General features: G+C 39.7%; 1 protein-coding gene across 1 annotated transcript; it reads left to right on the top strand.

The window, feature by feature from the left end:
• The first annotated feature begins 7,561 nt into the window (after window positions 1-7,561).
• Window positions 7,562-34,091, top strand: znf219 (zinc finger protein 219). Its single transcript, XM_041779158.1, has 5 exons — window positions 7,562-7,624; window positions 23,290-23,374; window positions 23,631-25,962; window positions 26,141-26,287; window positions 31,715-34,091. The coding sequence occupies exons 3-5, from the start codon at window positions 23,634-23,636 to the stop codon at window positions 32,893-32,895; spliced, it is 3,657 nt and encodes a 1,218-aa protein (XP_041635092.1). The 5' UTR covers window positions 7,562-7,624; window positions 23,290-23,374; window positions 23,631-23,633; the 3' UTR covers window positions 32,896-34,091.
• Window positions 34,092-65,403: the final 31,312 nt, after the last annotated feature.

The raw sequence follows: 65,403 nt of genomic DNA, 5'->3' as shown, positions 1-65,403 counted from the left end.
CAGCAGACAGAGAATGCATCCATACATGTATGCACTTTTAGACACATATATCTGCTGCTGACATGCAAAATGCACCCGCACAAACACACATTGATTTACTATGCACACACACTGAGACAAGCATGCACTGCACATATGCCACAGACTTAGTCAGATACACAATGGCAGGCTTACAATGGCTGATCCAGGAGATATGTTCTGCGTCAGCAAAGACATTTGAATTTCCCAGCCAACATTTACCTTCACACAGAGCACATCACATTTAAATGTTAAAACCAAGGCCTTTAGCTGAGAATCAGTCGTATTTCTTTTAAAGATAGGAAAAAAGACAGAGGTTCCATCTAAATACTGTTTAGACTGAAGGCTGGAATAAGAAACATTTATTTCAAAAGAAACTAAATGTAGATGTTAACATTTCTGTAAACTTAACTGACTTTTTAGCTGGCTTTAGTTGTTCAGTCTGCTCTGTATCACTCTCTTTGATAAAGGCTGAGAGGTTGTGGATGACGAGCGTAGGCTTCGCCACTCCACGAGCATCCTGGCCCACGTAAACTGGAGATCTGACTCTCTTTTTTTTCTATTGTGGTAGTTGTAGTTTGCCCTCAAACGTAGCAGAGTACTCGCTCATGCAAGCCACTTGAACAGGAATAAGCCGAAGGGGAAACGATGTCTGTTTCTAAATCAGCCCTGGAGAATTTAAACTGCTGATGTAGATGGAGCGAGTGGAGGAGGTCCAGGGAGAAATATTAGAGTTAGAACAGGAATACTTCTAAGACGGTGCCAGTGCTTACAGTGCCTATAAAAAGTATCCATCCCCTTGGATGTTTACCCTTTTATTGATTTAAACCAATCATGTTAATTTGTAATGTAAAATAAGTGCATAAATACTCACTACCTCCAAGTCAGTATTTAGTAGACGCATGTTTGGCTGCAATCACAGCACTGAGTCTGTGCGGATCAGGCGTGCACTTCTTTCCAAAACTGCTAAAGCTCTGTCAGGTTGCACAGCGATCAGGTGAGAACAGCCCTTTCATCCATTCATTTAGTCATCTAACTTTACAAGCCTTCAAGGGCCGGCTTCCGAGAAGCATCCCCACAACATGATGCTGCCACCACTGAGCTTCACAATGGGGATGGTGTGTTTGTGGTGATGTGCAGAGAAGAATGCTCTTCCACTTGACTATGTAATCTCCCACATGTCTTTTGGTGGACTCTAGTTGAGATTTAATGAGTTTTCTTCAGCAGTGTCTTTCTCTTTGCTACTCTCTCATAAAACTTTGACTGGTAAAGAAATTGGACAACAGTTATTGAATGCAGTCTCTCCCAATAAGAGTCAATAAAGCTTAATCATATTCACCATGATTGATGTATAAAAACAATAAAAGGGTAAGACATCAAAGGGGTGAATACTTTTTATAGGCACTGTAAACTGTGATTGAATCTATTAAGTGTAAAAAAAAGTGTAATAACAGTCATGGTGAATAAAAACTATCTCTGATAAATGATTCAAATAAATATCTTAAAAATTTGCCAATAGAATATAGAAAAAGAAAAGCAAACAGGTTCAGCTTCTATATAAGAGGCTAGAGCAGAATGCATACACGGGCGTTGTATCAGAGTCAAAGTAAAGAAAATGTGTCTGTCAGTGTGACTGTGTCCTTGGTAGGAGAATACAAGGAGAGCATAGACATTACATTAGACAGCAAAATAATAAACTGTAATAAACCAGAACATATAAACTGCTGTGCATTAATGTGTGTGTTTTACATTTTAATCAGTTTTACATTTTGGCTGATAAAATACTTAAAAGAGAAAAAAAAATGTGACTAAGAGTAAACGCTAAAATATCAGGCCTTTATCTTGACTTAAGAAGTTTTTGTGTGTTGATAAAAGGGCAGTGGTTTTCGGAGAGAGTGTAATGGGTTGTACTAACTTAGCTAACAAGCTAGCTTACTGGAATTTTCCCTCAATACAGTTAGCGATGTTGATAGTTCAGTGAGTCTGTGTAAGTTAAAAGAAGTTAATGTAGTTCAACTGTGTTGTTAATCTGCGTCATGTTTTTCTGATAAAATATGGTTATACATTACATACAGTCGTATCTTTCTGCTTGATATAGAATACAGCATGATTTATGTCAATATGAAGTGCAGTCAGACTGTCCTGGCAGTTTTAGATATATATTTATACACTTAGGAGAATAGTTAGAAGGAATAATTACAGAAAAGGTTAGTAAACATACAAACAAACATTTGAATGGTTAGCATAATGAGTTGGCGAGTTAGCTTAGCTTATTCATGGATATTTTGAATAAAATAATACCTGCTATGTCCCTGGAAGGAAACTTCTTCACTTATTTCTTGACATTCAATATTAGTCTTGTTTATCTCTTTGTATGTCTCCAAAAACATATTTGAAAACAACTAAATGGAAAAAATGGTTTTCTTCCCATGGTTACGGGTAGTTTCTATCAGGTCCATCTGTAAAGATGGGGTCATCATCCGTATATTTGTATTATACGGACATTGGTCACGTATGTAAGTGGAAATGAGAGGTTTAGAAACAGGCAGAAAGTTGGAGCCGAGGTGGCCTTTAGCCTTCTCACCAGCAGCTTCAGCACGCCCTGCAGTCAATTAACTCAGTCATGCTCTCAAGTATACGAATTTAAGAATTACTCTTAGCATTTATATTTGCCTTGAAGAAAATTCTTCCACTCTACAGTTATTAACATTTGAGAAAAGAGCTACAAAGACTAAAAATGTTGTTTGTACCATGCAGTAAACACGTTGAATTCCAATATTAAAAAGGGAAATTTTGGTGTAATGGGACTTCTAGGTTTTTACAGTCAGCCTCAAGTGGACACTTGAGGAACTGCAGTTTTTTGCACTTCTGCATTGATTTCATGTCTCCACATTAGAGTTTGCTGCCTGGACAAGAAATATTATTTATAGCAGGAGGACTCTTATACATGATGCACAAAAGTTTACCAAAAACTATTAACACAATATCCATATCTCAGTAGCTGTGAGCTGCGCATGAAAAGTGGATGTAACTACACTGAGTTTAGACATGACTTGTTTATAGAGTCCCAAATGTTATTTTGACATTACCATACTGCCTTCACAAGACAAGAGGTGACCATATTTGGACAAGACCTTGAAGATGAAGGAGGGGCTAGGCATCAACAAATGCTTGGTCATCAGCTAAACTAGCATTAGCTGGAGGAGTGGATTACTTCAACAATTGCAAGGATATCACTAAGGTAGCAACTCTGCTACAGTAAAATTAAGCCACCGCAGAAAACTTGACAGTATCATATTGCATGTTACATTTTATCGGTTACTTTATGTACTGATAAGTTATGGATATTGTAAGATTGTGTTTTTGCTATTACACATCAACAGATGGAAATACGCTAATAGCTGTAACCTTATATATTAACACTGTAAAATCCAGTATTGGTAATACTTATAATTATGCAAAGTCCATTTTAAATAAACATTAACATTAGATAAATATTTTTTTAAAGCAAAAAAACAAAACAAAACAAAAACTGCAGTTCCTTGATTGTCCACTTGAGGCTGGCTGAAAAGTGCAGGAAACCAGACTTGGTCTCTTGTAGAAATGCAACCTTTACAGCTTATTAACCCCATTTACAGTCTATTACATCATCCTTTTTACATGTCTGAATAGCTCATGTACTGGATTGGAGGGGGATAATAATAATAATAATAATAATTGTTAATTCTGATAAAAAGGCAATCAGTTACACACATTTACTAATTGGTGGCACAGCTGATTTGACTGACAGGTGGATGCATTGTTGCTGTGTGTCTGGAGGTTATGATGCAAAAAAATAAGAAATGATAGTATTTCCAATATGGCAAGTTGTTTGGCTTCAAGACATCGCTTCAGAGGCCAATGGGCGACATCACTGAAGCTACGTCCATGTTTATGACAGGCTGGGATACTAATTTGGAAGCTACCTGTTGATTGCAAGGCCATGACACCCCAAAGTATGGTGGCCTTAGGCTAAATGGTACCTTTATCTACAACTGATTATCATGCTGTATTGAAAGAGACTTGAAAAAAGTGATAACCCCAGAAACAAGTTTGGGATGAAGTTTTCTAAAGTAAAAATATAAGCAAGGTAAAGTTATATTATGGACTCTAACAATATGAGACATCTCTCTGCTACTAGTTGAGTTGCCCTGTGTTGGACAGTGAAAAACAGCACATCTTAAAACACATAGACAATCTTTAATTCATATTTACTGAGCAGTTTCATTTTAACAATCAAAGCAGCTATTTTTAGCAGGAAAAGGGCTGAAAATATCCATCCAAGCACTAAGTGGCAGATAGACAAAGTTTTAAAATGTAGTACACTGAAGTACTTATAATTATGAGTTGGCATGGGTGGACTGGGATCATAAGACAGGTTGGGATCCATCCCAGGCCACCCTATCCACATGGACCACTAAGTGTAGAGGCTGTGTCTCTTGTTCAGACCATCATGATTTAAATTGTTTAATGAGGAAATTTTAAAATTTCAATGCAAACTGTAATCATACACTCTAATAGCCCAGTTATAATATCTGTCAAAATTATTGCAATAGGAGTTTTTGACCCATTAGCATCACAAAAACTGTAGATAACAGTAGCAATTTCCAGCGCTTTAACAAACCTGAAGATAGTCATGTTTTTAGCTGTGGTTTAATTCCTCTGCTGAAAGACGTGCTCATTGTGTAGCCTCAAGGACATTTTTTCACACTATTATTAGCCTTACTTCTTGGATAGCCATGCTCAGTCGATGTAGACAAACCTGGATGGTTACTGGCCAACACGACTCTTACTTTGAAACATTTCACTCTTTCTTCGCTCCACCTGCCCATTTCCTGTTTACACTGACTTTACCTGCCAATGTTGTCAATGTCAGTTGAGAAGCACCAGGTAGATGCAAGAGATGCAAAAACTACATTTTCTGCAAATGGTGGCTGGGAACTCACTGAGCACAACAAACCGACTGCAAAAGCTGCACCTACATAAGATGATGGGTAGATTGAGAGAGTTCAGTTCACTCATTCTTACTGTTCACACTGACAGCTTACAGCCGGCTAAATAGACCCTCAGCCTCGCCTGTGAGTTGTCATCTGATGGGCAGAATTCATACCAGTTTTTGGAAATGTCATGTCACAGTAAAATGTCACTTGATTTGAATTTGCAACACGATTTTTGTATTAGTTTTTGCTTTAGATTTTAAAACCTATACCAAGTTGGCTCATAGCTGTATAGTAGGATGGACAGAGCTACAGCCACCATGGGAATTAAGGTAAAACATTTAGAGCTCCCCCTGCTGGCCTGCTGCAGTATAAGTCAGCCCGCTTACTCCATGTTAACAGATGGGACATGGGACAAACTATAAAGTCACATAAATTTCATACCGGACCAATCATCATGTCTCATGTGATGGCATCGGCATGAAGAGGGGCAGGGCTAGGCGTCACCTGAAAAGAAGACTGTAAACAAGTCTTTCAGGGTAGAACTAGTCAACGACACTTCAGCACCACCAGCAATGTTTAACCTACTTGATCGATGCTTGTTGTGCATCAATCACAAAATGTGACTTATAGCGCATCTAATAACTGCAGCATCAGGAGCACTACCCATGCACAGATCTTTCATTCTTACATGTTTACGTCTGATGTAGCTTAAGGTTAGGGGGTGCAAATCCCATGCTCCAAGGCCCCAGAGGCAAGGAATGCCGACCCCTTTTGGTTGCATTAGCAACTGCCTTGACTGTAACCACTCATGGAGTGAGGGGTTCCCTGAGCAAGACAGTGCAGTGTTCCTGGTATCTCAGCATACGGACGAAAGTCAGTTTTTCGGTCCTTGGTCCTTACTGTCTTGCTATACTCTCCTGAGGCCTGGATGCTGACTGAGGTGCCAACTGGACTCCTTAGTGACAACTTCTCTTTGGTGCATCATTGGGTATCTGGAAAGACTGTGCTCAGGACGGCGAGGTGGGAAGGGTCAGCTACCTAATACAGGAATGGCAGATGTGCTTGCACATCGGTCCTGGCACACTTTTCCAGGCCTGATCCAGCTCACTGTATACTGAGTGCCCAGGGCCCAGTAGGCCACCGCGTGCGTGTTGGAGGGGATCAGTGGGGAGGATGCCTGAGAGGTGGGGTATGAGTCTGGTGCGGCTTGAATGATTGCCGCCAGGAGGTTGGCAGTGCAGGACCTAAGTAGATGTGGCGAAGTGTTGAACCGGCATATGCTCCCATACCTGACCTAGCCTGACCTGTCAGGGTAGACCCTCAACAACACGTGAAAGTTTTTTCCTTGCTCGACAAACTTTTCTTCTATTTTAGTCCCATCTCATGGTACAAACCTCCTCCATCTACTTTTGCTACATCACAATGAGATGTGTTTTTTTTGTTTAGTGCGACGCTACTGAAACGGTTTTCCAGGCCCAATGGGTCCTGAAATCTTACGATGGCTGAACTGAGTAATAATCATGCTTAAAACATGTAGTCTATCTTTGGCATTAGGTGATGCTTTGTCAAGGAACTCAGTCTGTTAGAACTGGCCAGGAAACTTTGAATATGAGCTTCTAGCATTTTGTAAAGTTAAATCTTTTAGCCCAGCTGGATCAATCAACCACAACCCACATTAAAAAGAAAATTAGGAGTAGGCCTTTTATACACATTCATTGATGCTTGTAGATTGTAAGAGACGAGCACCTGCTACAAATAAACATTTGTCAACTAAAAATGGACCTGAATAATTTTAAGAAACAAAAAGAAAGGGCACTTTTGCTTTCTGACATTAAAGTATATGTAAATGCTTTACTTGTATTTGAATTGTGAGTCATTTTGGATCAATACAGCACTTTTTATGTGACTCTCTCTTTGCCCTCTTTTCTCGACTGGGGACCCTTCAGAAGTCTCGCAAAGCACTCGAGGTGGCCCCCAAGCCTCATGTTGGGAACCCTGAATCCAAATATGTGCACTTTGTTTCTCTCCAGCCTGAAAGTGGCCATGTGCTTCCGGGGTGGTTCACCACAACATTTAGGCTGCCTCTTGTCCCTGTCATCACTTTAAACGCACTTCAATCAGTGTGAAACTTTTTTTTCCCCCTCTTCGTCTCCATCTTCTTCTTCGTCTTTGAAAAAAAAAAAAGTCTCTTCTAACTGTCAGCTACCCGCCACCCCAGATGCCATATTTAGGATACAAATGTGAAGAGATGACAGCGTTGTAAAATGGTGCCCGTGCTGAGATTATAATTAACATTTCCAACCTACATCACTCTCCCTCCCACTTCTCCTCTTGCTTCTCTCTATTCACCAACTCCTCCTGTACAATAAATGGGAAAAAATGCTGGAAGAAAAGGAGAGAAAAGGGAGAAGGAAAAGAAAAGGGAGATGGAGGAGGACAAGGAGGAGGAGAGAGTGAGAGAGAGAGGGAGAGAAGAGGGTGACCAAACGGAGGGAGGAGGGAGGGGGAAACGGCGTATGCTTGTATACAACCCTGATTTCCATTTTTTTCCCAACTCGTAATGTATTTAATTCAAGTGAAACGTAATCATGACGTGTCGTGTCATTAATCTCCTCGCCGCCTCTCCCGTAAGTACACTGAGTCTTTACTTTCAACATATATCCTATATCTTCATTTATCTACTTTAATTTTATCCACCACTCTGTTTACATATACACTTTTATGCATGGTGGCATGAAACACAAGGGATAAAACATTTCCAAATTTAATTTATTGCGACTGTTGTTGCCTTTTTTTGCTCACGAGCAACACTCGGGATAATGGCCAATTTTAGTTGTTGTTGTGTTTTATTTCTCAGCCAGTTTTTGGATGTGTGTGCGCGCGTGAGCTAGCATACCGTGAAGCATGAACGTATAGCCTCTGTATGTATGTAACCGCGCGCTCTGGACCACTTTACGTGTGTGTCATGTATGTAAGCCGGTGTATGTGCGCGCGTGGCCGACATTCATGTAGCCCCACGAGCCCTCTTACAGCCCGTGACATGACAAAAAAACGGGAGAAATGCGCCGTTTTCTCCTATAATTCAGGAAACGCTCGGTTTAACATGCGAATTAAGTCGATTTGGTAAGTCAACAAGAGATGAAAGGCGACTTTAAAATGGTTGCAAGTGCACTAAAAGTCACTCGAAGTGGCTAAAGATGTATTTTTTAATTCCGCGTAACTTTAACCAAGTTCTGTTAAGCTAGCAGATATCTATCCGCGTGAGAAACGCAGTTTTGAAACGATGCAGCGTTATGACCTCCGCTTCTTTAATCTCTCTTTTTTAGGGAAAAACGTTTGACCGATAGAAAAAGTAGCTTTTACAAAAGGAGGCACAAGTTCTCGGTGCGTAACGGAGGATTTCGATAAGCCGCAGACATATTGTCCGGGCGTAAAAGTGGATTTTTGCATGTTAGCAAGTTGATTTACAAAGCGTAATTTGTGGGTAGATGCGATTAGCTTGACTAATTCTTTTGTTGGACTCACATAAGGCATTGTGTAGTGCATTGTTTTCGAGATAAGCACCGTCACTTTCATCTGGGATGTGCGCACAAAGCATCCACAGGCTGTAATAGTGCTCTTAAAACGTTATACTTCCACCACCTTTTACTACAATGTTTACTACAACCCATTTAGTTGTCCTAACATCACCTCGAGCTCAGAAAGTAGCATAGCAAGTGTGGCATGCAACGTTGGTCGTGTGAGAGCAAAACGCGTGTTGCCAAATTGTCTTCAGCCAAGAGAAGTTACCGGTTTTTCACCCCTGCTTCTAAAATGTGCGTTTTTGGACAAGATGTCGCTTTTTGGCACTGATGTCGGTCAGGGAGATTGGCAGAGGATTCAAGATGAAATCCATGATGGCACTTTTTCCTGCCGTCCTCTGCCTTGCTCGCTCACTCGTCTTTTCCCCTCCCTTAATCTTTTGTATAGAAAATTTAAGAACAAAATGGAGCAGGGGAGAGAGCGATAGATAGGCTGACATGACACACACACGCCACCCCCGACTTCCAAAAACTACGTCCCACTGTTTGTGATTTTTAATCGCGTTTTTTCTCTGGATTGTGCGCGGACAACATCTGCGAGCAGGGTTAATCTCATTTTAGAGGGGGTGTTTATTAGTGCATTGTTTGTTGATGGTTATTTATTTCATTAATGTGCCTCTAATTGAGATGGCCGCGAGAGAGAAGAGGGGAAAGAGCGACTGAAAATGGTTGCACGTTATTGACGCACATCACAGGGGCGAGGAGGAAATTCCTCATGAGATAAGGCGCAGACGTGTCATCTGGGTTGACCGAAGACACTCCTGTCGCCTTTTCTATATCCAGAGGAATATGTTTAGGGATCCTGAAATGCCCTATTTTTAAATCCAGCAGAAATGTCACACTTTTGAGAGCGTGTGCTCTGTAGAAGTAGGTTGACATTGCTGGCTTGTCCTATAAACAGGGTTCTTAAACTCTGTTTACTCCATCTTTTTATTTGGACATGCTGAATCTCATCACGGATACTTAAACCGCTAATTATTTTTGACAAGTTCTCCTGTCAGTGCAAAAAAAAGCAGACATTTCCTTTAAAGAAATACAAAGATTCTTCTTCATATTACCATTTTTCTTTTAATATTTACCCCTAAAGGGCTTTCATAACTTAAAAATCTTCACCATCTCTCTCGTAAAAGCTTATCATCTTTACGCAATATTGAAAATTTCAAAGTAAAAGAACCCCCCCTTTTCAAAAAGTATCCCCTCTGCCCCCACAGGTTGTCTCCTTTTTGGTACAAGATGATGCTTTCACGCTGTGAACGCTCAACAAAAACTGTACTAATGCATGGTACAGTGTTCCCATGTTATAAAGGGTCTAATGGTTTTGCTTCATTCAGACCTTCCTGCTATTTGTGCTCAAGTAGTGTCCTCCTCCTCCTCTGCCACCATCACCTCCGCCTCCTCCCCATCTTTGTACACACTGTACTGCACTTGAGGGGGCACATACACCCCATCCAGGTGGCTCTTGGGGGAGATATTGTATGCAAGGGAGAAAGAGACAGAAGGAGGGAGAGTAAAAGGGAGAGGAGTGTAGCACCAATCAAGGCTTCTGATTGATATAATTGGGTCATTAGTGCGCTGCGGGAGAGGCACCTGCTTGCCCTCAGTTAGGGAGAATCTACTGCATTGTGACATTTTGAGACTGTTGAGAGTTCTGCAGGCTGCTCGGGATTAGTGTGTATTTAGAGCATTAGGGTCTTACTTAAATAGTACGCCACTTGTGCCACTTGTATCGAGTTGGCAGACCAGTTTCAAACTGATTTCTACCACACAGTCGGACAGGTACTCCAGCATTTCTCCTCCTGGATAAGGTTTGCCCGACAAAAAACAGCTTAGAATTTGTGTTGCACATCAAACTCAAACCTAAATAAGAGGCTCGCTGTGATTTTAAACAGAAAGAGCTAGACGAAACATCAAGAAAGTGTAAGAGAGGCAGAAGCATCAAACTTAGTGGTAATCAAAATTTTTGTGACTGTTTCACTCAGTTTCACAAGTGGAAATTAGACCTGAAAGTGCTCTTTTGCAGCCATTAAACTTATCCAAAGAAAGTAAAGTACTTTCTTGTATTGTTTTTTACATTCAGGTGATATAAGGAGCAGGGAATAAGAGATAAGAAGGGGAAAGAGCAGTAGGATAGTGTTACAAGTAGGTGGGGCAAAAGTGGCGAATTTTTGAATTGGACATCAACATAACTGGGCTTTCTGTATAATTTTACAACACATTAAACATCTTGTTTGCAAAATTTGTAACTAAATGCCAGCCTTTTACCGTCCTGAACACAATCGCCCCCCCTCCCTAGTCCTCCACTGGCCTGCACTCACACTATTCCAAGCCCAACCAGGCCCGAGCAAGAATACGTCATCACACTGTAATATGGCACAAGAAGCCTGGTCTCAGAGTCAGCACCATAGATTACAGACAACATAGCAGTAACTTTACTCATTTTGTTGCTTATTTTGAGTCATTTTGGTCTGATAAAACTCTCTAACAATCCACCATTGTTTAAAAATGATTATAAAGAGGAGTGGTTGTATTGATGATGCGTCTCATCCATGTTGCACATCTGTGCATCTGTGCTTACGTGAGCTGAAGCACACCTCTTCCATCTGTGCAAGGGCGAAGGAAGTTACACCAGTCAAACAAACTGGGCTTAGGGGTCAAATGGCTTGGGCACAGTTCAAATGGTCCACAAAAGTCAAAGATCTGAAAACTTTCTAAAGTAAAAATCAGACGTGCACACCTGTTTTGCATAGCCTTTGTGATGATTGATGGAAGTTGTGCAGTAAAGCAGTTTCTTGCGTCCCTTTTTATTATTTACACATTGCTTTTAGGCATGTTATAGTGTGTACATCAGTATGAACACTTTGCCTTAAAGGCAATTAAAAATTTTGCACCATAGGAGCGCTGAGGTGGCCTAGTGGTTAGGTCACGCTCCATGTGTGTGAATGGTCTGGGTTCAAGTCTGGCCTGTGGCTCCTTTCCAGCATGTCTCTCCCCCACTCTTCTGATTCTATCCACTGTTGTCCTCTTTAAATAAAGGCCAAAAATATATCTTAAAAATCTATTCACCATAAATCCACTATTTTAGTAATTAATGAGCCAATCCTATACAGCTGAACAGTGTGGTTCCAGAAGTGAAAATCCCAGTAATTTTACCCATAGTGGATTTGATTATTAGCCATATTTTCAGAATTATCCAAGTAAGACCTACCACAAGTGACCTGGGGGTGAAACGATGAATGACGCAGAACTCTGTGGTGGGATGACATCTACAATGGACCTCAACTATGGGGCAGAAAATGAGGATTTTCCTTAGGTTTTGGTATATTTTTAAATTGATCCCCCTCTCCCTTACCCCAGCCCTATAACCTTTAGGGATTGGGTGCCTAACCCTAACCCCCTTTGGGTTTTTCTTAATTTGAGGTGTGTTGAATTTAAATTTATCTCATCAGTAAATTTTGAATTTTTATGCATACACTTCTGCTGTTGTGAAAAATAGCCACTTACCATAAGCTGTGATAGTGAGGGGAAAATACACTTCGCGCCCCACGGTCGAGGTCTCCCCATTGTAAATGTCTGCAGTAGATGAGCCCAAAATGCCCCCCCACAGAGGTCTGCAGTCAGATCCTCCTTAGTTTATTTGCAGTCTCAGCTAAAAATACCACAACACCCAAAATCCTTGAGTGTCACAGTTACCTCTCTGATTAGTGGGGTCTTCTGGTTACCATTGAAACGTCTACCAAGTCCACGAAGGCTGTTGGCGACGACGTTACATGCCGCCACAGTATGAAGTGATAAATGCTTAATCTATGATATATTACATGATTGTCATTTAAAACGTGAACACAGTGATAAGGTTAAGTGCAGAAAAAAGACATGCACGGTTTAAAAGCCCACAATCTGTAAGGGATTGTGGGATACGTAGTTCTTTCCTCCTTCGAAAGAAACAGGTACACAGTCTTGTACCTTTGCCTTTTTCTCCATTTTCGAATGCCGTTGTTGCACCAAAACAAATGTTTAATAGTCATGAGTACTCAGGTAGCAGATTAGCTTAGTTCATGCATTAAAAGCACAATCAAGATTTTACAAAATTTCCACGGGGGCTGTGAATGACGAATTTCTCTTTTGTAACCAGGACTGCTGTAAAAAGTGGATGGGCACTGTTGAGCTCTATCGAGCGGTGCGGGAATGAGTCCTAAAACTTGGAAGTGAATTAGCATTTAGCACTTCCGGTTCCCTCGTCGGAAAGTCTATGAGATTTTTAAATGAGTTTTCGGTTAAATGCCTGAAATAAGGTCGGTGGTGGACACGAGCTCAAGAGAGTTTAACGTTTTATCCTACAACATAAAATACATCTGAAACGTGCCCCACCTTTGAATTGTGTATCTTTTCACGTCTTCATAAAGGTGGTTGCTAAAAGACAGCTAACAAGGACTACAGCGTTTTTCGGGAAGACTATATGTCATAATCCGAAGTGTGGCAACTGGGCTTGTCATTCACTTTTATCCGCAGGTGATGATGTTAAATTCAGTTGACTGTGTTGTAGTTCAATATAGCATGATGCTAGCTTTTTACTTTTGTCAGTTAAATTAACGAACCAGATATGATGCTTATATTATAAATTTATGGAGATTATTTTTATGAACAAAACAAGTAACTTTCCTAAACTTTTATTGGACATAGAGCTTATTTTCAGCAACAATCAAAAAACCCATTGAAAAACCCCATAGGCTTGACGCCGAGGGAACCCATGCAACAGGAACTTCTGGGTTTGCCTACAAAATTACGTCACGACTGAACCACTCTATTCCTGTATCCACCCCACAGAAGGCATCCAATCCGCCCAGCAACAGACTGCCCATCCCAGTTGCTTTTTTGCTTTTAAATTCAGGATTATTTTCAATGAAAAGACACTAGATTACATGTTTTGCTGTTTTAAAAGTGGTGAAACCTTTTAGCTTCGTGACACGAGTGGAATCGAGCTACACACGAAAAAGTTTGTTAGCTTGAAGGTGCCGCAACTTGTAAATGTTTTTCTCTGTTAACCAAGTGGCAACCTCCGGAATTTTTTTGTACCGCGATCGTTTGGATTATATTTAGGATAAACCTCACTACGCGGTGATTGGTGCGTCTCATTTGATTGACAGATAGCTCGGCAGGCAGAGGCTCCGTTTCTGTCAACTGGAATGCTAGCTAGCAGGCTGACAGGAAGTCGCGCTTAGTGGACGGGCTGTTAGGTTGATCCAAAGTTCGACTGAGACCGCGATTTCAATATGGAAGCATCCACGGATTGGCTTCAAAAGCCATTTGTATAGCCATATTGTAAGCAGATGACTGACGTCACACGGGGTTTGTCCAATTCTTTCTACAGTCTATGCTCTCAACCAATGAAATTCATCCATGATACAGAAACTTCGGCTGCTCCTCAATGAATAAACAAAAACTAACCAAAACTAAAATCATGATAATACTCTTATGAATAGTTCATACAGAGGTGTTTTAGGTAAGAACACCTTTGTTTTGTGCTATATTGATTTCTCACAGCAGTTTATCTGTTTTTCCTGTGTGCGACCTTAGGGGGCCTCAGCTCATTTAGATAGGAGTGTGTGTGCGTGTGTGTTGGGGGGGCAACGACACTCTGTCACTTCCTGATTTGGAAGCATTCAGTGGGACCGTACTGTAAGGACAGGCTTTTGCTGCTGCTTAAAACCTGTAATTGACAAAATAAATGTGCATTTTGATCATACCCACGTCTTTAATTATAAGGAGGGACAAAGTTACCGTCCTAATGCGTATCTTTAAAGGCATCTTTGTGCAACATTCAAAAATAAGACTCAATTTCAAGTATTGACACCTTAATAAAGCGAACAGGTGTACTTATAATTGTGTAATTGAGAGTGCATTAAGAAAGGTGTTACTAAGAAAGAGAGCACATGCTCTGCAAATTTCCCCAGGGTGAATAGAGAATCATCCCGTGTTAACAGCTTCTATTTTTTTCTATAGGTGCTCACATGTCTGATATTCATGATACACATATTCCACAAGGAGGTTGAAGTGTCGGGTCAGAATCCCTGGGGGGTTGTGGGTAGTTTGCATCTCTCTCAAGGACATGTAAAACGAACGGCTTTCACAGTGTTTGGGACACTTAAGAGTATGCTGAATGTTCAGTTTTGATTGACAGTTTTTAGGACTGAGTCAGAAATTTGATTAGAGCTTAAAAACATTGTGCACTTGTTTGTTTCACTGCTTCTTCTTCTCCCAAACCCTGCAGGTGATCTTCAGTGTTCAAAGATAAACACATACAGGGTTTTGCCTATGACATTTGCACGCCCCAAACCAACTCCTCTTTTAAGGCCTCAGTCTTGAAATCCTGAATCAGACGAGTCATTCGGTGCCTCCACTCATTGGTTTAGACACAGCACGGCCCGTATGACTCCGAGCGAGAGCGCCGTTTCTCTGCTGAGTTGCTGTGATGTTTCAGATGCACTCGCTCACATCTCCCAGTTTGGCGCTTTGCGACTGCGGGGAACTGTCGGCTCGTGTTCTCAGCTGAAGGAGGAATTCATTCACAAAGAGCAGGAGGAGATGGTGAGTGGAGTGAGGAGATGAGAGAGGAAGGTTAGACATGAACAGAAGTGGAAAAAGCAGTAGGATAGCGTTTAATGTAACAAAGGCAAAAGTGGCGAATGTCTGCTTATTTCTACACTGAAGGAGGGATTCATTCACAAAGAGCAGGAGGAGATGATGAGTGGAAGGGAAGAAGAAATGGAAGAGTGACTCAAGAAAATGCTTTAGGATAGTGTTAAATGTAAAAAATGGTGAAAGTGGTGAACTTCTTTCTTCTGAATTTTGCTAATGGCCTTTTAGAGATCAAGAGGCTTAAGCTAAATGTATCATTTTGCATAACTTTTCTGCACTGTGCTCACAAAATATGCATCAAAAAGACCAACCACATTCCAGTCTGTTACCATTTGAAGGACAATTCTTTCCAGCAGTGCCTTTAGCCTCATTTTCAAGGTACACTCGAACCTTTTCATGGCGGTAGAACTTGTATTCTCAGACCATATTGACTCGCAAAAGTTATAATTTTCTGCACAAGGAGCCCACCACCTGTCACATCTTTACAGTTAGCGGTGGAGGCACAGTGGGAGACTTTCCCCCTTATCACTACCAGAGCTGAAGATGAAGGAAGGGGGAGGAGATAGCGCAAGCCAGACAAAGTTAGTGCGAAGCAGGGAGTGAAGCAGGGGGGTTCAGGGAAAGGTGAAGTAAAGGAAATGAATACCGTCTGTGGGGAAGTTCGCCACGTGACCACGCGATAAAAACCACAGGGCCAAATTATACTGTACCGCACAGAGAGACGACTCCCCCTCTCTTCCTCCCTTAAGTCACTCATCCTCGCTTTCATACACATTCTTTGCGGTCAGTCTCACATACAATCATCCCCAAAGGACACCTCACCTCGCACCGACTTCATCACATGAAAGTTAATGTAATATAGTTGAAAGAAAGATGCACTTGTGAGGACTCTAACACGATGACATTCACAGCCTGAGGCCCTGGCCTAAGACCTTGGAGAGGATTATTTTAAGGGTCATGGAGAAGGACATGTGCACGAGCACAAAAATAAAGCAGACAAGCTACAAAAGGTCGCTCAAGTATACTCTTTGATTCGCCATTGTCTCAAAAGTCTAAGGGTGCAAAACCTGGACTCAGAGTTCACAGAATTGGAAAGTGAAAGGACATACACTATGGCAAAGAATACTGTGTGAAGTGCCTACAAGTCTGAACAAATCCCATCAATTTTGAGATCTATTTTGGGGCTTTTTGCCTTTATTTTGAGTGGATAGGACTCTTGCGACAACCTTACGGTGCAACCTGTGAGGCCATCATTGCCCCAAACACAGACATGTTAATGTTAATGGGAGCAGTGTGGAGTTCACTGTCTTGCAGAAAAAAAAAAACATGATTGTACTACAAAGATCGATGCTAACTGGGGTAGTGATGGTATTTGTGATGGTTCAGATGTCACGGTTTGTTGCGCGAAGTCACATGATGAAAAAGTCTGAGTGGAGAGAAAAGGCAGTCACATATGGCAGTATCTACACCAAGGTTGGAAATCAACCACCCACCAAATGTGTTTGTGCAGTGTTGGGTGACTGTACTCAGTCTAACAGTCATGGTGTGACAGAAACAGCATAGAAAAGATCCTGGCTCTCAGTTTGGTCTGCTCTGACCGATGACCTTACAAGGTCAATGACCAAACAACCCTTCTTCCTCATGGAAAAGGTATTGTTTACAAGCCAGGCTGTAACCTGGTATGGTTTGACTTGTGCAAATCATGGCACGGATTTGCATCACCAGCAATGCATCTGCCTGCTGAAGGAGAGTCTGACCCGTCATTCTTGTCTTCAAATCTAAGATGATTATATGAAGGGGGCTGTGGCTCTGACTTGTAGTCAAAGGAATGACTGTAAATACTGTAACCCCTGACAGTGTTATCAACAAATTGTCACTAATTATACCTCCACTAAGGCTTTGCTAATTTGATGATTAACATATTTTATTTTCATCATTACCCATGCCGATGAAATCGGCAGGGGGTTATGTAAAGGGCCCCCTATCTTTCTTTCTTTCTTTGTGTACAAGATAACTCGAGAACAGAAAGTCGGATCTTCACCAAACTTTCAGGGAATATTGTGATAGTGACAGGGAAGAATTGATTACATTGTGGTGATGATCCTCGCACCCGTTTGGTTTTTCTCTGACTTCGAAATTTTGAACACCAAAGTACTCAATGGGAGCGTGAGTTCCTCGGTGGCACTGCTTAGGCGTGGGTCTGCAGCCTCAGACGGCCATTCTAGGTCTTCGTGGTTAAAGTAGTGAAGAAGAAAAGCAAAGAGGACTGCACCCCAGGAAACTTCTGTTCAAGCAATTCTGAGGAAGAGCTTGTTGGCTCAAGTCATCATTAAGTACCCAGTTATTTTGTTGGTAAAATGCCTTCGTTTGGAACAGCCATATCAGATAACGAGGTGTGTTTTCCCACGAATGTAATAGCAATTACCTATTGCAAGCATAGTAACAAATTTCCATGAAAACATATTTACATTTGCAGGATTTTATCATGTTTGTAGGAAGGTCAAAATCTCCGGCTTTTGAAAATGTTAGTTTTTTTTTTTTTTTCCACAAATAGAAATTTTAACATGAAAACTAAATGTTTGATGTCATTGTTTGTTGTTCAAGTCAGCTTATGCTCAAGTCGGATAAAAAACAGTCTCTGTAATTTTTTGTTCACCATGAAACAGGAAGTAGTTTTTCAGTCCATTTCGATGCTTTTTAATCCCTCTGCCAATATTCATGGCACTATGAATATTTTTTATTGGAAAAAAACCTCATGTTTCTTACCTTGCAGAGCAGATGACTTCACCCATTTCCATATTTCTCACTGGCGAAACCATCTTGCAAAGTTCCCATCTGAACAGTTTGGCCCCGGTTAGAAAGTGACAAGACCAATCAGGAGTAAGAGGCAGTACTTTTGGGCGTGGTGGAATTGTGATGTAAGCAAGCAGCGACAAGAGGCAGTGCAGTTACGGCGGAAGAGATTAGTGTAGATGCTGCCAGCGCCAGTTTTATCAGAACTTCATGGCATTTCTTTGTTAAAAGAAGAACAAAGAACAGCAGTGAGTTGTTTTCTTTTTAAAAACAACAAAAGTTGGAGACTCTGCTGCAAGGAAGCTGGACGCTCAAAACCTGTTGCGTGTTGGTACGGTTATGGCTACATCTACAGCGGTTGCCTTGACAATTCGGAACCAGAGACGAAGGCAACAGATGATAGTTCAGAGGCAAAATCCATAAGTATGGCAAAAGCCACATATAACGGTACAAGTTTGATGTTAAGAGAAGTCTCATCTCCTTTTTTTGTCCACACATACCGTGCCAGGTTGTCTCAGAGTAAACTGGTCATGTGACTCTGTACGTCATGTCCTGTGACACATAAATGTGAAAATGTGTTTCCATTGCACTTTTGCAATATCCTTCTATATCGAAACATCTGAAAAACCTCCTCATGAGAGCGTAAAAACTTTTGTGATATTTTAGAGGTTTTTTGAAATTCAGGTGCTTCCATTACCAGTTTTTTATTGCACCATTTAGATTTTGCCATTTCTAAGGGTAATGGAAGCGCAGCTAGTGTGGGCCTACAGCCCTGACGTGTGGGTGGTTGCATTGAATTTTGAGCCCAACATTTGACTGACATCAAAATCTGTGTATTGACAGCTTAATTATTAATTATAGCCACGTCAACCAACCAATTCTGGTGCAGACTAGTTAGGGTGATGATGCCAAATGGTCAAACACTGGGGCACTAGCTTTTTTCTTCCACAACTTCTATTTTCCAGATTCTGTTTGTAAAAATTTGGATTTCACAGAGTTAAATCTGCAACCTATGATAAGTGCCAAATCTGGGCTAAAAGGGCCAACAAACTGGGAAGATACTGCTTACAGTACACATCGTCACACATATTGATATAAAGCTTAGCATATATTTGCTGTATACTTCCTGCCCACACACAGGCAGTGTTGGAGACACAAAGTGAAAGGTGTTCACACCCTCACATTTACAATTATGATGTGTTGAGTGCTGGCGTGTACAAACCTGCACTAACTGCCTTCACAATACAAGCATATTGCTCAGTGGATATTTACACAGTGACATCAAAAAACCCCCAAAATAAACTTGTCTGAACATATTGTGCTCCAAGTCCCTTGGCAACTATTTATAAGGGATCTGACGTATGACTCAGCAACCCCCCACTCCCACCCTCACCCACGCTTTACACACCTTGCCACACAATAGCAGAAGAAGTTGTCAGTTTTTAAACAAAGCTCATTCTTGGAGGGGAGGTGGCTAAAAACGGATTTTGGCTTTTTGACCTCTTCATAAAAACTCATTTCCAGTGAGGACAATTCAAGTCTTTGAATCAGTTATTTCAGTGCTCACGAAGTTATGCCGCAATTACAGTAATGACAACAACACAGCAATACTTAACACAACAGCGATATGCTTTTAAGCTGTCATTACCGTATGAATTGCAATGTTGTTACACTAAATGCAATTTCAGGGTCGGGGAAAATACAGAAGGAGCTACTCAGTGAAAGAGAAGGCAAATGCTATTTTTTCTTACGCACTTTTCAAGATTTGACTGTAAGATTTAAGAGCCCACATTTGCACCTGACATTAAAAATGTATTACAGTGATGTGCTTTTAAAATCCTGGCCATACAAAATGCCAGCATGCATCAGTTCTTTGCACCTTACTCAAATTTTTTAAAACTGACAGTTTACACCTTGTTGAGTACCTGCAGTGAGTGATTTCTGAGTGCAGTTGACTGCAAAAGTGCAGCAATTTGCAGATTTGGGATGAATGTATGAGACGAATCCACGCAGGAGCATGTCCAGAGGTAGTGCTTTCTTGCTTCATTTACACCAGGTTTTAATGTGCTTCTGCTCCACCTGATTCCAATCTGATTTGTGTCCCTCACTCGCCCCAACCCCCCCTTTTCCCTGCATCCTTTGCTGCACCTTATCTCCCTCTCTCCATCTATCCAAATTGTCTTTATTGGCATGACAGGGCCGGTGGTTGGCGACAGCCACCGTCACGGTAGAACAATGCATTGTGATGGTGATATTCATATGATAATTCCATCAGACTTAACACTGCTGCAGATACATTTTGTACCCTTTTTTCCTCCTCTACGCTCTCTGTGTATACGTCTCTGTGTTGACTTTTCAAATGATTTTAAATCTGTTGTTCTCTCTTCATGTTATGCCCCAGCCTGCCACTCCAATGCTCTGATTTCTCTCCCATTCTCTGTTCCAGCATGTCTGTCTCTTTACCTTTATTTCCCCCCTTTTCCCCTCAACACCATGCTGGCAATCACATTAAATCATTTTCATTCACATGGCTTCTGACAATGTTTTTTTTTTTTTTCAACGCTGCCCAGTTTTCTAACAGCACTGTGTGTTTCCCCTCTCTCTCTTTCTCTCTGTCTTTCTTTCTCTCTGTCTGCCTCCTTTCTCATTTTTTGCTCTTCGCCATGTTGGCAGGGCCCAATCTACCAGCTGATATCAGCATTCCCTGGCACGCTGCCAACTGGCAACACTGCAGGAGAGAAAGAAAGAGAGAGAGAGGGAGGGAGAGAATGAAAGAAAATTAGTGAATAATAGACGGAGGGAGGGAGGGAGCGAGAGAATGAGAGGGGGATGGGAGGAGTATGAATCAGGGAGAGAAAGAAAGAAAGACAGAAGGGAAAGGAAGACGGGGAGAGAAAGAACAATAATGGTGGATTAAGAAAGGAGTCTGTGTGTGAGAGTGTGTGTCTGTGGTTGTGTGTTTATGTGATTGATATGGTGTGATATCCCTGTGAGTCATAGCTGAGCTAAAATGTCAACTGGCTACATGAGAATCTCTTTGTCATCCAGGCTCAGTGGCACACACTCACATAAACACAAATCCAGCGAATCATATAAACACATATGTGGACATACCGCCGCATGAACACAAATATGGGCGCCACACCTGCGAACACAGATGTTCCATTGTTTTGCCACAATGATTGATGACCTTTTGTTTTGTTGTGGGCGCCTCTGCTGCTTCTCAACTCCGCCAAATGATGGACGAAAAAACAGCCTATGTGCATAAATCCCCTCTAACTCATGCAAACTGCTGTGCACTCAAAATATTTGGGCGTGTGAGTGTGCCTGCCAGAATGCCTGTGTGTGTTCAATATGCTGTATATCACACTTTATAATTTGGCTGACTCTGTTATCTGGGGTGACGCTTGCACTACAGTCAACAAAATGTTAGAATAAGCTTACATTTGTACTTAAAGGAGTAATCATGACTAAGCAGCGTACGGGTCAAATCCACCACACCCAGGCAGCACATTTTACAAATGTTGCTCATGCATACTCCCCGTGAGTGTATTAGTGAGTGTATGCTGGTCAAATTTAAGCCAAAAGCTGCTACTGTATGAGTGCACAGGAAGGGTGTGTGGGGAAGTCAAAACATCGCGCGCCCATCCTGTTTGGGACAGTCCATGTCCTGTGGTGCCCTTAACTCCTAAATACACTCAGAGAGATGCACGCCGGTACAAATTCACATGCCGACTAATCATCCCATATGTTGCTGGAGTGCTTGGGAGGAAGAACAGGTGCACACCTGTTACACATTTAAGTGTATGCATACACCTACGCAGACTGGAGAGGAACTGAAGATCAAATAAAGATTTACTTTGTACTTAAAATTAACATGCATTAAAAGGTGTTCGGTTATGAGCGAGAGTTTGCTTTAGTGATGTGAGTGTTTATCATGGAATACATTCAAAGAGTCTCAGTGCAAGCTGGTGTGCATCCAGTTTGATAGAAGTCTGTTACACAGGCCCGCCCACAGATTTGGCTGGGCCCCTGACAAACCCAGAGGACTGGCCCTCTCCAGCTGTGATTTATTGATAATATCAATGCATGTGCGTTGGATCAGTAGCCTTGGTAGCCATCCTAGTTTTACAAATAAGACATATTTGTGACTTTCCCCTATTTTTTGCCTCTGCCACTTTTCGCCTATTGTTGCCACATTTAACCCATTTTTGCCACTATATACCCATTTTTGGCTACTTCATAGCCCCTTTTTGCTACTGTTTATGCCACTTTTTGTCTGTTGTTGCCTTGACTAACACATTTTGCCACTATAAACCCCTTTTCAACTCTTTAAAGCCAATTTTAACTGCTTTTCACTCTTTTTTACATCAATATTTGCCACTAGTTACCTCTTTCCTCAACTTTCTCTGCCTGTTTTTACAAATAATAAGACATCTCGTTGACTTTCCACGTATTTCTTGCCTCTGTTAACCCATTTTTACTACTTTTAAACCATTTTACTACTTTTTGACAGTTGTTGCCACTTTTAAGCATTTTTTTTCTGGTTTACAACCCCTTTTTGCCTCTTTTTCTGTCCATTATTACAACTGTGCCTTTATTTGGGCTCTGTTAACACAGTTTTGCAACTATAAACTGCTTTTCACTTCTTTCAATTCCAATTTAAACAGCATTTCACTCTGTTATGCCAATTTTTGCCACTTTTAACCCATATTTGCCACTCGTAGCCGCTGTCCACCACCTTTTCAGCCTGTTTTTACAATTTTTTATACGTCCTCGTGACTTTCCACCTATTTTTTGCCTCTGTAAACCTATTTTTGCTGCTTTCAACCCATTTTTATTCTGTTTTAAGAAAAGGGCTATACATTTTGAAGAGGGCTATATACTATGGCATTAATTAATGAATTAATTATTTGTTACTTTGATAAGAGTTGTTATTATTCAGGTAAGAAAAATAAAACACGGTCATCACAACTTAACTTTATAATGGTCCATGATTCTGCTGACCTCCATGGACCCCCCCCCCCCCCACATGGCTGGGCCCTGGAGAGCTCTCCCCTTTATCCCCCTTATGGACAGCCTTGCTGTTACCTGTGTCAAAAGCTTCTGCACCCACAATGACATTGATTAGCTTTTAATTTTCAGATCATAATGTGGCAAACTGTTCAACACTTCATTTCAAGTGTATTATTGTGGATTGTTTGATAAGAATTAGTTCACATTAGAGTTCCTCGTTTGTCATCATGCTGTCATCAGGGTTTTATTTTGTTTGTTTTTGTCCTCAGAAAATTAAAGGAGGAGGCTGCCACAGAAGTGTGTCCCCAATCAGCCGAGACACTAAAGAATGGCATAACATCACACGCACTGCTGGTAATCCTCATCCTTCTCCACTCGCTCACATACACATTTGTTTACACACAGACATTGGAACCTACTTGGCAAACAAATACCATTTGATTATGTCTATTTTTTGGCTGTTTTTCCAGATCTGGTCAAGGTCACACTACAGTTGAAGATAAATATGCATAACATGCAAATTTAACCTTTCCTCTTGGTTTTTTAACTCTCCTTAAGTTATCAGCTCCACTCAGTGTCTGCCTCTCTTCTTCTGTCTTTGTTTTGATAGAGGATGGATTCTCCACCAGAGTGTGTGCTGTCTCTTTCTTGTGAGCAGCCCCAGTCCCCCCCAACACTGCCATCCCTGGACCACAGCCCTCAGGCCTCCTCTCCTCACACTGTGCTCTCTCTACCCGACAGTCCTGTCATACTGCCTGGTCAAAGCCCCGAACCTTCCCCTCGAAGCCTTGACGCCACACCTTATTTCCCCCTCTCTCCTTTCCCCCTTAATGAGGAAAATAACAATCAAACTGAAGTTGATGAAGAAGATGAAGATGAAGAGGAAGGGCTGGATGGAGTTCCTCCTTCCCCGACCCCGGCTGTCGCCTTGTTCCCAGGAGGAGGGGGACAAGAAGCTGCACACAGCCCCTGTTTGGACTCCTCTCCTCCCGCTACACCATCAGCGCCAGTCCTTGGGTTTGGAGCCCTGGAGCTGGCCCTCTCATCAGGGCAAAGTGGAAACTGCAATGACGAGCTAGACCTCCAGCTGTTCCAGAAAGACACTGTCACCAGGGCGTTACCTGGAGTCGGAGGGGCCTCATCGGGGCCTGCACTAAGGTTTCCCTGTCACGTTTGTGGGAAGAGATTTCGATTCCAAAGTATTTTGTCTCTTCATGCCAGAGCTCACAGTCTGGACAGAGACCGCCGAGCTTCAGCTCTGTACCGGACTGGACTCCCCTCAGCTCCACTAAAGCAACATCTCAAAATCCAAAAGAACCACAAAGACTTGATCAAGAATCACAGAAGTCACCCAAACCAGCGTTTACTGCCAGGTACTCTAATCCAGCATCTCACAGAGGACGACGATCTGGATGGGGATGTCAAAGGTCTGGATGATGGCCTTCAAACGGACCAGAACCCAAACTTTTTGCTGGATGATAGCACACCACTGACCCCTCCACTTACAGAAGACCCCATTTCTGTGACCTCTCCCTATTCTTCTACAATTTTGGAATGTGCGTCGACACCCATAGCACCTACGTTTCGCTGCCATGCCTGCAAAGGAAAATTCCGCACGGCTTCTGAGTTGGCGCGCCATGTCCGCATTCTCCACAACCCCTATAAATGCACTCTTTGTCCTTTCTCTGCTAGCCAAGAAGAGAGCCTTGCATCTCACTTACAGGAGTGCCACCCATCCCCAGACATACCTGCCCTGCAAACAGCCTTCAATTCCAGGCCAGTCATTGCGACCCCTGACACTCCTGTCCCCACCCCGACCCATACCCCTGCCCCAACCCCATGTGCTCCACAGCTGACATCGGCTGCTACAGCGGCTTCATCCTCCTCTCTGCCAGCATTTCGCTGTGACACTTGTGGACAGCGGTTTACCCAGTCTTGGTTCCTGAAGGGACATATGCGTAAGCACAAGGACTCTTTGGACCATAAGTGCCAGGTGTGTGGTCGTGGCTTCAAGGAGCCGTGGTTCCTCAAAAACCACATGAAAGTACATCTTAACAAACTTGGACTGAAGGCAGGGCTGGGAAGCCTCGGGGGACCAGGAGGTGCTGAACACCAGGCCAAAGGATCCCCTAATAATCAGTCTCTCAATGCCCTCTACTCAAGCCTTCTTCTGGCCCAACGAGGAGGTGGCAGAGGTGGACAAGGACGATCAGAAAGGGAAGCTGGTGGGAGAATCGGTATGGGCTCAAGCAAATCAGCCATCCTGGGCTATCTGGGGCTGCCTAGTGATGGCAGCGGTGCCAGCTGCATGGAGAGACTTCAAGCAGTGGCTCAGGTGGCAGAGATGGGAAATGGTAGTAGCGGCAGTATTGGCGGATCAGGGGGAGGGGGGACAACTAGAGGAGGGGGTGCAAGTGAAGCTGCAGCATCGGTTTCAGAGGGAGGGGACCAGGCAACTTGGTGGCAGCTGGTGGCTCGAAGCTTGGCAGTAGCTCAGCAGCAGCAGCAGAGGCCCCATCAGAGAGGGCAGCAGCAAGACCAGCGAGGCCAAGGTCGCAGCTCGTTGATTACTGAAGCTGACCAAGTCAGAGCATACCTCGGAGGCCTGGATCCAAGAGAAGAATCCGCAGGAGCAGGAGGGCCGTGGGAGTGCCCAGATTGTGGAAAGCTATTCCGCAGCCTGCAACAGGTGGTGGTCCATGCTCGCGTTCACACTCAGAGGCCCCAAAAGAGAGGTGGCTCTGAAGAGGATGGGAGTGGAAGCCGGAGAGGAGCAGGGCTTGGAAGAGGAGGTGGTGTTGATGTGAGACTTGATTCGCAGCTACATAGTGGTGGATCCCAACAAACAGGAGAAGTGAGACAGGAATCAAAACTGCACAGTGGTGTGTCACAACAGGGTGGAGCAGCTACAGGGTTTCACTCTGTGATCTCAAGCTTCAAAGGTACCATCACACTCATGCATTTCTTTTTTGTCTTAAGGTCATGTTTGCACACATACTAGTGTTATTATCATAAGAATATATTATTTTTATGCTGTTCTGCTGTTGTGAATAGAAGCTCTCAGGGGGCCCTTTAAACCAGCTGTAATCTTTACATTTCTCCACTGTCTTTTTCTTGCAGGAGAAAATGGCCTGACATCAGTCTCCTCCATACCTTCAGTTCCCACCAGGGAGCGAGTGCGTGGTAGAGGGATTAAAGATTGCCCCTACTGTGGTAAAGCCTTCCGCTCTTCACACCATCTTAAAGTGCACCTGAGAGTTCACACAGGTGAGAACTGCTGTGAGTTTAACAAACCACCTTTTCTTTTTTTAACCTTTTCAAATCCCTGGAAAGGTTTCATTGAGCATCCATGCTTCAGAAGCACTACTTTTCTCCTTTTAACACATTCACCCAGGAGAGTTGGCTAGTGCTAATCATAGCCCCGTACTGCAGGCAACCGAGCAGCTCCACTAGAGCAACTTCTGTTCAAATGCCTTGCTGGAGGGTGTATTAACAGTAGGTTTTTTTGGAGGAAAGTCAAGCTACTCCAGGGAAGCAATCCGCTAAAATCTCGATTATAAGCTTGCTCTTTCACTAGCCTGTGACCTCATGTCTAAGAAAAACTCACAAAAATATATATTTAAAGAATAGTAATCTCTTGTTTTTAATTTGACTTGCCTAGCTCCAAATTTTGCAATATGGAAACAGTTTAACACAGGCTTTTTAAATATTTTTTGAATAATGATTATTATGGACACAACTCAAAGTAAATGCTTGACAGATTTTTCAGTAATTCCCAACAACATGAATGCCTTTAATCTCTCTGAGATTCTGATCTCTTTGTCTTTGAAGTCAGCAAATCTGCTATTTGTTTTCCTTAAACCACGCCAAATAATTTCTGAATTACTCATACCATACCAACAGGCCATATCAGGCAGTCACTCTCAGGCTTTCTCACTACTTAAAGAAACAAAACAAACATTTGTGTACAATGTTAATGAAAAACGGGAACTCTCACGGCACTCTCAATCCATACTCACAGTATTTCATTGGCATGAGTCATTAGCATGTCTTGTTATTTGCCTCCATTTGATGTTCTTGATCACAATTCAGAGCCTTCTTCCATTTTAGAGATTCCACCAATCCCCAGCAACTGGTAACTGGACCCCATCCAAGTCTTTTCAGCAAGACAGTTCCCAAAATGCATTGAATTAAATCTATTTGCCATTATGAATACTCATCCGCAGCTGACGGGACCTCTCAAATCACAGTTTTATTATTCATGATCGCATACAGCTCCTCCTCTCATGCTCTATTGCTTCTCTGTACCATCAAGTGATTACCACATGGTCAGTAATTTAAGTGAAGGCATCAAATTGTAATAATAGTCTTGATATTGCTGTCTCATTTAAATCATCGCCCTGAGATTTTTAGCCCTTTATAATTTTTGCTTCAGCAGTAGATCAGATTTTCCACATTCTCGCACGTACATCTACGACCAATAGCAGACCTGTTTTTGTCTTTTGTTTGAATTAAATACCCTTTCTATATGCAATTCATTTTCTGCTTTTGATATGCCTCCAGCATGATGCCCCCTTCTCTTTATCTTTTTCAGCAGTGTATTTTTGACCAGTGATGGAATGCTGCCATCTCCCTTAAAAATGTGTAACTACATCCCCAACACATTATTGTGTAAAAGACTGTATCAGTTTAACATCAAGTTTGAACGGACCAAAGAAAGGGTTGTAGTTTTTTTAAATTTTCAAACATTAAATTTAGTCTAAATTTAAAGTCAGTGGCACAGCATATTGATATCCATACAAAATAGCCTCCCTTTTTGTGTAGTTATAGTAATAATGTATGATTTTGTGTCAGTGCACACCATTCGGGAACTAGTGGTCGATTGAGATTTCTGTGCTTTTAGTGGTGCTTTTAGACAATACAGCACAGGTTTGTCTCATCTCCTCTGTACTTGTACTTGTTGTTTTGTTTTCTATTTTTCCATTAGGGATTTAGGGCCGCAAGGGTTAGAGCTGCAGCCTGCAAAAAGTTCCTGGTTAGAATCAGGGCCTTTTTGTGCAGAGTTTGCATGTTCTCTCAGGAAACTCCCACTTCCTTCCACAGACCAACAACATACTTGTTAGGTTAATTGGTGACTCTAAATTGCCCATAGGTGTGTGTCTTATTGTTTGTCTCTGTAAAGGCCGGCACAGACTACACAAGTTCAGACAGATTTTGGCCCAACTGCAACGTCGCAGTTCATCATCAAACCTTGGGCACGATTTTGCACGTCGAGATAGATGAACACTCTTGTAGTATGACATAATTAACGACACTTCCAACAAGACTAGCATGTCAGAATTTTTCTTGCATTGCTGTCTAGTTTGACACCCTGACCTGACATGACGCCTATCAACAGGAGAGCATTTGCTCCTCATCTTTGCATCATCATTTACAAGATTCCCCCCCTTTTCTCCTCCAGGATGTAATTTGTACATTTTATTTTATCTTATCTCATACCATAATTTCTACTTTAAGGAAAGGCAGTTCATACGGTCCTCCTAAAATATCCATCATTGTTATTCATAATCCAATCCACATTTTTTTCTTGTTTTTTAGTTCCTTAATGAGCAAAAGACCGCTACAATCACATAGAGTCAGAGTGTGAACTCGCAAATTGTCACAGAGATAGTGGTGGCGTCAGCATACTGTGAGTGGTCAGGATTACTCTTGTAGTCTGGCCAGCCTGTCAGCCTAGACAGGGCAAGATTTCTGTTGCATAGTCTGACATGGTGCTGTCATGAACGACCAAAAAAACTGTGGAGTCTGAGCCGACCTTTAGGTGTTTCCACTTAACAGTCTGCTTCAGTTTGGTTCGGTAGGGTATGCGTTTTTTGGGTTTCTATTATCTAATTGTGGTCAAGTATTTGGGAGCCAAATACTGGATGTCCTGGATATACCTATCTTCCTACTTCTTTGGCCTCCCTCCGTAGGGGTGCCAAGCATGCCTTTCTGTTCCAAAATGGTAGAGCTACACACACAATAGACACACTGCATTGTTTTTCTTTAAGATTATTTTCAGGACTTTTTGCCTTTATTTAGATTGGACAGCTGAAGAGAGACAGGAAATATGTGGAGAGACAGTCGGGGAAGACATGCGCCAAGACCAGGAATGGCTCCCATGACCAGAGTGTCAAGAACTACAGCCACTGTAAATGGGTTCCTGTTCTAACCCTAGTGCCCTGACACACTGCAGTTTGCTTACTGATCGAAAGAATTGTCACTTCTTGCGTGACATTGGTAATAAACACAAACATGAAACCTGTCAGACGACCTCAGAGGTGCAGACCATGCTAGGGTTGAGGTAGGGGTGCAGGATAGGACGATCTCAGATCGTGAAGAAAATGAGTGTATTGACAATCTGCTAAATCAGTTTTATTGTAGAATCGGCTCTGTTACTTCCAGCTCTATGCTCCGTCACCCCCTCTCTTTCTGGGCCCCTACACAGCGATTATGCATGACTGGAAAAGAAACTAAAACTTAAGAATTAGTCTGTCAGAAGACTTCTAACAGACCTATACTGAGCTGTGTTGTGGGTTTCTAAACTATCAATGTGCAGAACATTTATTTGCACAATCTGCACAGAGTTGGCAAAATTTTTGATAGGCTGAAAAGATAACATCCTAGAAGAGGGATTAACCACACCACAGTCAGCTGTGGTGATGCTGTTGTTTTAACCATTAGAGCCAGCATTGTTTTGCTCTTCATTGTTTTTTTTTGAGTTATTCATAATATAAGCCTTCCCACCTCTTTACATGCTGTTTACCTGTCAGGATAATGAAATCACGAGTGAATCTTTTTGACATCCGAGTCTTTTACAGAGAGAGGCAGGTAAAGTCAGAAATGTGTTCAATGGTAAAATTATTGATTTCCAGACATTTCTGTAGCCTACTGTGCATGCATGCTTCTGCTTGATATCAGCCTGCATCTCCTTCCTTTCTCCTCCATAACGCTCTGTGAATAAATGTTTTCCAGACCTCTGTATAGATGAAAATCAAGTTACATTAAGATAAAATAAGGTCACTACTATACTGCATGATCACATGTCTCAGAAGCTAATAATATTCTGGATTATGTTTATAGTTAGTTATTTGGGCAGTCTATAAACAAAGCTAAAGAAACTGTGATATAAAATTGAATATGAACAGGCTTCTTCTGTAAAGTTTGAGCCATAGGAATTTTGTTAAAAGTCGACAAGCTTTACAATTTAAACCACTGTGTTAAAATGTGCCTGATAAACACTTAAATAGATTTAAAAACAAAAGTGGATACACAAATCACAATTTGAAAGTAGTCGTGAAAATGCAGAAATTGGTTCCATAAAATAGATCAGATTGCAGGGAGATAAATGTTTGGTGCTTAAATATTCTGAGAGAAGCCCTTACCTTATGGTTCAAACTATGACATGGCAAATTTTTAAATATTGCATGCTTTGACTTGCAAACACAATATTTGTGCATTAAAAAATGTTGTGTAATAAGTTTAATTTTTCTGGTCATTTACTTACAGATTTGTTTCAGAAGCAACTAGGGAATTAGACAGTGCTGGGATTAAGAAGAAAGTTTTCTAGGTGGTAGTGTAGCCTTGCCATCCTGCCGCTCACAAAGTGAGGATGCGGATGTCTGTGGAAACCTAAACTCATTTGGGGTTTACCGCACAAAACTGTCCTCAATGAAACCAGACCACCTGGTGGAAATGTACCATACATGTCAGCCTGACGACTGATTGGCAACCAGTCCATGGTGTACTCCGCCTCTCACCCAATGGATGAGATTTACTACAGCCCTCTGTAAACCCCAAACTGGATCAGCGGTGTAGCTAATGGATGGATGAATGGATTAGGGATCTAATGCCACAGCATTACCTTTGGCAAGTTTCCAAGTGATCTGAGATGATAAAAAAATTGTGACACAAAGACACTGCCTACCACTGAGTGGTCATCGAGTATTGTCACTAGGAGTGTCATAAGTGGGATGTCCCACATGGGGATCAAACCCCTCTTGTCACTGGCTTTGCATTTATTCATGACCCCTATAGACTCCCGAACTTTTAAATAGTCTTTTTCTAGCGGTCTCCATCTGTCTCTGGGAGAAAACTCACATGATAAAATACAACAAAGACTATAGGGAGGAAGGTGAGATAGATGCAGAATAAATGGATCCCAAAATTAACAAGGATTTTCAAACAAAAAAGCCTTCCTATAAAAATAAGTTTTAAGCTTAGATTTGAAAATGGGGCCTCCATGTTCTCTGATGCTGTTGTTTTGGATATCGCGGCACTTTTGCACATCTGCACCATGACAACACCAACATATGTTGAAGAGGTCCTATCAAAGCATGTACAATAATGAAAACAAAGTTCCTGGTACCAAAAATGAGTAGAGTCAAGCTGAGTCATGCCACATAGGAAAAGTACCATTGACACTTCTCTACCATGTCTAAAACCATGGCAGGAACAGTTGTAAAATATAGTTCTGCTGTTTTGGTTCTGATTTTGTGTGCCATGTGAAAAATAAAGGGTTAGTACCAAATGGTACTGATTGTCGTAATTACCTTAAATTTGCCTCTACTGGGGTTTATTTGGGTTTAATTTTAGCCACTGGTGAGAACATCATTAGCCTCTCCCCATCTTATTTTTTTGTCCTTTCTTCCTTAGGTGAGAGACCCTACAAATGTCCTCATTGTGACTATGCGGGAACCCAGTCAGGCTCACTGAAGTACCACCTCCAGCGCCACCATAGGGAGCAACGCAATGCCTTGGCAGCCTCCTCCAATTCCTCCTCTTCTGGTCTCACATCCAGTATTAACAGTCTGACCTCTGGAACCTCTGGGCTGGCCAAGCAGCGCAGATCCCAGCTTAACCACTGCCCTGTCAACCGAGGCCAAACCGACTCCCCCACCTCTCGGCCAAGCCAGCAGTCCTGGCTCCTGGGCCTTCCGGACCAACGGGAACATCGCAAGGCCCTTGCAGCTCTAAGGGATGTCGACCTGGAGACCCAGTACAGGTATCTGTCCGGGGTGATGGGTGCTATTTATCAAGGTGGAATGGAAGGAGGTTGGATAAGGGAATCTCCTGCAACCAAGGCCCCTAAAGTGTCACGTCGTAAGCCCCTTACCACTAACCGGATGGTTCAGCCTTCAAGTGACAAAGAAGGGCCAGCACCTTCGACTCAAGGAGGAGGGTTTGAACCCCTGGATCTGTCCTGTCGCACCTCACCAAGCCTCGGCGGTATGGAGGAGGATGGGAGCATGAGTTTAGAGGAAGGCAGAGATGTTGGTGCTGGGGATAGCGGAGGGGATAGTTCTTCAGGGGTCAAACTGAGTCAGTGTTTGTTCTGCCCATTCCGTACATCCTCAGCAGAGCTGATGGCTATGCATCTTCAGGTCAACCACACCAGTAAATCCAGGCGCAAAAGAACCCCCTCCACTACCTTGGATGAAGATGGAGCCCCAAAGGCCACCAAGCCACGAACAGAGCACTCTGACCTCGACTCTTTGACAGTATGGAGGCACACGGGTGAAGCTGAGTCCAAGACACCACTCGCCGAATGGTCCTCAACTCAGACCATGACCCTGAACGGACTCTGTGAAGACAGAGCAGAACATCTGGTTGATATCCACGACCACTCCAACTCCAGTATGGCCAACAATGTAAGAGATGGTTTGGAGAAGATGGAGGGCAATGATGGAGAGCAAGAAGAAGAACTGGAAGAGAATTTGGAGAACAGCAGTTTGGAGGATTCGCAAGATCAGGATTTGAGGATGTCCCTTGCTCTTTCACCAACCCTGAGTTCCAATCACACGATGGGAGAGGAGGAACAAGTCTTAACAGATTAATTGGAGAGATGGGTTTTTCAACTACATCCAGCACAGGATTAAAGAAGGAGGGGGTAGCTGTGCAGAAAGAAAACGGGGTTTATGGTCAAATATGTATTTGCACCTTTATGCTTTTACTTCCGGAGGATTCTTGTCTTAGATTTTGAATAGGAGAGATGGATCAGTGCTGTTATGCTCCTTCCAACATTACGCACCTACCTTAGTTCTGACAATGGGCGACCTCATAGTAAACCCTGCGGACCAAGATTTTCAGGTTTTGGAGGCTACTTTTTCAATTTCTTTTTTCATGTTTACTTCAAGATAGATCATTCGGATGAGGATAAATCCCAGAAGATGATAGTTAAGATCTATGGCAGATCCTGCATCATGCCACATGCATTTACTCAACACTAATAATGGACTGTATATCCAGGACAACTGTAATGACCAAGTTAAAGCCAGCTGAAAAAAGAGATGCTCTCCTGATTGACCACTGAACGGTTTGAAACCTCAAACTTCAAGTTCCTCCACAGTCCGCACAGATTCGGGGGAAGGTTTGGTGCAGAAAAGTTTCAAGCTGTGAACCTTGGCTAAGCTATTCGGTATTAATTTAAGGCATGGTTGCGGGCCACGTGCTTTCCTCAACTCACGGCCTTGTTTGTTTGAAAGGTGTTTCTAGACGATTGTCCTAAAGAAAAACTGAAATGTTTGTAACATTTATTTTGCTTTTTCAGTTAGTGCCTGTACATGTATGTTCTTAAAGAGTCTGTGGCAATCCTTTGCATCTAGGCTCTGATAGGTCATTTATTTTATCTGAATATACAGTTTAAAACAATTTAAGTACAGTATATTTGTTCAAAGTGGTTCTAGGGTGTTGTGAATAGTTAAGTCGTACAAGAAAAAGCTACTTCGCAGTGTGATGTCCTTGAAACAGACGGTCGCCATTTTTGGTTCAACTTGAGAAGAAAAAAAAGGAGTTGGTATAAATAATGTACAATGTGATTTAAAAAAAAGTTTCATAGCTGAGTGATTGAAAAGGGGAACAGTTCAAAATTCAGTGTTTACAATGGTGCCGATTGTGGGTTGGGCTGCTCAGCAGCTTCAATGCATGGAAAAGAACAAAGTGGGAGTCTCGCTGTGGGGATGCAGCCCAAGCCCTTCGATAACAATCACCTGACACACCTTTTTAAAGAGACAGAGACTTAGTAACTGTGTCAAGCAAGGAGCAAATGTTTTTTTCTTCACTGGAGGGAAGCTACAGGTAGAGAATGCAAAAGAGAGCAGTATCCCTGCCTAAATCTGAGAAACTTACCGTACTCTTGGGGTACGGTGTCTTCAAGACGAGTAGATTCCCTCTCTTTTTCTTTTTTTTTATAAGAAAAGAAAAGACAATGGTAGGAGTTATTATTAAAACACTAACAAATGCATAGACATCCCAGTAGAATATGTGTAGCTTTTGTAAAGACAAGAAAAAAGCAGACTTTTGTTTATTTTCATTTCAAGATGCTTACAGAAAAAGGTTATCAATATAGGTAATATTGATTATAATGTTTGTGAGCTAAGACTAGTTGGAATGTCTATACAGAGCACTGTGCAAAGTTTGAGTTCCCAAAGTAGTTGTTTTTATTTTGAATTTATGGATAGACCAAACGTTTTTTTTTTTTTTTCAATGGAAGTGTCACTTTCTGTTGTCTTTCTAAATGTGTAAAGATGTGGTTCCCATAGATTTACTCCATCGATTAGATAGATCAGTCAGTCAGTTGACTGCTGCATCACATAATCAACCGTTGAACTGGTTGTTTAAGAAAGTTCAGATACAAATGACACTTATGTGCAACACATAAAGTCCTAAAATCAATCAAGAATTTTAGAACGAATCCTTGCATTTGAAATATTCTAAAGCTCCTGTGAGAAATGTTTGATCCTCTGTCCAGTACATTTTTGATTTTTTTAACAAAAAAAGTTCTCATCCTTTTGACTTTAGCCAGTCAAACATATCACTTCCTTTGCATTTTTGCCTTAAAATATTTTTTAAAAGGCTGTTGCAACAGTGAAGCCTATCATCAGATACTTGTAGTGCTGTGAAAAAGTATTTGCCCCCTTCCTGATTTCTTTCTTTTTTTTCTTCTTTTTTTTTTTTTGCATATTTGTCTTTCTTAAATGTTGCCAATGTGACCAAACCAATTTTAATATTATACAGAAATAACCCAAGTAAATACAAAAGTCAGTTTCTAAATGATAATTTCTTTTATTAAGGGAAAAAAAGCCATCCAAACCTACCTGGCCCTATGTGAAAAGCCATTGCCCCCTAAACCTAATAACCAGTTGTGCAAACCTTTGCAGCAACATTTTCGATAACTGGCAGTGAGTCTCTTTGCAGAATTGATTTTTTCCAGGCACACTGGGGGTTTTCAAGCATGAGCAACCTGTTTATGGTCATGCCAAAGTATCTCAATCAGATTTAAATCCAAACTTTGGCTAGGCCTCTACAAAACCTTCATTTTTTTTTTTAATTTTTTTTTTTTAAGCCAAGCACTCTTAAGCTCAAGGTCACGGAATGATGGCCATGCATTCTCCTCCAGGTTTTTTTTTTTTTTTTTTTTTGGTAGAGAGCAGAATTCATGTTTCTATCAATTATGGCAAGTGGTCCAGTTCCTGAAGCAGCAGAGCAGCTTTAGACCATCACACTACCACTGCTGTTGGTATGATGCTCTCTTTATCAAATGCTGTTAGTTTTACATCAGATGTAACAGGGCACCACCCTCCAAAAAGTCTAACTTTGTCTGGTTAGTCCACTGAATATTTTCTCAAAAGTCTTGAGGATCATCAGGATGTTTTTGGCAAATGTGAGACGAGCCTTTGTGTTCTTTTTGGTCAGCAGTGATTTTGGCCTTGGACACCTCCCATGGATGCCATTTTTGCCCATTGTCTTTCTTATTGTTGAATCATGAACACTGACCTTAACTGAGTCAAATGAGGCCTGCAGGTCTTTGGATGTCCTGGGTTCTTTTGGAACTCCTGGATGAGTCGTCAGTGCGATCTTGAAGTGATTTTGATAGGCCCGCCACTCTTGGGAAGGTTCCCCACTCTATAATGGCTCTCACCATAGTTCAGTTAAATGGCTTTGTAACCCTTTCAAGACCGATGGATGTCAGTGACTTTGTTTCTCACCTGTTCTTGAATTTCTTTGGATCTTTTAGCCTACTTCACTTTGTCAGACAGGTTCTATTTAAGGGATTTCTGGATTCAACGGGTCCGGCAATAATCCGTCCTGGGTATTGCTAGTGAAACTGAACTCAGCTTTCCAAAAAAAATATGATGATTCATCATTAAACAAGGGGGCAATTACTTTTCACATAGGGCCAGGCAATTTGGATGGATTTTTCCTTGTTAAAAGATAAAATCATTTACAAACTGCTTCTCAGATTTACTTAGGCTATCTTTGTCTAATATCAAAAATTTGTTCATGAAATGACTGTAAGGATTTTCGGTGTCTATGCTAATGAGCTTGTTTGCTTTCATAAAAAGGCACAAGTAATGATTTTAGTGTGTTTCATAACCATCTAATAACTCCTCACAGGAGCTTGAAGGAGAAATTACAGATATGAGGCAGTAATATCCCTTTACAGCAGTGGGAGACTAATTAAGTAGTTTGGTGAAACTGAAGTTTTAATTCAGACTTATTGGCTAGTCTAAGGGTAAGAAAATACTCAGAAATAGTTAGATGTTGGTCCTCCCTGAAGTTAAACATCCACATGCCTATGCTGAATGTACTGGAGTTACACAGCCTACACAAAAAAATGTATCTCCATGTTGTGAATCAACACACTGCCAAACCTCACTGCTTGTAAAGATGCTATCAGTTCACAGTGCTTTTTTACATCCAGGCAGTAGAGCGGGTAGAGAAGGCCAATTAACAGCCTGAGCTACAGCTAATCCGTGGCTACAGCTTTGGCTAGTGGAAGGTGTCGCGTGCCAACACATTACAATGTTAATTATTCATTTAATCGGCTTGTAAGTCTTGTGCAGTCTAGTGAGAGGTCAAATGTTCAAAGTATAGTCGACTAAACACACCTATCTGAAGTCAGAACCACTATTTATCTCTTGGACTACTCATTGATGGGGTTTTCTATGATTGCGACCACACCTTGATGTGCATTAATGTGTTTAAGTTTGTTTTTAGAGCACCTTATGAGTTCTGTAGTGAAAGTCCCTTAGTGGTGTCTCCTTAACAACTACTGTCAACGCCATCGTGCCTTCTGTTTCAAGCACTTCCTGGTGTATTTTGTAAAACTCACCAAAAGCACTTAGCCTATATCTACACACTCCTTTCCTCTCCGTCTCTGACCTTCTCCTTTTGCTTCCTCTCTTCCATCATCACCTCAGCCCATTTTCCTAATCTTTTTCTCGTGTCTTTACCTCCTGACCCCTCTCTCCTTGGGGAAGCTGTTCAAACCAGATTTCTCTGCTACAATTCAGGCCTGCTCGGCTTTAAACAAGGTCACTAGGCCTAATTACAATCTAGCCTGGCTAGACGCTTGAGAGAATAGACTACCTAACCTTTAGATTAAATTAATATATATGTAGGGTTAGACTACTTCTTGGTCTTGATACTAACCCTTGTAAACCAAAGCCCAAGTTTAATGTCAAACGACTACTCTATTTAAGCTCATGAGGTGCCAAAACATGTCCCATGTGACACTAAAACTTCAGAAATCTTAATAATTCACCTCTTTTCTCTTCCCTACATTATTTCTGACTTTCTCAAACCCCTCGCTCCTTCTTCTTTCTCTCTGTCATGCTTGCTCTCCCTCCACGCCCCTCTCTCGTCCGTAAACTGTCAATCTCTAGCACCACTTGAAGGTGACGTGTACTATCTGGTATTGAGGCCTTTATTAGATTTTTATTTCAGTTCGTGTGGTGTTTGTCCAATGCCGTTGAGATGGAAAAATGCTCTTCTTATAATAATAATTATTATTGTTTTTTGGCATTATGGTTGAAAAAAAAATAACAAAAAAACATGAGAAATGTGTTGTTGAATGTTGTACAGATAGCACTAGAGATGTTGTGTTTTTTAAAGAGAGCACAAACCTGAGTGATGGTCCCTTCTACTCCTCCCACTGGCAGATGGGAATAAAACAGCCTGCCAATCAATCTTAATGTCTAATGACAGAAATTTTCTTGGTGATGACACATTTCTAAAATAATCCTTTGTGTATGCAGACTTACTCTCTGGAGATTTGAATGTAAGAAGGCAGCCTTTGACTCAAACTTATTTAGCCAATCTCTTGCACAGATAGAAAGTCCTCTTTGAGGGATAAAAGCTGCCCTTGAACAAATATATTCACTCTTTTGGAGATGTTATTAAGTCTGTTTGCCTACTTATGAAGACTCAGACAAACATACGGCCACTTTATATGTCTGTGCACAATGAAGTTTGTTTAACAGCCGTTTAAGCTAATGTAACTGTATGGCTCAGTCCCATTTCTAACTCTTACCCCTACCTTTTACTCTTGAGTGCCATCTTACCTCTCAAGAGGGTAGTAAGGAAAAATAGTGAAATAATTTCTGGACACTTCTACCTTTTTTTAAATGCTTGTTTGGAATGTAAAAAAGCTTGAATAGCATGGATAGAAAAAATGTTGCTAAATCAAAATCAGTCACAAACCTTGACAAAAATATTCAAAGTATTTGAAAATCAAGCAATAAATTAGTGCAAACATTTACATACAACCATATAAATCCATGAAGATAGTGTCTAAAATTGGAAACAAAATAAACAGATTGAAATGAACACATCTTATAACAAAGGTTGTCAAACTAACTATGTGATTGTCTAATGTGGTGGCATTCACAAAAGAATGTGCGGCTAAGTGTATAGCTATCTAAACGCCTCTCTTGCAGACCTGAGAGACGTCGCCTCTATCAGGATGGAAATTATGTAATTCACTGGTACAACATATTTCTAGTTTTAGACTTTTTCTAAATTTCCCTTTATTCATAAACAAAGCCTTGTAGTTACATTTCATAAATGTAAAATAAAGTTCAGAGGTCTAATCTGAGTTTAGTTTATGTAGAGATCTGTTTTAGAAGTAGTTATGTGAACGTTGGCTCACTTTAGCTTCATTTTCTTTAAGCTAACATAGCAGCACTAGCTACATAGTTAACATTACAATGTAAGCCAATGTAGCTACATTTGTTTTAGTTTAAGCAAATGTCGCTTAATCTCACAAAGCTACACCAATTATGTCAGTAATGTAGCCAGCATAGCTAAAGCTAAAGTAAACGTAGCTACAAAGCTAACGTTAACTCAAGCAAACATAGTCTACAAAGGTTCATTAGCTTAAGCTTTAGCTCTATTGTCCATGTAGCTACGTTATCTACATAGCTAACATAGCTCCATTAGCTTTAGCTGTGTTAGTCTTTTCATGGAGGACAAGCTTTTTTTCCTGTTAGCAGACTGTTTAGTCAGCTTTATTGAACGTTTTGTATTTAGGTTTTCCTGGTCAGTTTTTACTGTTATGCTATCCTAACCCTCACTCTAACCCTAACTGGAAGTTTATCTGATTTTATTTCGACGGTCTTAGTCTGTATTTCCATTCTGACTGAGATTATGTCTCACAATAGTGGTCTGAGATCTGCAGTCTGCAGCCAGACTGTCTTGGATTTGCCTCTGACAAATCTCCATTTAAGATTCATGTACCATTAGTGCTTCATTGCACCCCTTTATTCCAACAGGAATCAGACACCCCTAGATGTGAACACACTAAAGATAGCGGTAGGGCGAAGGCTGGGTACATGTTTCCCTTTTGGAGCAAGCTCAGGCGGTATACAACTACCTGATGTGTGGGATGTAAACTAAAAACATGGCAACACTCAAAAAGATTATTATAACATTAATTGTTATATCAGAACTCACTTTAAAGTAACATCATTTATCATGGTGACATCAGATGAGCTTAGACTGAAGACTGCTGGTCTGAACACATCATCTGCACTTTGTTTCTACGATATTTTCCTCATCTTAAGGGACAAAACAAACCGAAGGTTTCAGTTTAATTAGTGGTCATGTTAAGTGGTGACTTTCAGCCAGCTGTGTTAATAGATGCCATCATTACAACAGCTGTTGAAAACAGTTAGAGTCCTTGTGAATGTCTCTCTGTTTTAGTGTCAAAATTATTCATTAGATGTGTATTTAATTAAAAACTGAGCTGATGCAAAAGCAGCACTGAGGCACTCGACTGAAGGACACCAGTTTACAGGGTCACTTGTTGAACTTTAACAACAGTTTTATTGTGATTATTTTCACAGGTTTAAATGCCGACTCGTACAACAGGATTTATCTGTTGCCAGTTAGTTTGAGAGATATGTTTCTCTCTGTGCAGTGACAATAACACGTCCTTAAGAGGGGGAGAACTGTGGAATTTTTTTTGTTTGCCTTTAAATGAATCCATCTTTTTGATAAAAACTGCACTCCATAAGTTAGACTTACTAAACAGTAAACCAATGTTTCTGTTTCATAGATGAATTTTTAAAAGTAAAGGAGAAAAGATTTTAAAAAGTCTCAATGCTTGCTGCCACCTGCTCCCCAACAGTCTTGGTGTAAAGCTTACATTCCCTTGGGCTGCAGAGCCAAAAAATGCCATCACTTAAAAAAAGCTTTTCTCCTTAAATATAGGAAATTTATCCATGAAATGACAGCATTGGTCCACCAGTTAGAAAACAGTTCTTATTGAATGCAGTTCTTATTGAAAGACCCCTCAATTTAGAAAAGATAGTAAGCAACAAAGGTGAGCATAGCTAACTCATCCCGAACACATTCAGTGGAACTGTACTTCCAGCTGAAGTGGTAGGGGTTAGGGATGTACTGGGACTGAGATTTGTATTAATGTGGCTGAAACTGGTGAAATGCACCTTTACGTTACACCAAAAATTGGCAGTTTGAAGTGATCATGATTCCACTAAAAGAAGCAAAGTCAGACCAAACAGCTTATTATGTGCAACCAACACAGCAGAGGATTACAAACTCTTATTTTTGATAGAACACTTTGAAACATCTCGGTTTTTAAAGGAAAATTTCACTCTTTTTTGCAGAAGCCCCTACTTAAATCATCCGAGCAAAATAACACTAAAAGATGACAAAAGACAAAATAAAGTGCCCGTAAGTTTGTCTGACTCTAAGTTAAACCTAACCTAAAACTGAAACTGTATTGCTAGACATTTGCACAAAAAAAAAACTACTTGACTCAAGTGAGATTTTTCAAATGAATGTGAGAGTTGCACCTTATCTCCTGACTGTAAATCAACAAAAAAATAATTAAGTGGGCGTCATAAAGGTTGATCCAACATGTTGATTGTTATTCAAAAAAAGACGTCATGGTTTTGAAGGAGATGGTTATTTAATATGACAAATCCCTGTGAGACGAGGGGGCCATGCTGGGTTTGGGCTCTTGTGTAGTTTACTGCCATTGCAGTGAGGGAAAACTGATCTAACATAGTAGTGACTAATATGACTTTGTGGACAGATAAAAAAATAAAACGCATTAGAAATAAAAAAAAACACAAACAAATGAAGTGGGTCTTTTTTATTCTTGTCTTTCTGTACTATTTTTTCTGCATGTTTCTCTTTAAGCTTTAAAAGCCTGTGTCACAACATGAAATGTTCTTTAATAGGAGGGAGGATGCTTCAGTTCAGTGTTTAATGTGCTTCAAGAGGCTTTAAATTGCAGGGCATGTTCCACTGAGAGCAAAATATATTCTAGAAAAGGGTTCCCTCTAGTGGTTTAAAGAAGTGTAAGTAAATGAAGCAAAAAGGATCACTGCTGAAAGCCCTGATTTGAATCCCATTGAAAATCTGTGGGGGTGAACTGAAGACCGAGGTCCATGCCAGGAGACCATCTAATCTGGAGGATTTTGAGCGATTCACCAAAGAAAAATGGCCTGGGATTCTTGCTGTGGTATACAACAAACAATAACTGACTATTAGCATCAGAAGCAGCAAGAAGAATTGGCTAAGCCCCTGAACAACCCCGAGAACGGGCCCTCCCCAGTTATTGATGATGTCAACGCATGTGTTGGATCAGTAGCATTGGTGCTAGCGTCGTGGCTAACAGTTACCTCATTCTGGAGCTTAAAGGTGTGCGAAGCTATTATTGGGTTGTGATGTTCACATTGCTTATTTGTGCCACTTTTTAACCCCTTTTCATCACTCTTTCTGCCCATTTGTTTCCACATTTGACCCATTTTGTCCTCTTTTGACCAATGTTTTTGCAATTTTCAACTCATTGTCACTACTGACGCCACACATTTTTGCCATGTTAAACTGCTGTTGCAACTTTACACTGCTTTTCACTATTTTCCTCCCATTTTAACCCTTTTCTACCATATTAACAAATTTTTGCTGCTTGTATCCCATTTCACCACTCAGTTTTTGATTCAATCATTTTTGACCCTCTGGTTCAACAAAAAGATCAGTTTTGACCCTGTCAGCATCTGTAGTTGTATAGTTGTAGTACTAATGTGTGGCTGTATTAATTCCCTTGCCACAACATTTCGGATCGGCTGTGTTACCTGATAATATGGAGAAATGTGGAGGCAGAGATTAAGTCAAAGAGGATTATTCTCCATCACAGAGCGGTGGCTGATGAATGGCCGTTCTCACTCACATTAACTGTCATAATGGTGATTGGGCTGCCTCCTAATGTTTGACAGTGTTTTATGGCAGTCAGTGCTGGTTTTCTGCATGACGTCCAATTTTTAAGAGTCAGCATTGTAAAGCATAATTTAGGCAATATTTCCGTGGCACTATTAAGTAAAAAAGCAGCTTTTAGGTGGGATTTAGACTCACCTCTTACATAGAGTTTTGGGACAGTGGGGGGAAATGATCTTTTTGTGCTACTTTTGACCCATTTTTGGGACTGTTTACCACTTTTCTGCCATTCTTCACCCACTTTTCCCAATTTTTGTCCCTTTTTAGCCAATTCTTTTACCAATTTAAATCTACTGTTTTGCATTACTTTTTGCCCTTGTTTGCCTCTTTTTTTCGCCACATTTGACAAATTTTGCCACTTCTTTTTGCCATTTCTTTCCACTAGTAGCACTTTGTTGCTAACCTGACCCACCAGATGGATGTGGTTCACACATCCATCTGGAAAAGCTTCAGTAGGAAACGTTTGAGAAAAGGCAGAGGATTTGAAAAAAAAAAACCCCGCAGTTTGATTGGGTGAACGTTCTGTCTGTCACATCTCTACGGGCCAATCAGAGCAACAAAACACGTACATAGCTGCTATGGAGCTGCGCGTACACAGCTACTGAGGAATAACGCGAAACATGGCGACTATAGACATGTAAGTACTCGACTTTGAAAAGAAAACAACTCATTGCTGTTCTTTGTTCTTCTTTTAACGAAGAAATCTCGTCAAGTTCTGATAAAACTGGCGCTTTAGCAGCATCCACGCTAATCTCTTCCTCCATAACTGCACCAGCTCTTGCCCCTGCTTGTTTACATCACGACTCTGCTGCACCTGAAAGTACTGCCCCTCGTAGCTGATTAGTCCTGTCACTTTCTAACCGGGCCCAAATGGTTCAGATGGGAGCTTTGCAAGATGGATTCGCCAGTGAGAAACACAGAAACGGGCGCATCGATGTGCTTTGCAAGGTTACTTTTTGCCACTTTTGGCCCATTTCTAAGACTTTTTACCACTTTCAGCCATTCTTTGCCCATTTTTTTTCCAATTTTCGCCTATTTTTGCCAATTCTTTTAGCCACTTTAAACCTTTTTTCTGCTTTATTGCCCTTGTTTGCCACTCTATGCCACAGTTAACCAATGGGCTTTTCTTTTCGTGACTTTGTCCAATTCTTGCTGTTTAAAAACTTTTTTGGGCATATATAACCAATTTTTTTGGCCCTTTTTGCCCATTTTTTGCCACTTCTGACCAATTTTTGAGACTTTTTCCCCTACTTTTCTGCAGTTTGTCACCCATTTTCTCCCACTTTTTTGCCTATTTTAACCCATGTTTTTTGCTTCTTTTCATCCATTTTGTCACTGTTCAAAATGATCCAGGTCCTTTCCATCAGGGTTGTCTCAGTTTTTTCTACTCTATTTCCTGGCATCCTGACATTTGTTCACATTATGGCCTAGCGATGAAATCTTGAGTGCAGTAAGCCCATCCACACTGTCAACAAAAACAATGTAATTCTGTTTTAAGTAAAGGGGGTTTACATTTTTAAAAAGATTATGTTGTGCTACATTACAGTGGTCATTATTCAGGTTAAAGAGTGTATTGTTGTCACAGCTTAATTTAACAGTGAACGATGATTTTGCTGACCTCTGTTGGCCTCTGGTTTGGCTGGGCCCCAAAAAGCTCTCCCCTCATCCGGTCTTGATGTGTGTTAGGAATGTCTGATATTGGATTTTTGCAATTTATTTACAAATATATTTAGGTGATTCAGATATTGATGCTAATATGTGAAAAGAAATGTAGTTCAGGCCAAAAACTTCAGTATTTAAAACAAAGTTTAAGGACAAACAACCAAACTTCAAACATGTTAAAAATTCAGGAAAGAAGTTGAACAGAGAAAAAGACTTAGGCTGACAGAGGTCTGCTGGCTCTGCTAAAAATCCAAGAACATAAACGGACATGTAGCTGATAATCATGGCCCATGTTTTAGTTGTAAAATGTCTGAAAACTTCATAAATGCTGATAGAGATAATCTTTTTTTGAGCTAATATCTGCCAAAGTCATATGATGCTGATAATATTGTGCTTACCTAAGGTGTGCATCAAATATAAAACCTACTTCTAAAATACTTTCAGTGATTGAGACTTGTATTTTGAGTGTAAATAAGAAGCCATGAATAAAAAATTAATAAAAAAATTCTAAACATGCAAAAAAGTCTCTGGGGAGAATCACAGGCCCCAACAGCAAGGTTCATATCAAGACAGTTACAGCTAGGTAGATCTATAGACATGAAACTATGGATTGGCTTATGACTGTGTGGTAAAATGGCATACTAATAAATGTGTAATTTATGGCAAAAGTATGGATATAGCACCAAAAGTAAGCATTTATGAAGTTCTGGTTGGTATTTATGTTTCAGATTTGAGTATGCCCTGTTGTTCACTGGCTTCGCAGCCTGCAAATGGAAGCTTCAACATACTTTGTCCACTCATTATGACCACTTCTAGCTAAGTGGGGAAGAGCATCATATTGGTCTGAGGTCTCCAAACTGCTCTGAAGTATCACCCAGAAACTACATTTTTAGAGTTATGGTTTTGTGATTATTTTTTAGACAAACAGTATCACAGTCCTCATGAGTAGTTGCCAAATATTCTAAAATGTAAACGATATGAAGATTTTGTCTCAATTCAGCAAGAATATTCAGCTTCAGCATGATCTCCAAACTTGGCCAAAGCTAGCTCTAATGCTCAGGGGAAGCCGAGTGCAGCATCTGTTGCATAAGGACTAAAGGTCTAGTATGTCCCCCAGACACATCTGACCCTGGGTTTGGTTTCATTCATGTGCATCACTTATTACCTTCTTAGCTGCAGCAGCAAAGCTCTCTGCTGTAAGGACCGCTGCAGATGTGTGCTTGTGTGTCCTTGGGCAGCGACTAATTAATTCTTCCATGATTATGGTTACCTGGAGAGCGTTAACAGCAGCCTTGAGATCCCCGACCAGAAGGAGTGTGATGAAAGTCTGTCTTCATAAGTGGTACAAGGGCGCCCTCCTGTGGAGACACAAAGAAAAAGGTTTAAATGTTTTATTTACTGTATATCCACTTCTGGTTAAGGATTAGGGACACTGATTAGATAATAAAGATAAGACTCCATTAGTTGTGCAAGTGAAGAGTACACTTCGTTTTTTTATGGTCCAGCTAAAGAAAAAAAAATTATCATAGTTAAATGAAGTTTATAGAAAGCTTGGATAAAAAACGTTTTTTCCTTTATTCATTTATTATTTTTTTATTTCCACTTGAACACTTTGATTTTACTATTGTGTCATGCAAAAACAGGTCTGAAAACCATCAATAATACTGTATTTACTTATTACTTTTTAATTCAACCAGGAAACACTTCAGCATGATTAAAATTGTATTTACAAGAATGTCAGGCAAAGAAAGGCAGCACATTTAACAGAGTAATAGACATCAGAAAAAGAGCAAGCCCTGCACCACCTAAAGTTTCAGCATAGGTTTAAGTTATAACTTATATCTTACACCTACCTACCTCCTACTAGGTGTAAAGTCCTCCATAAAATATGGCTGTCATGATGATAATCTTGAAAAGTCAGATTACTGTGGAAGTCTATGGAAGCCCATTTCAGCCAAATAAAAGGAAAAAATGTGTAAGTGAGGCAATGCTTGAAAAAAATAAATCCTACGTCATTATTATGAGATTTAAAGTCGAAATTATGAGATTAAAAAGTAAAAATCGTGAGATTAAAAGTCATAATTAAGAGATAAAAACTCAAAATTATGAGATACAAAGCCAAAATTATGAGACAAAAATGTGAAATTATGAGATAAAAAGTCGAAATTATGAGATACAATGCCAAAATTATGAGACAAAAATTTGAAATTATTATTATTTGAATTGGCTTAATTTCATATTTTTCTTTTTATTTGGTGGAAATGGGCTATTATAGATAACTGGCAGGATGATGATGAGCAGAGGTTCTTACTGGCTGTATAGTGTCAGTAGAGTGTTCTTAAAGATCAATAGCACTGGTGTTTTCTTTGAGTGGAAATAATTTCTGTCGAACACTGTTACATTATTTCATATTATTGGTGATTTTTCACTCTGTGTCAGTGTTGTTATTTTATATACTGGATCTTGGTTAAGGCTGTAAGCTTGTAATTAATGAAGCAAAATACTTTGTCATTTTTTATACACTTCGAAGTGAGGATCGACGGCAGTTAGCACGAGTTATTTTTAGCCTGGTTAGAGACAACTAGACATGAGAGACAGCACTGTAACAAACACAGGGTTAAAAAATGCTTGTCATTTATTGTTTAAATCAAGTGAAAAATTATCTGCCACGATACATATATTGGTTAGTTTGTATGTAAAGTTCTGCTAGTTAAGATCAACCTTATGTCTTCATAGCGCAACCAAACAATGACACAAATTAAGTTATACCAGAAATAGTTTCGAGGTAAAGTTTAGGGTGGACTTAACACAACAAAATACACCAGAATTTACACATAGTTGGTCCAACAGGCTGCAAAAATTATGTATTGACCTGTTTTAGAGGTAGTAACGTGAACAGTGGCTCACTTTGGCTTTGTTACCTTTGACTTATGCTAATGTAGCTATGTTAGCTACATACTTAAGGTTACTATATAAGCCAATGTAGCTATGTTAGCTTTAGCATTGTGAGCTTTATCAAACATAGGTAATGATAATATAGCTAAGTCAGTATGTGGGTAACATAGCTACTGTAGCTAAAACAGCTTTTGAAAATATAGCATACGATAAGGTAGCTTCATTAGCTTTAGCTGCATTAGCTACTTAGCTATTGAAAGAAAATAGAATATGGGTTTATGAGATTCAGAAAACTGTAAAAGGTGACCAGTCTTGAGCTATGTAACCTACATAGCTCACTTAGCTATCCTAGCTTCATTAGCTTTAGCCTTTGCTACATTAGCTGTGTTAAAGCGGTATCATGGAGGACAAGCTTTTTTCCTGTAAGCAGACTTTTTACTCAGCTTTACTAAATGTTTTGTCAGTTTAGGCTTTTGACATTTAACTTAAGATATCCTAACACTAAGTAGTTTTAGAGTGTATTCATCCTGTCAGATGCGACGTCTCACAGTAGTGTTTTACAAGGGGGTGTCTGAGAACTGTGGTCTGCAGCCAGGCTGTCCTGTTTAATAAGCTTTGGGTTGTGTTTGGGATTTATATATTGTCTCTACTGTAGAACATTATTGAATATTACATGTCTGACCAGATATTATAAATATGTGTAGGCAGCACAGATTCAAATCCAAACTGTGACAGTTTTCCTGTATGTCATGCCCAACTACCTTTCCCTAATTCCCAACACCATCTTTCTTGTCCTCTCCATATAAAGGCTGAAAAGCCCTAGAAATACATCTTTAAAAATGCTGTTATAGAAGAAGTAAAAGAATGAAGTGGCAGTGTAATTGCTGTCATGTCTGATAAGTACAAAACGGCGGTACACACTATGGGACAACACTACCCTGTTGAGATAAGTGCTGTGTACAACATTCAAGCATACTGCAGTAAAGTAACAGACCTATGGGATTTGGAACACACCTAAATTTTCCTGCAGTAGGTTCCAGGCTGCAGGAGCAACATACCTGAAACTCTTTCCACCCATTTCCTTTGGGGACAGATAACAAAAGTAAGTCTTTTGACTGGGTCACAGAGTCAAAACTGCACTTTTCACATGAATAAAATCATACAAGTGTGACAGAAACAGGTTTCTTACAACCCTTATGAACATGTATAAATAAAGATATGACTGTGCTTTTGTCTACCAATGAAGGCCAACTAACTCAATCATACAGGATACAGGAGTGAGTTAGATTTGGTATAAACCTCAGAGCTCCATGATAAATGTCATCTCAAGAATTAAGACCGTGAGAACATACATTGAGCATTACCAGCAAAGCAATAGATGACAGTGTCATCTGCATATAAATGAGAGCTGCTGTGTATGACCAATGGTAACAGTGATTTTTTTTTTGCAAATTTATTAAAAGAAAAAACGGACACGCAGATGGAAGGCTACCCATGTACACGGGCAGCCTAGATTCAAATCCGGCCTCGAATCGAAGTGCCTTCAGCTACAGCCTCAAGTCTTTCTGAATATGTCCCAACAAGCATTGCACACCTAGACTGGGGGATTTTCTGCCATTCTTCTGTAAGATGCTCTCAAGCTCAGTCGGGTTGGATGGGGACCATCAGTGGACAGCCATTTTCAGGTCTCTCCAGAGATTTTCAATAGGGTTCAAGTCAGAGCTGGCTGGGTCACTCTAGGACATTCAGAGTTAACTCTAACCACTCCTGTGTTGTCTTGGATGTGTGCTGAGCGTCACTCTCATGTTGGAGGGTGAACCTTTGGCCCAGTCTGAGGTCCTGAGTTCATTGGAACAGATTTTCACAGAAGATATCTCTGAACTTTCAGCTTTCCCTTAATGCTGACAGTCCCTGCTACTGAAAAACACCCCCACAGCATGATGCTGCATATGTTTTGCACTGAGAGGCTGCTGTTAACTACTCTGTCATAAAGCATAGATGAGTGGAGGGATTCAATGATGGTTGTCCTTCTGGAACCATGTCCCATCTCCACACAGGATCTCTGGAGCTCAGTCAGTGTGACCTTTGGCTTCTTGGTCACCGCTCTTACTAAGGACCTTCTCCCTTGATTGCTCAAATGCTCAAGGAGTCCTGGTTGTGCCAAACTCCTTCCATTTTGTTGGAGGCAACTGTGCTCTTGGAAACCTCCAGTGCAGTAGAAATTCCCCAGATCTGTGCCTTACACCAATCCTGTCTCTGAGCTCAGGCAGCTCCTTTGACCTCATGGCTTGGTTTTTGATAAACATCAGCTGTGAGGCCTTCCATAGAGAGGTGTGATATTTTGTTAATGTGATATTTCAGCTTTTTATTTTTAATAAAGTTGCAAGATAATCTGTTTTCTATTTGCCATGATGGGGTACTGGGTGTAGATTAATGAGATAAAAATGAATTTAAATGACTGAAAGGGGTAGGAGAATTTCTGAAGCCACTACATGCCATTGTCTCGAGATCAGCACCTTGATTATTCTTGTGATAACAAGCAGTGGTGGATTTACCAATTTTGGGGCCCTAGGCGAACACAGACATGGGGCCCTCCCCATCCATTGTTTATCAAAGAAAGTCCTACTTGTAATTTGATGTAAAGCCGATCAGAAATAACTATTTGGAAATGTTTTTAACGAAATATCCGGGCAGATTTCAAAATGTCAATTGGCTATCTGGTATCCAAATGACATTGAAACTATGGGATATTAATTTTTCCATTTCCATTTCTATTGCAAATGGCAATTCAAAAATTTATATATTTTTGGTCATGTTTTACCAACCACAACATCTTAAAAAGTTGCCAGTTTGATCATAATTTTTTTTAGCATATTTATCACAAAATATTTGTTAAAATAACAGTCACACCAAATGACTTTTATTAGTGTTTTTCAAATGAAAAAGGGTCATAATTCACAAAAAAAATTACATTTCAATTACATTTGATCACTGACAGCTGGCCTTTATGGGACGATAACATCACCAAGTTTATGTAATATTTTGTACTTTTAAGTAGTGTCTTATCCTCTTAAAATTCCATTCATACAGGCTGATGCAAAAAGGGTTGAGTATTATGCGTTCATGGAGCCCCTAGTAGTCCGGGGCCCCAGGCACTCACCTATGTCTGCCTAATGGTAAAGTCTGCCTCTGATAACAAGTTGATTTCATGAGATTTTGTGTAAACTAAAATACAACAGAGTATTAGGGCCACAGGAAGAGAAAAAAATGTATATATATTTTTTAGACATTACGAGAGTAAAGTCATAATATTGTGAGAAAAAAATAGTATTATTACGAGAATAAAGACGTCATATTAAGAGAAAAAAAAATTTAATATTACAAGAATAAAGTCATAATTTACGAGAATAAAGTCATAATATTAAGAGAAAAAATTCGTAATATTACGAGAATAAGGTTGTAATATTACGAGAAAAAAAAGTTGTAATATTACGAGAATAAAGTCGTAATATTACAAGTATAAAATATTACAAGAAAGTCTGCCAGGGCGCCGCCTCCGTTAAAAATAAGCAATGTTGAGCATCTTGTGAAGCTACACTTTAGTATCGGTTTCACAAATAAGGAAATACTTCATCTTTTGGCACATCAGCATCAAATTATTATCAGAAACAGGAAAATACTCTGTCGTAGATCCGCAGCACCGCGGCAGACTGTCTTTCTTGTAGTATTTTATTCTCGTAATATTATGACTTTTTTCTCATAATATTACAACTTTTTTCTCATAATATTACAACATTATTCTCATAATATTACAACTTTTTTCTTGTAATATCAGGAGTTTTTTAAATTGTAATATTATGAATTTATTCTCGTAATATAAAAAATAAATGTTTTATTCTTTTTTTTCCTCTTCGTGTGGCTCTAATACTCCGTCATACTAAAAAGACTGAAATTTACTTATTATTAAACAGAACTAGTACTGCTATCCTGAAAGGTCCAGAAAACAACAACAACAGGAAAATGGAGTACAACAAAATGCATGGATGCATGACTTCTTTGGGCTTCCATAGAACAAGCATTACACATACATAAAAAGAAAACGTCAGTCAGAGAATCATGTTTTACACAATTCGTTTAAAAACATGAGCTAACTTGTGTTAGCATAATTGGGTTTATTTTGAAATTCACGATAGGAAATTGTCTAATTGTTTTGCTTGACTTTAAAAACCGGCGTGGAAAATTAAAGCTCTCTGCTGTAACGGAGAAACAGCAGCCCTGTTGCTGAGTTAGTGTGGAAACGTTTCAAAATAAACTAAAGAGGAAGTAGACCTTATCACCCGTTTTTTTTTTAACTTCGTGTTTTTGTTAGCGTGTGGGCTGCCTGGGTTCAGTAGCTTCACTCAGGACGTTTGAAAAAGAAATAATAAATGAATACAGAACATCAATTAAAAGCAGTCCGTGAGAGGCAGAGTTAAACGCTCCAGGGTTAGCTTTCTTATTATGTTCCTATTAGCCTACATCTCTGTACCAGGGCAATAGTCTGCTCCCTGGTGACTGGTTGAGACTGAGTGGGCGAGACGTGGAGAGAAAGAGAGAGAGAGAGAGAGAGAGGGAGAGAGAGAGAGATCCTGTTGCCCATAAACCGCACCGTAACGGGCACTAAAGCTTTCCTTCCATCATCTGAACCAGAGGAAGAACCGAGCATCACTTCACTTTGTCTCCCGGAGCGTCGACACCGGCACGCCGACTGTTTTATCTCTTTATCCCGGCAAACAAACACTGCGGCAGACAACACTTCTTCTCCCTCTTCTTCTACGGCTTGGCTTCGGTTCTGACAGACACACGGGGGCACGAGGAGAAGACTGTGAAGTCCACTTTCTGCTGCAGAACTCCCTCCGCGCGCGTTTTCAACATGAGCGAGGTGAGTGCGCGCGTGCAGATATCAGTTTATAAACATTCCGCGCACTTCACGGCGCAATTGTGAGTTATTTACACACCTTTTATTCGCCTGGTGCTCATTTTCTCTCCATTAAATTAGACCCTAGAGTCAACATCACGCACCTGTACGGAATTAACCCTGACATATCTATCCACCAAGCATGCGCAGGAAATAAAACAGCGTTATTCTGCATCCTCACTGCAAAAACCGCATCCAAGGTGCAGCAAAAACCGAGAACAAAATGTTTTAGCGCAGTGCTCTTCACTCTTCACTCTTGGCATTGCTCCCAAGTCTGACAGCAGCACTGCAATGAGAGGCAGCAGCAGCAGTGACACCAGCTCACATCGCCAGCGGGCACTGTGAACATCTGCTAGAGTAGAGCATGAGGGTTTCCCCAAAGTAAGGTCCGGGGACCTCCGAAGGGCCTTGTTAGCGCTACACGGGGTCCACAATATCTTGTTTTGAATTTTTTACATTTTCACCCATCTGGATCGCACATAAAAGGGTTCATGGTTTGATTCTTTTGCATAAGAAAGAAAATGAAGTATGCATGTCCCTGCTGTGTAAAAGGGTAACTCTTCATTAATCATGCAGTATATGAAGCACTTTTACCCCCGGAGAACTGCTGCATGGATCCTTCAAAACTGGCTGCATGTGCACATTTTTGCCCTTGCATAATAAAGTGGAGTTTTTTAATGGGGCTTCATGATGATGCTGCAGGGGATCAGCGCTAATGGGGGAAGACTTGGGGTGTGTGGTCATGCATGAGTACAGTAGGATGAGGGGCACATATCAGACCATTGATAATATTAATAAAAGGGTTTCATAAGATTTTTTTCCTTTCATTCTTAATTTTTTTACTCAGATTTAAGTTCTTAGATTTTACACTAAGAGTTTTTTAACAGCCTTTTTTTTTGTTTTGCAGAGGTGTGGAGCTGTGCTAAAAATGACTCTCAGGAGTAGTCTCGATCAAAACATTCAGTAATCAGGTTATGTAACGCTCCTGTCAGAAGAAGCAGTGATTGCAGTTGATTAATCAATTCCACATCAATGATATAAAAGTCACGGAGGTCACAGCAGGGATTATTTTCACTTTACATTTCAATACAGTAGGATATGACATGGTATGGTTGGACACTGTAAGATATGGTCTGTTATTTTATGTTATGGTTTGATAAAATAACAGACCATACCAAACAAAACTGCACCATAGAGTATGATCAGATGTGATATCATATGATATGGTAGATGCATGGTATTATTAGACACAATACTAAAGGCATACTGGACGTGCTACACATTATGATACAATACATTATGGTATATGATGTGATAGAACAATATTCTACTTTCAGATACAACACATTGGTATCATATGATAACATATGATTTGATTTAATACAGTACATTATAGTGTGATGTAATACAAAACAGGACAATATGAATTATTAAATTGCAATATGTTACAGTAAGTATTAAATGATACATTATGATACAACATGATAGAGCAGGGGTTCTCAACCTTGGGGTCGGGACCCCCTTGGGGGTCACGAGACACTGAGAGGGGGTCACCAGATGCCTTAAAAAAAAATGAAGAGTATGTTTTAGATAATACTATTGCCACTTTACACCAATTTTACAAAATGTTAACCCCTTTTCATCACTTTTTAACACCAATGTTGCCAATTTTTGCCACTTAAACCCATTTTTGTCTGTTTTAAACCCTTTCCATCACCTTTTTCTGCCTGTTTTTATCACTTCTAAACCAATTCATGCCACTTTCTGCCTCTGTTGACCCAATATTGCCACTATTAATCACTTTTTCCATCCCTTTTGCCCATTTTAACCACAGTTAACCCATTTTTGCCCATTAATATCAATTTTTTATCCCATTCCACCTAATTTCTACCATTTTTTTTGCACTTTATAGCCATTTCAGCCACTTTCTAATCTCCTTTTACCACTTTTTGAGCCCTATTTTGCCACTTTCACCCATTCTTGGTTAATTTTTGCCACTTATAACACATTTATGTTCTTTAAAAATCTGATTTTACCACCTTTTCCCCATTTTTAGCCATTATTAACCAGGCTGAGAAGGTTGAGAACCACTGTGATAAAATACAGCATGATATGATACAATTTAATACAGAACAGTGTTATAAATTAAGGTACAACATAGTAAAATTCAGTATGTTATGATATACAGGGTAGCACAGGACAGGATACTAACAATACAATACCATACCATAACATATGTTACAATACAGTGCAGTGTATTATACAGTTAGGTACAATACAGTACAACAGTATTCATTAAACAGTGTGATATAGGGCTGATTAACTTGGAAAAATAATTTGTCACTTTTTGTGTGATTACTTTTATGTTAACTTCCTCTTCATGTATTTCTCAACAAACAGACAATACATCATTGTACATAATAGCAAACAAAACATTTGTTACATTACACTAAAGCTGAAATATATAAAAAAAAATATTGAATTGTGATTATGTTGAATCAATGCAAATTCAATACGAGCTGTAGTTTGAAGGGAATGATAATTTCAGGTCATTTTCATTTAAAATAAAAAAAACATGCAAAAAATGTGAAAGTTGGGAAAGTTTAGTTTCTTTGCATACTGTTCTAGAAAAAAAAAGACATTTTTGAATGTTAGCATGGCATATGGAGCATAACAGCTCTGCTGCAAAAGAAATGTTTCAAACTGATCTTGAAACATATCAAACACAGGTTAAAAAAAAATGTTCCTTTTGCGATTTGGAAATTGCATCAGGACATATAATGATTGAATGTAAATTTTGAATTAATTTCCCAGCCCTAGTGTGATTTGATGCATAATATGATACGATACCCAATATGATACCATATGACACAATACAGAACGACGCAATATGAAATGATAAAATACAGTACAATATTATACTTTTAGATACAATCTTGGAATGATATGATAGAATAACATTTTCTATAGCAGTACAGTACAGTACAATATGCTACAGTATGATAGTATTATTAATTAAATTACAATATGATGCAAGGACAATGCATTATGATATAATAGGATACATTACAGCATGATATTGATATGTCACAATAAAATAAACAGCTGAGTATTATAAAGAAACAATATGACACATTAAGGTATCATTTGAAACAGTATGGTCACAACAGTATGATATGATACATAACCGTTCCCAACATAATGATACAGTATGAAAGAACACAGAATAGTTTGCATACTTATCAGTTCATATGTTGGGATAATACATAAGCATAGCTGCATTTAATTACAGTGCTATGTACAGACTTCTAGCCATGGCTCATTTGCAGTCCCTGTCCCTGGTTAGGCTTTTAAGGTATGGCACACATGATAGGACAGAATAAAAGAGACATAAAAGACTGATGATTACAGCTGACATAGATGAGCAGCCACATATAGATACATAAAAACAGCATCAGCAGGGCAGACATGAACAGGCAGCCACACACATAAAAGCTAACAGTAAAGCAGAAAAAAACATGCAGACTAATGACAAAGACTCAAAATAACAGTTAAGATCAGTCAGTGAAACAACAACGAAGAAAAAACAAAGAGAGAAAAGAGTCAAATAAACATAAAACATATAGAGTAGTGGTCACAGATTGCAATATGATACAACGTTTAAATTTTAGATACAATATGATGCAGTCTGGTATGATATGATACAATATGAAATAACATCATACTATGAATAATATACCTTAGGCCAGGGGCATAGCTAGGGATTTTGGGTCCCCAGAAAGAAAATTAAACAGGGCCCCCACTCATCCGGCCAGCCAAGCAACAAATGTTGCGTAATTTGTACAAATATCTATGCATTTAAATGTATTTTTGAACATTAATTTCCAGATATGAGCAATATTTTTACAGTGTTTAAATTAAATTTACTTGCATTATTTCGCAGCGCTGGACCTTACCATTTGGTCTTATACTGTACTGAATTCTGAGATTTAAGAGGAAACAGAGTTTCTCCTGCAGATGTAGAACTGAAAACTGTGCTGAAACACAAATCTGAATCTAATCTGCCTTGCAGGACTAATGTAGATCATTGTCTGTGTAAGCTCTCTGTCTGAGCTTTATTACTCCTGGGTCATAATCCTATAGGTTTAACCTGAGCACTGACCCTGAATCAGCTTTACAATGGACATGAGAGGAATAATGTATTAGACCTACTTGTGTGGTAATCACGTATGTTGTAGTGTCTTTACATTGGCAGATAGGTAGATAAAAACCAGCAGTAATCACGTTATATAACTCACTGTATCTACTCAGGAGGAGAAGCGATTGCAGCTCAATCGATCAATCTCACATCGTTAAAAATAACGTCACGGAGGTCCCGGCGGAGTGATTATTTTCACTTCTCTTTCACAGAATTAGAGCATCGCTCCGCTGGGACCGCTCGCTGTATTTCTCTGGTCCATGCCGCTCACTCCTCAGCCCTGGGCAGATGGAGAGTGTCAGAGTCTTGTGATACGTAGCAGATGATGCCACTGCTGCACATGGGAGATTGGGAAGTGTAAACATGGAGTGATAGATGGGAGAACAAATGCTCTGCAGTTGCATGAAACAGGGTTTTCTGTATTTTAGAGGACTGTGGCCTTACTTAAAACTAAGTTTCCTGTCCTGTAAGAAGAATCTGAGACAATTTAAAATTTCAATACCTAGAAAAAAGGCAATTCTGTGTGTTTCCTTTTTTCTTTTTCATGCCATTTTGAACTCTCGAAATGAAAAACAGCACATTGATTACATACATTTGGGCTATAAGTAGATCTAAGAGGCAATTTGCACATGTTTGATAGAATCTAAAAGATAAAACAATGGAGTTTGTCAAGTTGTGGCTAGGATGTTTATTCAAAGCAAACTGTCTAAAAAATACCAGGGCTTGCTGCTCATAAATATCTCACATACATCTGTATTCTCTTAAAGTACAAACGCAAGAACCGTGAAGACCGCACCGTCCTTTGCAGCTATCTTTGGCCCTAAAACATTAAATATTTAATACCATCTGAATGCAGCTCTCTGCTATATAGCTGCTGAAAAGGGAGACCTTGGGTGTACGCGGTGGTCACTCTCACCAGCCTGTAATCCCTGGCGACCATTCGTGCCATCCTCCTTCGAGCGCACGCCATTTGGACGGATACAAGCTGAACCCATGATGACCTCATGCATTAGGCTGCAGCCCGTTCAAATGGATAGGGCACTAAGTGGAGTGTAGAAAGCATTTCTTGGCTTTCATTTCAGTTCTAAACCCAATTTAATCCAACATTAGATCATACAAGCAAACATGTGCCTTTACAAATCTGTGTAATATGTAATATGGACACAAAGTACTCAGAGAAGCAAAGCATGAAAACAGAGGAAGTGATTCAGACAAAACATGACCATTTGTCAAGTTAACACAACACAGAAGGGAATTATTTGATGGCTAAAGTGGCCAGAGTGGTCTTTATGATATTATTTGAATATAATTGTAATAACCAGTGTAAAAATCGGAGATAAAATTGATTGCAAATGTAACTATATGATATGCATAACCCTAAAAATGGAATACCTTGGCCACAATCATGGTCAACTGCTCTGTCTAACCCGCAGTTCAACTGCCTGCCACTAGAAGCCACTGTCACTCCAGTTAATGGCTAATTCCTTGCTGCCATAATGCTCTTTAACCTGAATGTAAACAACGGTTCACTGATAGCATCTGTAGCATCTTACAACAACAACACATTTTTGAATGATTTTGATCTAATAAATGGGGATAAAGTTGTATGTAGGCTGTGTTCAGTTATCCTTGCACATAACTGACACATCATGTCACTATATTTATCTCAGAAATGTTGACCTGCACAGAGGATCAAAGGCTGACAGAGCTAGCACTGATAACATTAGCCACATTCTACAAACCAACTTCACTTTGTTTACCCACTGCCACTGTCATACTGCTCTCGATATTAGTGCTTTGACTACTTAATTTCCTAAAGTTTAGACCAGTGGACTCATCTCAGTTATAATTGGCAAAGAAAAAAAAAAAAGATTAGCTTTTTTTTCCCTCAAGAATATAACTAATTATAGCCAAGAAGAATTTTTAGATACGATACAACTAAAATGATATGATACAAAATCAAAGACACAATATGATACAATACGTAATTATACACCTTACTATACAAGGAAATATGATATAATATGATACAAAATGATACAATGATACTATAGATAAGCTATGAATGATATGATACAGTAAGAGAGTATACAAAATGATATGACTGGATAGAAATGATGGAATAGAAACGATACATGAATGATACATTATGACCAATGAGGAATGTTATCATGCCTTACAATATGATAGAATATGATCAATATGAAATGAAAGACAAAATGATAGAATGATATAAACGACACAATACAGTTTGATTAGTATGTCATCATATGATATATGATACAGTGTAATAAAAGTATCATATAAACTATTCGATAAGAACGATACGATAACAACAATGAACAATGATATATAATGATACGATACAGTTCAGTGTCATTACTTACTAAATGAAAAAATGCGATACAATATGATACTGTATATGTATACATTACAATGAAATGCTTTACTAAAGGAATGAAGTACAAAACAATGATACAATTTGATAGTTAGAAAGGTACGATAGAAAACAAAAGACACAATACAAACAATATGATACAATGAGAATAATACGAGCAACGCAATGCGATACGATATAGTATAATATAATAGCAGTTTAATAAGATGCCTTACCATATGAGGGAATGATATGATATAGTACTGTATATCAAATGATACAGTACCATAACATATAATACGGTATGATATGATATTACTAAGTAACATATGATATCGTATGAAATTGTACAATATATGATACAGTATGATTATATGCGGTATGATATGATATGATTAGGTATTATATGTTACTATATAGGTATGATACAGTATGATATGATACCATATGATCCGATTAGGTACCATATGATATCATATAATACAGTAAAATACATGATACAGTATGATAAGATACAGTATGATATGATATATGATATGGTATGATACGATATGATACCTTATGATACGGTACCATATGAAATCACATGATAGGATACGATACTATATGATACGATACTATATGATACCATATGAAATCACATGATACGATACGATATCTGATGATTTTTTTGATATGATACAGTACCATATGATATCACTTAATACGGTTTGATACGATACGATACGGTGCAATATCATATATCATGTTGTAGCATATCATATAATATGGTTTTATATATGATATGGTGCGATATCACACAGTTTGATTTGATACGATGTGATATGGTACGAAATACTTTGTTAATATAGGATATGCATAAAATGCCTTACTATGCTAAAGAATACGATACAATATGATACTGTACAGTAAAATTAAATGCTTTACTATATGATGGAATGTGATACAAGATGATACAGTTAGAACAATACAAATGATATGATACACACACTCCAATATCAAACAATTGGGTATGTAAAACACTCTATAGTATTAACTGATACAATACAATTATACATGTGACATGTTACAGTATGGTGTGTGATACCTCAGACTGCTAGAATCATGCTATATGATACTACACAGTATGACATGATACTTTCGTTTTTTCAAGACAATTATAAAATGATACAACAGGATACAAAAAGATGCTATGATGAATGATGGTATAATGTGATGCAATACAATACGATACTATACATACAATACGGTTACTGTACAATATGATACAGTAAAGAGTATGATGCAATAAATAAGAATAGAGTACAATCCTTTACACTATGATTTCATAGAAGACTGTATAATACGACTATTTTTCCTTTGGAGCTGTTTGTTTGGACACTGGTGCTGCACATATTCATCCGCCTTCACAAAGAAATCAGTAAATAAATAAAAACAAACAAAAACCCACACTGCCAGAATGACTACCACCCAGCATTAAGTGTTCCACAATCAGCACCAACATTTAATTGCGTTTCTATTGCAACAAGAACATCCCTGCAGTAGATGATCTTGATAAGCACTTCCTCTTCTTTGAACTTGCAGAGCTCGATGAGTGTGTGTGTGTCATAGCTCTGCAGCCTCTCTGGAGCTACACACACTCACTGGAGTCACTGAAGGCGATGAGTGATCGCACTGCACCTTCCCCCTGCTTTGACAGACTGTCTCCTCCAGCTGAAATCTTGTCACCCACTGCCTCATTTCCTCCTCTTTCTTTTCACGAGCTTCTATTCATCTAACCCCCCTCCACACTCTCACTCTCCCCTTTTTCTGTTTGCTTTTTTTTTCTCTCTAAAGGCTTGACTGTATTCTCCTTAGCAACAGCAAGAGAGAGAGAGAGGGGGGAATCAGGCAGGGTATTAACACTTGCATGCGCACATCCGGGAGCTAACATCTGCACAGTGTGAGGCGTAGAAGTAGTCAAAAAAGCATAGAGGAGGGTGAAGGGGGAGGGGTTGAGGGCTTTTAATTTGTAGGAATATGAATGGAATATGCAGGGAATTAAACAAGGCTGTTATGTAATTCATGTTTGGCACTGGTTCCACTTTTGACAGCTGTTTGGTGGATTTTTCCCCCTCTTATCCGTGCTCCAAAACATGCAGCAAAATAACATTTTTAAAATAAGGCCAGTAATGTGAAAGGGCCTTCATTTAGAGCACAAAGTAGGAGAAAGGTAGCTTTCTCATTATGCTGGTAATTATCACTTAGCAGGCTTACCCCCTCACAAAAAGCCACCCTCTTCCTTCGCAAGCTGGCAGGGGATAATTACCCGGGTCTGATGTGGCTCCGAGGCCGATCCGAAGCCAGCGAAGTAAAACCAAGAAAGCACCAATCCTTGTTTCTCTAAGTCAATCTGTCTCTCTCCATCTGTCAGTCCCTTCCACTTTCTCCCTCCTCTTCCTCCCACTTTCCTTCCCCCCTCCAACTACGGCATCTAGCATGTGTGGAAATCACTGGCTTTCCCCGTACTCCTTCATGGAGGTATAATCCTTTTATTTCTGTCTATAAATACATTTCTGCTGAGCTTTTAGAGGCTTTCTGCTTCTTTTGCCTTCTCCCCATCTCTGACAGCGCATGCAGCACTAAACCCTATGTGTGTGTGGCTTAAGAAACGTACTAAACGTGTGTTTTCAAAGAGTTGAGCGGAGACGAGCACAAGCTAAGAAAAGGGGCAACAGGAAAGGAGGTTTTTTTCTCTCTCTATTAAAAATGTGTTGCTGCCGGTTCCTGCGTTGTTGCTTCTGCTTATTAGCGGCTGTTTATTCCATCCCGGCATCGCCGCTCTTGCCCCCTCTTTTGGTCTTCCACCCAATCACCTGCTTCCATTCCCCGCGGGTGTGAAGCTGTGAGTGTATATCCGATATCAAACACTGAAATGTGAATAAGTGAATGTTTGATGACAGGGATACGTGCTTTGAATATCAATAGCAACTTACTTTGAAGATGTCAGAGCTGAATTTCCCTTCTTACCAGCAGCACATATTCTTAATGAGCGAACAGATAATTAGTGTTATTAAAATGAGAAATTGCAAGAAACACTAATTAATTCCCTAACAACCAGGGATTTTTGTTTTTGAAGATCATTTTCAATTAGCTGATTTACAGTTTCATCGCCAAGACTTTTATGTACAATGACAAAAAAAGCCACAAATGTTTGAAGATTTATTCTGTCATTTTTCCAGATAAAATGTCAAATCTAAGGAGATTAAAGCTTCTAAATATTTAGGTTTTTTTTTAATATTGAATTTTTGGCCTTTGTGAATTGATGGTAAATGAGTATGTCAGTTTTTGACTCAAAGCAATTTAATTCAAGATAGTCTGGCTGCAGACTACAGATCTCAGACCACTACTGTGAGGCACAATCTCAGTCAGAATGGAAATACATGCTAAAACTTTCAAAATAAAATCAGATTGTTCTTCCAGTTAGAGCTGGGTAAAGGTTAGGATATCACAAGTCAAAAACCTGACCTGCAAACCCTGATTAAAAACAGTTTAATAAAGCCGAGTAAACAGACAGTTTCCTCAGTGAAAACACTCTAATGCAGCAAATGCACTTAAGGCTAATGCTAACGAAGCTATGTTGGCTACATAGGCTGCATAGATATTGAGCTACATAGCCAACATAGCTTTAGTTATCAAAGCTACATTAGTTTATGCTATGCATGCTAAAGCTAATGTAGGCTTTGTTATGTTGGCTTTGTTAGCTCCTTAGCTACTTTAGCTTGAGCTATGTTAGCTACATAGCTAATGTTACGTCAGAGCAGTGTTAATTCCGTTGACTAAAACTATAACTAAGACTAATTGTCGACAGCCTTTTTTCCATGACAAAAACTAGACTAAGACTAACAAAAATAAATCTGTGATGACTAAAATTGACAAAAAATAAGTTTAGTTTTCGTCAAGATGACTAAAACTAGACTAAAATTTAATGTAGTTTTCATCAGACACTTGAAATCCATGATATTTCTCTACTGGTGGTAAATCTGTCAAAAAACAATGCAGCTGTATCTCTTCTGTCTTTCAGCTGTAGAAAGCAGGGACCCCAGGTTTGGCAGAGTTCATAGAACACACTTCCACGATTTGGTACCAGATTTAGTCAAGAAAATAAATGCTTGGACCAAAAGTAAAGATTAAAATGTGAGGACTTTTTACCGACTAAAACTAGACGAAAATTTTTTGAGTTTTTGTCGACTTAAACTAGACTAAAACTAAAAAGGGTAGAAACTACTAAAATGTGAATTAAACTAAAAGACATTTTGTCTAAAGACTAAGACTAAAATTAACAATGGCTGCCAAAATTAACACTGCCCCAGAGTAAACATAGCTCTGTTAGCTTCAGCTACATTTGCTAAAGCTCATGTTGCCTAAGTTAAGGTTAATGTAGCTATATTGGATTACACAATAGCATTAACTGTACATCTTGCATAGCCACATTAGCTCACGGTCAAACTAATAAAGCTAAAGCTAGCCACTGTTTGTGTAACTACCTCTAAAACAGGTCTATACATGTTTCAGTCCTTTTTTCCTGTCTTACTTATGAAATGTTGCACAGTCTGTAATGTTAACAATGTGGTTATGTTATGAACGAACTGCCAGAATTTATTCACAAATATATTTCATTCATGTTGAAAAGATGCGTAGCTAACATAGCTAAAGCATACCAAAGCTACATTAGCTATGTTAGCCCATGCTACATTTGCTAAAGCTAACTTAGCTATGTATTACATAACTAACTTACCTACATTAGCATTACCTATATTTGATACAGCTCCGGTGCTAAAGCTAACATAGCGGAATTGGCTTAAATAGTAACGTTACCTGTGTAGCTAGCGTAGCTAGTGCGCAACTGTTCGCATAACTACTTCTAAAACAAGTCTATACTTAATTTTAATTCTCTGTTTTCTTAAATGTTGCAAACTGGAACAAGCGTTTTCCTTGAAAGACTAAAATGTTTGTTGACTACCTTTTTCCATAAACAAGACTAAAACCAGCCTAAAATAGATCTTTGATGATAAAACTCTGATCTTGGTCTGGTTTCTGGAGAGGTGCCATTAGAGTTGAGTGATTTAGCCTAAAATATGTATCATGGCATTTTTATTTTGCTCTGTATTGTGATATTACAAAATTAAAAGGGGTTTAAATCCATATTCAGATGCTACAACAGCCTTCTCCTCCTAAAACAAGCCTGTGATGTGAGACTCAACTCATGCCAGTGCAGAGGATCACAGAGATGCTTTTGCATGTCTTTGTGTGTTCAGTTCTTTGTAACTGCACCTGTGGTTTTAACTTTCATTCCCTCCTGCTGAAGCCTGTTAAGCTGCTACAAAAAACACCACATTTCCTGATGTGGCTGTCCGCAGTCAAAGCACTCAAAGAAAATAACTGCAAAGAACTTGTAAACAACATGGTGTTTGTCACCGAACAAACTTCACCACACTAGGGACATCTATTGAGTTTGTGGCCTCTTACAAATACTCGGGTATCCTAAAGGATGGAAATCTTTCCTTTAAATACCACACTGAACATCTTTTAAATGCACTGATGGTAAAACTTACTTTCTTCTTTAGTAACAAATCTTGTATCATGTTCAATGGCAGGAAAAGGCATGTGTCTGCCACCTTCTTACCTCACCTGGATCATAAATGCATTATTTACATGAATGCCTCTGCTGGCTCTCTACAGATGTTGGTCACCATCTATTACAGAGGACTAAAATGCATAACATGCTGTTAACCCCTCACTCACCATTGCACTTACTGCTCTGGTCATCATTACCCTTACACAGACTTTTATATTGGTGTAACTTTATCCTTTTATGGAGCACTCATTGAAATACTTGGAAATTCAAAATTGAACTCCTAGAGCATTCATGGTGAACATCACAAGACTTTTTCTTGTCACGTAAATGTTTTTTATCACCCTGATGCACATTAAGGTAAACAAAAGGAAAAAAAGGAAAAAAATCCCCAATAATGTATGCATATTGAAATGTTAATGGAAAAATTCAACACATTTACTGCAAAGTGAGCATCTACTCACATATTCACTGTTTATTTAAAAACAAGAATGTTTATTTTATAGTAATAATTATTACCTAGGTGCATATTGAACCTTCAAAGATCAATCAAAATGCACCTTTTCAGTAAAACTTTGGGTATTGGGATCTAAGCATCTCAGCACAGACAGGTCAGGCCTTACAGAGTCATCTAGGATGACTGTGGTGTCCCCTGACAGGCTCGGGGATATCAGAGTTGGTAAGGTTGTCTTTAGATGCCGAGATCCTTTAAGGACAAGACATGACTTACCATGGCTTCAGGATACTGTAAAGTCATGATGATACCACTAATTCCAACAAAAAGCCTGAAAATTCCCAAATATTCAATCATTTAGTGAATTTTGGCAGAAACAAAGCTCACAGTATAAAAAAAAAAAAAAAAGAAAACTTATAAATGCCATGTAAGTATAATAAAAGTGACAAAAACTGCATATGTTTACAATTCACACCATTTACTTTTCCTTATAATTTCATCTGAAAATGTAAAAAAACACAAGTACTAATTTTTAAATTAATTTTAGCATTTGTGAGTCTCATGATAAAAGAAAACCTAATATACTTTGGTGGCATTTTAAGTGCACTAAGGATCAATCACAGTGCTCGATGTGGCACAACTCAGAGTTGTGTGTCACTTGGC

The sequence above is a fragment of the Cheilinus undulatus genome, linkage group 22 (assembly GCF_018320785.1).
Source record: "Cheilinus undulatus linkage group 22, ASM1832078v1, whole genome shotgun sequence".
NCBI classification, from domain to species: domain Eukaryota; kingdom Metazoa; phylum Chordata; class Actinopteri; order Labriformes; family Labridae; genus Cheilinus; species Cheilinus undulatus.
Note: the sequence above shows the minus strand (reverse complement) of the source record. Positions and strands in the feature narration are given on the sequence as shown.

What these genes read in the sequence shown, in the direction of transcription:
- znf219 (XM_041779158.1), top strand. Translation starts at nt 23,634, where the DNA reads ATGGATTCTCCACCAGAGTGTGTGCTGTCTCTTTCTTGTGAGCAGCCC. An exon ending in TGTGATCTCAAGCTTCAAAG is followed by an intron (nt 25,963 to 26,140) that starts GTACCATCACAC and finishes TTTTTCTTGCAG; the next exon opens with GAGAAAATGGCCTGACATCA. An exon ending in GCACCTGAGAGTTCACACAG is followed by an intron (nt 26,288 to 31,714) that starts GTGAGAACTGCT and finishes TTTCTTCCTTAG; the next exon opens with GTGAGAGACCCTACAAATGT.